Source organism: Nothobranchius furzeri, chromosome 7 (assembly GCF_043380555.1).
Source record: "Nothobranchius furzeri strain GRZ-AD chromosome 7, NfurGRZ-RIMD1, whole genome shotgun sequence".
Lineage (NCBI taxonomy): Eukaryota > Metazoa > Chordata > Actinopteri > Cyprinodontiformes > Nothobranchiidae > Nothobranchius > Nothobranchius furzeri.
Genome location: NC_091747.1, coordinates 59472834 through 59544922, shown reverse-complemented (window position 1 = coordinate 59544922; position 72089 = coordinate 59472834). Strand labels below are relative to the sequence as shown.

Below are 72089 nucleotides of genomic sequence, written 5' to 3'. Positions count from 1 at the left end.
ACCATCTGGTAGATTTGATACCTGCTAGTTTCTAGAGAATTACACCTTTTTTCCAAGTGTATTGCTTTGAGTGAAGGGACCTCCGAGTACAAAAACCAAAGTGAGTGTAGTAGAGAGGAACTGATGTTTTTGGCAGAAAATGGCTGCAGCTTCATTTAAATTTCCATAAGTTGAGGATTCTTTACCAAGTTTGCTACAAAGAGGAAGCAATGCATGCTCGGGCCTCGCTGGTTCTGGATCCACACTAAGGGCTGCATGACTTAAATTATTTTTAAAGTCGTCCGTCAAGTAATGAAAATCGAGTCAACTTCGACTACTCTTTGATGACATACACCTGAAGCGGCTAAACCTGACGATGGGTGATCAAGCGTTTTTTTCTGGCGCGGGGGAGGGGGGTTGGTTGGTTTGCTGGAGTTTTTGACAATTAAAACTGTGCCCACATTTTCTGTTAAACACGTCTCTTAACAACAGTCGTTTCTGCATCTTTACTGATCCCTGCTTCAGCCCTCTCCCCCCTCCCCCTGCTTCAGCCCTCTGCCCCCTCCCCCTGCTTCAGCCCTCTCCCCCCTCCCCCTGCTTCAGCCCTCTCCCCCTGCTTCAGCCCTCTCCCCCCTCCCCCTGCGCAGCGGCCACAAACTCACTGATGCGCCTGCAGCCTCTCGGAGTTCCTGCTGCTCTAAACATTAAAATAATTATTTCATTTTCTGTTCCTCACTTCTGATTACCTTGAATGGTGTCTGTTTGTTGCAACCACCAGGTACAAAAACTAACTTGTTTTTATTTGACTATTTTTCTGTCCTGCCTGTTTATTATCTTCCTGCATCTCCTCTCAGTCCTAAAGAAAAACTGCTACCTGGGTTCATATATATTTACCTCATGAGTTACCTTTGAACTGCAGTTCTAAAAGATCTACCGACCGCAAAAACGGCGGAGTGTGCACTGACCGCCGGCCGAACCGGTGAGGTGCGTCACCTGAGGACAAAACAGGTGATGCGCCCTGCTCCACAGCAGTGAAAAGCACCAGATACAAATAAAAGACAGAAAACATAAAAGGAAATGAGCCGACATGAACGATCGCGTGTTAAATTAGTTTTTGAGGTGGCGACACCTGATTTGATCATGTTACTGTGGCCGTGCTCAGGACGCAGATGTCTGGAGCGCGTCAACGATCAGAGCTTTGCATGTGCAAGCTGGTTAAGGTTAAGATGGGGGTGAGGGGAAGGTTAAATTGCAAGAGGGTAAAGGTCACAATTCGGTCAAATGTCCATTTTACCACGGGCGTCAGATACCGACGCTCTGGCACAGCGTGTCGCCTCCCAACACACAGGAGCTCGTCACCTGCTGTCTTTTCCGAGGACTGCATCTTGTCGGTCATTATCACGTGACAGCGACTAGTCGATGACAGGCATAACAAGTCACTACAGAGCAGTGCAGTCGACTAGTCGATACAACCCCTAATCCACACCACAGAAAACTAATGTCCTTTCTTCTCTTGCTGCTGCTGCAGGATTTAACGCTGCAGTAGAAATTTTTGTTTAGAAAGAAGAAATGACATTACTGGAATGATTGTAAACTGACCATGTGTGGTGAATAAAAGTAGAGCTGAGATGGTTCTGGTTTTATTTTGATGCGATTTGTTTTCTATATAGAGGTAAGGGTGTGCACTGAAAAAAAATCCATTGGTTGTATTCCTTAATGATGTGTGGTTTACTTAACAGAGTTTAATTGGAACACCTGATTACACCTAAAGGCTATTTATTTATTTATATATTTATTAATGCGATTGCGCGATGTCGGAGACAGTCTATTGCTCCAGCTTATTTAAATATTCTTTGTTGTCATTGTCATGAATTTCTCGATGGCTTTTAAAGGAGTATTTTTATTCAAAACACTTGAGTTATTTTCTACTAAACTTGTTCAGATGGATCCGTATTTATGACACTGTGGGATGTGGGTTTCGTTAAATTAAACCATCAGGCTTCTCTTATTTTACTCCACATGTTTTTCATAAAGGCAGCGGCATTCAGACTGAAATAAACTAAAGAGAATTGTTTGTGCCACAGAGACTTTTTAAACTTTTGAAACGAAAGTTTGACTCTTCCTGTAAATTAGCCTCTGAACCGTTATCAACCCGTGACTTTCCTCATGAATTACACATTAACTTCTAGCGCTATTAAAAAGAATCTGGTTTCTTATTATGTGAAGTAATTTCTACCGTTTTGTCCTCCGTCACTTCATTTGCGTCTACTTCTGATCAAATTCTGTGTTTTGTTGTTTACGGTTCGACTCCGCTGAATCATTTCTGAGCTGATCTTTTATTTTTACACACATGGTAAGGCTTGTGATTAGCATGCTAATAGGCATCAATAAGAAATGAGTGCCGGTGCAAGGCACACTCACATGCAGCATGCAGAGGATGGAGCCCATGGAATTAAACACACTTTAGGTTGGAGCTGTAATCTCATGAAAATTCAATTAGCCCACTTTGGAAATGGATTGTGCACTAGAAACAAAACCAGCAAGATAGGCTGGAAAACAAGCGCGTGTCCTGAAATTAGTTAGCAGCCGCCTGCTGGCGTTCCCTCGTTGTGTTGGGGATACTTCATTAGGTTTGGCAGCAGTTTAGGAGGAGCTGTTACTTTGGGTGAGAGAGTGCATCAAACCAGACAAATTTTCTATTAAACGCACATAACAATTAAGAACTGCTGGTTTAAGCATCGTTACCATGAAAGCAGAGCTTAGGAGCCCAAACAAAACTCGAGCTTGTGAAGATATTGAAGCTGTATGGCAATGATCATTTATACAGAACATTACAAACACAAATGGCACTAAATGCAATTAAACACATTAACATTTTTTTAAAGAATAAAATGACAAAACATCTAAAGCATCAGCTTTATTTGGGTCTCATGCTGTAATTGAATCAGGGAAAATGTTAACTGGGATGAAACCATTTAACCCTCCCACTGTCCTAATGGCGGTGGCCCCGCGAGGAAAGTTGACCATTGAGCAGGATTGACAGTTTATCCCTTGTATGGTGTTTAAAGCGTGCCACAACCCGTGCACGCGCATTGGGTCCACAGCGCGCGTGTGAACGGGACTCGCGAGCGAAAATATACATGGCGAGAGGTCATTTGTGCACTGAGAGGGAGCAAACTGTGTCTGTGAGCGCACAAGGATGTGCACAAGTGACAAACCTGCGTGCGCGCGTTGCCAACGAGCACACGGCAGAGGAAAACGTGCGCGCGCGGCAGCCTCTCTGCGCGCTCGGCAGCCTCTGCGCGCTCGGTTTCTAATTCCGCTCGCTCGGCTGTGAGGAGTTTTGGCACTCTGGAGGCGTGGCCTGTGGCAGATCTTCCCTGTCCTCTGATTGGTTAGTTTACCCCGCATTTTACTCTCTACCTATCTATATAAAAAAATCTGGAATTTAGCAGTTGCTGTCATAGCTCAGCTGGGAGAGCGGGTGACTCTCACTCTGGAGGATCCAGGTTCGAGACCAGCCAAGGAACATAGAGTTGATGTCATATTATTCTTTCCTAATTCCTGTGATATTATTTTACAGTTGTGACCGTTCAACTGTCATTAAATGTCCGAATGTTTGCTGGGCAGTGTTTTAAAAAGTGCACATAAGCTAGATGGTTTTAACCAGGTAAAAATAGACTTGTGGGTGTAGGTATGTTCAAGTTTAAAAAGTTCTTGCCTCATTAATGTATTGTTTATTTTTTTCAGCATTTAATTGACAAATTATCCTTTCAAATAATTAATTGATGAGTTACATAATTGTCCATTTAGAATTGTTGAATGGACTAAGTCAAGTTTGGTGCACTTTATATATTTCAAAACATGTTTATTTATTTTAATTATGCATATAAATAATTTTAATGTTAATTTATTGAAATATTTCTATTTTTTCATTACCTCACCCTTGTTTTGACAAAAACAAGACCTTGCTGGATAATATCACGGAGAAACTATTTGTTCACAGTACTTGGCTCAGTGAGGATCTGTATACCAAAGGAGGAGATACTCAGAAATCTGTCTGCAGATTGTTACAACCCAGACTGGAAGTGGTGGGCTGTAATAAGAAAGGAGACCAAACAGAGGAGTGGGGGGTTCAACATCTGATTTATTTAACCAAAGTAAGGATTTACTAAAGCAAGTTAGTGAACAGAAAATGGCCATCTCAAGGTTTTACTCGGATGTCCCTCAGCAGGGTGCAGCACTGTTGAAGGTCATCTGAATGAAAGCCTGATATGCAGCTTCTTTATGAAAGTGTGTAAATATACAGTGTGGTTGCCGTACATATGTTGAGGTTCTCAGACATCAGGCTTCTTTGCCCAGGCCTTCACTAGTGGGCTATTTTAAAAGTTGGTAAGGAGAAAAACCACAGCATATAGCTGATTGTTTACAAATGCAAGGAGGGGAATAACAATCAAAATCCTAGTGTTCTTGGACCAGATGAATGGAGCGCTCCACATGCACTCAGAGATGTTATGGCTTCTGTTTCTATAACTTTACATGCAGACATTTGAGGTTTGCCAGAAAGAAAAGCTGGCCTGTACACTTTGCAGGGCACAATGTCATCAATGAAGAAACCCCTGTCTACCATGATGACCATCTCTAGTTGTAGCATTTTCAACACACCAGATTCCCAGGTTGGTCGCTGATAGTTCCAGCATTCAGTGCTGAGACAAAGGTCACTGGCCTATGTGGCACAATCCAAATGAGCCTCTTCAGAGAGCAGTTGAACTTGAGGAAAATATATGACTCTGGAAGAGAGGGGAATATGGCCATTGACACCTCAGATCAGTGCAGTCAAGAATTACTGGTGTTTGGGTAGTCCTGAACATGTTGTGATGCCCCCACCGTCTCATTGGGTTTTCATTTGTGTTTAATTGTGTTTTTCTTCTGTTGTAGGCAGCTTGTTAAGCAGCCTTGGAGGCACCTGGGCTCAGGGTGTGTTGCTGCCTACAAAGCCTACTGTTTTTCTGCTTTCACTGGGTCTCTCCTGTGTGGTGGAGTCCTCACTGGCCATTTTCTGTTCACTAACTTGCTTTAGTAAATCCTTACTTTGGTTAAATAAATCAGATGTTGAACCCCCCACTCCTCTGTTTGGTCTCCTTTCTTATTACAGCCCACCACTTCCAGTCTGGGTTGTAACAATCTGCAGACAGATTTCTGAGTATCTCCTCCTTTGGTATACAGATCCTCACTGAGCCATGTACTGTGAACAAATAGTTTCTCCATGATATTATCCAGCAAGGTCCCGTTTTTGTCAAAACAAGGGTGAGGTAATGAAAAAATAGAAATATTTCAATAAATTAACATTAAAATTATTTATATGCATAATTAAAAAAAACACGTTTTGAAATATATAAAGTGCACCAAACTTGACTCAGTCCATTCAACAATTCTAAATGGACAATTATGTAACTCATCAATTAATTATTTGAAAGGATAATTTGTCAATTAAATGCTGAAAAAAATAAACAATACATTAATGAGGCAAGAACTTTTTAAACTTGAACATACCTACACCCACAAGTCTATTTTTACCTGGTTAAAACCATCTAGCTTATGTGCACTTTTTAAAACACTGCCCAGCAAACATTCGGACATTTAATGACAGTTGAACGGTCACAACTGTAAAATAATGTCACAGGAATTAGGAAAGAATAATATGACATCAACTCTATGTTCCTTGGCCAGACTCGAACCTGGATCCTCCAGAGTGAGAGTCACCCGCTCTCGCAGCTGAGCTATGACAGCAACTACTAAATCTCAGATTTTTTTATATAGATAGGTAGAGAGTAAAATGCGGGGTAAACTAACCAATCAGAGGACAGGGAAGATCTGCCACAGGCCACGCCTCCAGAGTGCCAAATCTCCTCACAGCCGAGCGAGCGGAATTAGAAACCGAGCGCGCAGAGGCTGCCGAGCGCGCAGAGGCTGCCGCGCGCGCACGTTTTCCTCTGCCGTGTGCTCGTTGGCAACGCGCGCACGCAGGTTTGTCACTTGTGCACATCCTTGTGCGCTCACAGACACAGTTTGCTCCCTCTCAGTGCACAAATGACCTCTCGCCATGTATATTTTCGCTCGCGAGTCCCGTTCACGCGCGCGCTGCCATGTATATTTTCGCTCGCGAGTCCCGTTCACACGCGCACTGTGGACCCAATGTGCGTGCACGAGTTGTGGCACGCTTTAAACGCCATACCCTTGGGTCCATGTGGCAGGGGTGAGGAGTGAGCTCCACCTCACTCCTGCCACATGGACCCCAAGGGATAAACCATCAATCCTGCTCAATGGTCAACTCTCCTCGCAGGGTCACCAATAAAGACAGTGGGAGGGTTAAAACTTAAAAAGTGAGCAGCAAAACCTGAAAATCAAGAACATTTGCACTCAGGCTGCTTTAATCATATTTTCGGTTTGCCATGGACCAGCCAGCTTTTAATCCTGACCTCCCCCGAGTTAATAATCATCATACCCATTCATGTTTATGCATCTAGCAGCCAGGATTCAATCCCAGAACCTGTTGCTGCAAATCAACAGCTACTGACTGAGCCTCAGTGGGATTAGGTATCTAAAGTGGTTATTCATAGATATTTTGGCTCCAATGTTTTTGAGATTGTTGTTGCGTTAGATAAATTGAGTGCTTTAAGAGCTTAATATTTATTAACTCAACTTGTGACCAATAAGCTGTGATACACTATATAAATATAGAACATCAACCTGCTTGGTTTTAGGATTAATCAGAAGATTCTAGGTTCTTTAGTCATTAGGGGATTGTACTCACTTTGTTTTGATTCAAGAAACAGTCAGGTTTATTAAAAAAAATAAGAATTTGTTTTACAAACAATTGAAACTTGACAAATTGTTTAAACTATTATTTACTGCGAGTGGATGGCTACTAAAGGTGGTATCTGGAACCTATGTGTAAATATAATGTAGTCAGAACTTCCGTATCTCGGAGAGCTGAGTTCTGGATATGAAAGAATTTGGTTTGCGTTAAGCTGTGAAGTTAATCCTTATCAAAACCCACATCCAGACGCTATCTGTGTGTCACAATACCTGGATTCAGGCCCTGTCCACACGTAGCCGGGGATCTGCCAAAACGTAGATATTTTTCTACGTTTTGGCCTGTCATCCACATGAAAACGGAGTTTTTTCACACGAAAACGGATCTTTTTAAAAGCTCCGGCCAAAGTGAAGATCTGCGTTTTCTCCGTTTTGGGTGTCTGCGTGTGGACGGACAAAACCGGAGTTTTAAGGTCTGCAACGTCACTTTCCGCGACAAAAAAATGCTGACATCACGTGTGCGACCTGTGTTTACACTAGCCGACATCGTGGAGGCCCTCAGAGCTGCGCTCTGTCGCTACACGATCCATCAATTGTCCAAGCGCTTTCTGAAAGAGTTTTGCATCAGCTTTGTTCTGCAAGTACTATCTTGTTGTATCAGCTTCGCAGGTGCGAAAAAGGTTTTAAAAGGTTTTGACGACGTGTCAAAATATTTGCTGGTTGAATAGGTTCTGCTCCAGGTGGCCGGTCTGAAGCTTTTCTCTAGAACTCTCGAACTGAACGAACTGCTGAATCACCAGAGTGATGCAGTTTTACTGGAACAATGTTAAGATTGAATAGCCAACCGAAAGTTGACAAGTTTGAGGAATATTACCAAGAATCTCAGAAACACGCCCTCTTTGATTCGGAGGCTCTGAACTGGGTAAAAGGTTAACCACGTGTCATGTGTTTAACTTAACTTTACGTTGTCCTTGTGTGAGTGCAAATGGTGATGACCTCGTCACGTAAACATGCTAAACATATATCATTCAGCACAGATTAATGAACATCTCATTGTTTTATAGTTATTATAAGTAGTAATAAACAAAAGTTTATTTAATGAGTATCTTTAATTTTAAAATCTTCTTTTCTTCTGCTCTTCTGTGAATCGAGGAGTTTATTTAATGAGTTGCTCTTTAAAGGGACCTTGGTAGGAGAGAATGTTATTGTTATGATTTTATTATCTCTGTCAGAACTGCAGTCTCTGAACCCAGCTGGTATGAGGAACGCAGCTGATTTAAAGGGACTACGTGTAGTCTCGTGTCTCCTTTTCAACCAGATGTTGAATGGTCAAACAGTACCTAAACTGACCATTGCTGGACGTTACACTATTATAGATTAATACCATTGATAAAAATTACATTTTAGTTATCATTTGTAATGATCAACTAAGTATCCTCTCTGTCATCCTGGAACAAAGAACTAAAGATTTCGTTCACAAATGTTTTCCATAAATTTTCCTTGCGAGTCATTTTGTGTGGAAAACAAGCTCCTGCGCTCATTGCTGAGGGTTTGTCGGAGGAGTGTGTCGGCAGAAAGAAGAGGATCTTGAGGGTTACTCATTAATATTCATGATATTCAAATGTTTCACCTCTGATTGGCTAACAGCAACTCTTCCACTGCCTTCATTAAAACTTTGTAAAACTCATTTTCTTGGTTAAAAAAAACAATATTTATGTATCAGCTTCACAAAAAGCTCTATGTTGTTGAGTTGCTAATGTGGAACTTAGAAAAAAGAAAGTAAGAAAATCAAAAGTGTCTTTTGGAAACTTGCATGCAAACATGTTTCTGGCTGCTGGAGACCTGCTTGAAGCTCAGGGCCATGGACGTAATTTTCACTTTAGAAGTGGGGGGGACACGGGGGAAGGAGGAAGGGGAGGGGTATCTTTACGGTATGCTCTAATGGGAAACAGGCTTCAACACAAACGGTTGTTTTCCGCTTGGTCCTAGAGCTCATCCAGTGTTAATTTAATATAGCGTAATATTGTTTTGGATGGTAAAAAGTGCAGGGGTCAAAACTTGACTTTGGAAAAAGTGGGGGGGACATGTCCCCCCGCCGCCCAAATTACGTCCATGCTCAGGGCTTTTTAAAGAAGTTCATTAATTGAATGAATTTCCTGTCAGGTTCTCCACCTATTGATTTTTTCCTTGATTGACAAGAATCTAATCTTTTAACATTTACAGAAAGCTCAGAGTTCAGCGTGAGCCTCAAGACTCCAGTTCTCTGCTTTAATTTAACAAACCCTACCTGTGGTTTCAGTCATGATCAAATAAAATAAAATAATCTAGTGAGTGTTGATAACCAGATTGAGAAAAAACAGCAATTCAATCTTAAGCTCATCATTGATCCTTTTGCACAAACATGTTGGTGCACAAACTAATCCTTTAAAACCGGAAATATAAAAATAAAAATTTTTATGTAACAATTTATGGCAAAAGGTTGATATAAAATTATATATTTTAATATAGAATTGTGCAACTATACAAAAGTAAGAAAAAAACAAAGGTACAATATTTTTATGAAGGTACTAATCTTGATGCTTCATCTGGATTCATGACGGGGAAGGCTGTTGTTGGTTTAGGGTCCGGGAAACAGCAGAGCATTAGCCACTTCACCATGCAGCAGAACTCTTCCAGATTTGTGTTATTTGTGGAGATAAAACGTCAACATTGCAGAACAAACGGAGTAAGTAGTAAAGTTGCGTTGTTGCTATTCAGTCCAGGGTGAGATGTCCAGATATCAGGAAAAAACCTCCAAAACCTGCCATCTGAAGCTCAGCTGTGAAGCTCACTTCCAGTTCCTTTAAATAGTGCATTGGTGTATTTAGCCCCCCTGAGCATGACTTACAAGGATTAATACCACTGCTAATGTATTGATTAATAGTTTTTCACACCTTTAATTATAACATCTAAAATCTTTTTTTTTAGATTTCAAAAAAGTCTTGATTTCTTTATAGTTTTTCTTTAAACATCTTTGAAAGGCATTGGCTTTCCATCCTTTTGTTGGCGTTGAAAAATCCACCGGATCCTAATTTTTGTAAATTTTGATTTATGACATCAATAGAAAGCCCTTAAATAATACATCTTCTATTCTACAACTTTCATTTGTTTACAGAGTTTTGTTATTGGAAGAAGTCTGCAGTCCTTCAGTCGATGGGTGCCTGCTTTTATAAAAGTGTAGTTTTGAAATACTTGTATTAACTTTTTCTAATTTCTAGCTGTCTCAGTCTGAAATTAAACTGCCTTTGCTTTGTGTCCAGAGGGAAATAGTTGTCAGCGACTGAAGGCGCTGAAATAAATCAAAATCAGCCCTCCCACGTGTCCATGGGAGTGTTTTGGCTGGGCTGGATTATGTTCATGAGTTTCTGCAGGCTGAAAAACGGGTTAGGGTTAGCGAGACTGTTGCACTTGAGTGGGTGCAGCTCTTTGGGAAGAGTTACAGCTTTCTTCACTCACGGGGACCACGGACCCCTTGGCTTCCCCCCATGATGAAAGCTGGCAGCAGGAAGTCATCCTAGAGACATTTTGTTGTCCTTCATTGGATTTTGAGGTTGCTGAGCTGACAAAATGAAGCAAGTGGAGCGGAGGGTGGGGGTAGGGTTACATTAATCAAGGCGATGTGGAGAAAATGTCCACAGATGTGCTCACTTTTTCCTAACACCAAGTACCACTTTCATCTTTTTAAACCTTAGAGGATGCTGGCATTCTAGGGCTTCTTTATGTATGGAAGTCCTAAAAAGAACGTGTTCATTGTTAGGCAACCCCCACCTCTCGCCACGTTTCCCGATCTGGGAAACGTGGCGTGCCTAAACGTGCCTAAACCTACAAAACAATTAAAACATGCAAATATGTCAAAAATGTGAAGCATAAAGCTTCTAATTGGATGCTAATCCTAAAATCTGGGTTAAAACGTTTAACATCCATGAAATTCTGTTCACCAGAATACATGGATGCTTCCTTTTCCATTTTCAAGAAACTCCTGAAGACCCTGCTCTTCAGAGAGCATCGTCTTAACTAGCACCCTCCCCGCACCCGTCCCCCCCTCTACTGTCCACTCCTTGTTCCCTCCTCTCCATGATTGATGTCAAGTTGTTGTTGTTATTGTTGTTGTTAGCCTCAAGGGCAAAATGCCGATTATCACTTGTAAGTCGCTTTGGACAAAAGCGTCTGCTAAATACATAAACATAAACATAGAAGATTTAATATCCACAAAGTCTACCATAAATAAATGTTAGGACTCAATGATAGCTGTGGACTCAATAGCTGCATCCAACGTCTCATTTACTGTGAGCGATGAGACGAGACTATATGAAAGTGTTGGTCCAGTGGAGTCTGATTTTCCATTACTAGGATATAAATGGAAGCACATTTGGGACATGTACTAAATACTGAATTAGAATTAAATTAAATTATTGTAATTTTATGTAGTTCAGAAAGAAAACTGTGTTTGGCCAGATCACGAGAGGATTTTTCATAGTAACTCATCCATCTATCCATTGCCACCAATCTCAGACCAAGGCAAGCTTTCACCTTCAGCTCATCCAGAGGTACGGTGAGGTAATCCCAGTGTAACGCCTAGCAATGGTCAGTTTTTAGGTACAGTTTGACCATTCAACATCTGGTCAAAAAAGGAGACACGAGACTGCATATGTTACCTTTAAATCAGCCTGCCTTCATCCAATCAGCTGGAGCTGAGAGCCTCTCTGCAGCTCTGAACACATGATAACGAAATGTCAACAATAATGTTCTCTCCTCAAGGTCCATCCTTATCGCCCTACAAGATTCTTCATGCCTAACACTCGCAGCTTGGATCAGTTGCTAAATCAAAGAATTAAATATGAACTTCTAAAACTTATAAGCTAAATATTCATTAAATAAATGTTTGTTCATTGCTACTTATAATAATTATAATATAATGAAATGTTTCATTAATCTGTGCTCAATGATTGAAGTTTGAAAAGAATGTTAAGTTATGATTACAGTAATTGAAATATGTTTCAGCATGTTTTTATGACAAGGTCATCACCATTTGCACTCACACAAGGACAAAGTAAGGTTAAGTTAAAGAGCAAGTCACCCCCAAATAAACTTTTTTTTTCTGATAAACTAAATAAACAAGTGTCTAATCATGCTGCAGACACGTGTCATCAATAATTTGGCACTTCAGTGCATCTTAAAATTTAAATATTCTGCCTAAAACTGGCAGTGTTGTGCCGTTGTCAGGTAAAAACTCTGCACTGTATTTTAATTTAAATCTGCCACCGCTATTGGCTAAGAAGTACGCTATGATGTAAACTGGTACATTATGATGTCACAATGCTGTTGTGAGCCTGAGTGTGTGTGTATTTGTTAGCGGCTCCACCCTCTCGGTCTGCCAGGCAACAGCATGTGTTGCATTTTTCAAACATGAAGTGGGAGTGGAGTTAGACTCTGGTAGGGGGTGACTTGCTCTTTAAACTCATGACACATAAATAGCCCTTTACCCAGATCAGAGCCTCCGGTATAAAAGAAGGCGTGTTTCTGAGACTCAGTAAAATTCCTCAAACTTGTCAACCTCTGGTTGGCTACACAAATCATAACATGAGAACATTAAAACTGGATCACTCTGGTGATTCATCAGTTCTAGAGAAAGCTTCAGACCGGCCATCTGAAGCAAAACCGTCTTTAACCATCAAAGCTTTTGACACGTCGTCGAAATCTTTTTTGCGCCTGCGAAGCTGATACCGCAAACAGTTCCTGCAGAACAAGCTGAGATTGTTTAGACTCCTTAAGAGTCCGCCAGACGAGCGGTTCCATCCATCTGTTGTAACCTGGAGACAGCTCTAAGACCGGTTTAGTGGGGCCGCAGTTTCTTCCACGGACCTCGGTGCCTGTAAGTCCGAGGACTTCGACATTCTGGATCCACCAAGAGGGTCTTCGAGTGGGTATGTAGACACGACAGATAGCGTCTGATGTGCTTTTGATAACAATCAACTTCATAGCTTAACGCAAACCAAATTCTTTTACATCCAGAACTCAGCTCTCGTAGATACGGAAGTTCTGATAACATTGCATTCACACACAGGTTTCATACATCACATCTAGTTCCATCCACCACAGTAACGGTTAGTTAACTTGTCATGTTTTAATTGTTGGTAAAATAAATTCTTACTTTTATAAGTCTTCACTTCAGCCTCACAGGCTCCAAGAGCACCCGATTCAGATAAGAATTGTTTTGGGAACAGACAGAGATACAGTAATTTCCTCTCCGTCTTAAAGTGCTGTTGGTCCTCAACCCCTCTAAATCCAATAATGGTGCAATTGATCAATCTCAATCCGTGCTGATCCGTCCACTCGCTCCTTGATGTTATCCACCTTTTGTGCCAGAGCCTGAATCTCAGCCAAAGTTCCAAGCTTTTGACTCATCGACAATTATATGAGTCTGTGCGTTTCACAGCGCGATGCATTCCCTCCCTGAGCTCCGGGATTGAGCCAATATTCCTCGAAAACTCGTTAATTTTCCAGTAAGCCAGGTAACCGCTCAGGCCAAACAGCAGGAATCCTGACACCCAAACCACGAATATCCAGACGACTTCAGAATCCTCTACAGACAGTTGAGAGAGGCATATCAGGTTCCACTTTTTCCAGGAGTCCATGATATACCCAGCAGGCTCTGTCCCAGAGGGGCATCCGGGAGCCCCTTCTCCCGTTCTCATCGTTGAAAAAGTTTTGTCAATCGCGTTGAGAAACCAACTGACCAGCTCCATTTTTAATAATTTCCCGTTTCCAGAAAAAATGCAGAAAGCGCCGTGCACAGACAGGACAGAGCCTTGGTGTAAGGAGGGAGGGAGATGAGGAAAAAGCTTCTGTACTCTCCAAGAGCCGGAGGAAGATGGTGACGTCTGGCAAGCAACTCCGCAATGTCTTCAGAGGGGAATTAAAGCTTTTACTGGAAATTTCAGTCCAAAAACACAGACGCACACAAGAAATCCATCGTTTTGGTTTCCCAATTAAGTTTAAAACAATGGACCCTAAATATATTCCTGCTGTACTGGGACTCTACACCATGCAGGCCTGATAGGCACATGAATGGCCAAACTCCAAGTATCCCAGGAGGACTGAAGATCATATGACTGAGACACACACACACACACACACACACACACACACACACACACACACACACACACACACACACACACACACACACACACACACACACACACACACACACACACACACACACACACACACACACACACACACACACACACACACACACACACACACACACACACACACACACACACACACACACACACACACACACACACACACACACACACACACACACACACACACACACACACACACACACGGCGCGCTTCCACGTATGTTTTTCTTCAACGTTAAAGTTCACCTTCAGCGAAGGACTCGGAGAACAAAGTTGCACCGACTCTTTGAACACGCTTTAAAATATTTCAGATAGCACTGATCAGATTAGCTCCGATGGCTTGTAACCTCAAACCAAATCAAAGTAACATGAGACTGTCTTTGAACTTCACACAGAGCCATCCGGATGACTTTGAGATCACTTTGGAAATACTCTGGTTTTATTGAATGTGTGGCGGTGATAGCACAGACCACAGCGGTTTGTTGTCCAGTCAATAGCGGGGCTTTGGCTTTCCCCCCCTCCTTCTTGTCCCAAATCAAAAAAAGTATTGTCAATTGTCAAATGCAATAAAAGATGACAGAAAAGATCTTTCAAAATAAAAGTCATGTGCCAATTTCCAGTTGTTCAGCTTGTAAAAACAGAAGTAATTTTCCTGTGAAACCTCTGTAGAGAAGGTAAACAGAACAGAAAATAAATCAGACCTTTTTTGGATACATGCTGTCATCGCCTACATCACGTGAACTGCCTAAATAAAGTGTGGCGTTGATTCTCTGGTGATTTCGTAAGTTCACGGGACTAGCTGGAACGTTTTTTGCTGCTGTCTCACGTCTGAAACACTCCCTGTGGGACGGTAGCTCACAGGTAAAAATTTGTCCATTGTGTTATGCAGCGTTTACACATCGGATTGAAAGCCAGGATGAAGAAAACCAGACAGAAGGTACATGGAAATATCTTTAAACAATAGATGAGAGGAGAACTGGCCACAATATCTGATAAAATGTCCGTAATTTAACTTTGGAAACAAGATCTACCTAAAACAATAGAATGCGATATTTTGTTGAATTTTTTTTAATGCATCATCAGGTTGAGGTAGCTGTTCAAATATACAATAGGTGCACACATGCTCAGCGCATGTTTCTTTTGCAATCCGTCTGCAGAAAAATGCTTCTAAATGATTTTAAGGTCTGAAGTCTTTACATCCAAAACTGAACTAATTTAACTCGCTCCTCTCTGAGAGCCACAGAACAATTTCCCCTGAAACAAACTAAACTTTGACTCTGGAAAGCATGCAGACAACTAATCAAGTTGCTCAATCAGGTCAAAACCCAAAGATGGCCAATCTGGAAATGCAAACGAGTTAAACCTTTACGCCGTCATCGATCACACTCGGTACATTCGGAGTAATCAAATACAAGACCTCAACAAACGTCCAACAAAATTAAATGTTCTTTATTTAAAACCAAAATCAGAGCCACCATGCTTTCATTCATTCACCCAATCACCACGTCCTCGTTACATGACACCTGAAACATATTTTAGCGCTGATGGGTGGACTTGCTGGAGACCTTAACGACTGCCAGGTAGCTAATATAGTGTAGCGTTGGGAAGTTATAATGGTCTGCACTTAACAGCTGCCCCTTCACACAGTAACACCGCCAAGGTCGGACGCTTGGTTCAGTATGTTTACATTCCAGGAGAAGAGACAGAAGAACAGAAGAAGAACGCTTTTGGTGGAGTAATCAAAGTACTTTTTTTGTGATAAGCTAATCAAAGCATTTGTTGATCATTAATAATCAGGTGAATGATCTGTGAAATAAAGATGTCATGAGTTATGTGTTTAAATGAATAAACAGGGCTGCCCAGACACACTGATATGCATTACCATGGAAACGCATGACACATTGTTTTCAACCAATCGGAACTTTCGTCTGTGGTAGGGCAGAATCTGGTTTGTTTATGAAAGTAGTCCAATCCGGTTTACTAAGATTCTCAAACAACTGGGAGATATAAAAGGAAGGCAACGCCATTTTAAGTCAGTTCCACGTTACGTTCCACTTCCAGCAGTTACGTATTAAACTCAGCTCCAGGACATCCGAGTTCCTAAGGATTTCCATCATCACCATTAAGAAGTTCAGACTGGCCAGCTGGACTTCCTACTTTGAGCTGAAATCTGTCAAGCTTGAGATTTTCCGTCATTTATACCGACGAGACTACGTCCCTTCAAAATAAGAGTGAACTTGCTGACGCCTGCCAACCACTACCTGAGTCGACCCTTCAGACGGGCGTTGTTTGCTGTGACCGCTGTTTCAACCAGCTCCAGTATCGCTGAAGGTCCGAGACCTGGCAACTCCTGATCTACACGGGAGACTCCATTTAAGGTACGGCAATATGGCGGCTCATGTCATCAGCTTTTGAAGCCTCGTGGTAGCCAAGTCATAACAAACCAGACTCGCTACTCAGCCTAGAGATTCTGAACAAAACACACACACACACACCAACCAACCCGAACCATCTACATCCATATGCATCCATCATTGAGATAGTCCTGGTAGATTGTAAGAATTTATAATTATAGAAATTAAAGATTCTTAAACGATCCCAACTTTCTCTCTTTCTTGTCTCTCAGTCAATACAAAGTGTTTAAGTAAACTCCCTGATGATAAAAACAGCCTCTTCTGATTGATTACTTAGATTGTATAAATATACAAAATCAGGTAATTAAATTATCTAAGTACAGTATATAAATATACAAACTTCAAATCACAACAATAGTGTTCACGTATCGGCGAGCGATGAGATAATTACTCCTGATGAACAGCTACCTGACCCATTTATCGTCATGGGAACACAATCATCTCTACAGCAGGGATCGTTTTATTAAATACACCAGATGAGATTTTGTGATTATTTTCCGTGTTGTTAAACTGATGAGCCCCTCATCATAAACCACCAGGGTCGTACCAGCTGTCATTAACTAAAAATCTGTCCATGAGAAATGAAAAATGCCAAAAGCAACAAGCATTCAGGTGAATAGTAAAAGACTTACCCCGAAGACAAGGAAAGTCATTATTAAACATCTATAGATGGAGTCAGCACAGTCACCAACTTCATCTGGCTTTAAACCGGACTTCATTTTCCTAAAAGCTCCAGTTTTCGATTTAATGAGCCCCGTGGGGTTTCAAGAGCCTGAGGGTTCTGATCTGACTGGTGTGTTGAGGTCCAGATGCAGGTCAAGTGCTACGGATGTTTAATGTATTTTTATTCAGATATCAAAACACAATTAAAAAATAATGTTAACGTTTTGATGTCTGCATTAAACATTGTGCATGACTCCTTTTTGGGGGCGGGGTCTAACAAACACAAATCGGAAACCCGTGAAGCACGTTCACAAACGGACCGTTTACTAAAATAGGTTCATAAAAGGCTGAGGAAACTAAGACGGAAGTGATACAGCAAACCCAGTCATCTATAGATTAACCCCATCTTTTTATTGTGATCTACATCAGGGATGATCTTGGACAGCCACTTAGTTGCATGTTTTGGCAGTTTCCCTGCTCCAGCACACCTTTGATTTGAATTGATTAAATAAACTCGTCAGCATGTCCTTGAGCTTTTCAGAAGTCTGTCGATCCCCCATTGATCCATCACAAGTGTGCTGGTGCAAAGAAAAAATGGAAAATGTGGAGGCAATGGCCCTCAGGAATCAGAATGGAATGGCTCTGCTCCGCAGAAACTCAGAATACAGCCCTGGTCTAACAACGGGAACCTTTGGGTGATAAATAGATGTGCAGGCATATTTATATTGTGTTATCCAAACGAGTATCTTTTCAAAAACAAATCTGTGGCGTTTTACAAGAAAGAACATCCCAGTGTCTGAAAAGTAAAGCAATATAAATACATACCACCGCTCAGAGCTCACAGTGATATGGGGGTACCTGCGGGGGTACACACACCTGCATGTAACTCCATATGTACTCTATTAATACTAGGAGCGGAACAATACATCAGTTCACACTGATACGATACAATATATGGTAATCAATCCAAAATGCAAAAATCAATAGAATTACAAATCATCAAAAGTGCTTTTATTTTGAAATTACAGAGACATGCTGACAACACATCAAATGAAGAAGGAGCTAGCGGCTTCCTGGCAAGCAGAGAGATAGTCATTCCCCCAGGAAACGATTGTGTTCAGTCACTGTTAAAATCGATGAGTGGATCTTAAATCAAATCTAAGCGGTTTTGGGACTAAATCTGAGAAATCAGTCAACAAATCCCAACCTACTGTAACGATACAGTTGTACAATGATCAAACTTGTGAGTTACACAACTAAACAACACTGCTCAAACGTAGCGTTATGAGGGTACGTATGTGACCCCACAAGTACTCTGTATACACCTTTGCAAGTACAGGATATCACGTTTCTTGATACAACTCGTTAGTACACACCTCAGCAAGGAACCTGTAGATACCCCATAAATACCCTTAAAAGTGCACGATAACAAGTTTCTCCAAAATGTCCTTTGTACTGTACATTCCTTTCAAGTTCAATGAAAGTACTGTACTAATGTACCAAAGTGCACAGAGTTCTGTTCTGATGTTAAACAGTTTCAAGAAGGGAAGCTAACGAAACGGTAGCAATCTCAGCTACTCCACACGCGTGCGCGCACACACACACACTTGTACACACATACACGCACGCAAACACACATGCACACACACTTTTTTAACCCGTTCACGGGATCTCAAAGTTGTCACGCTCCTCAGCAGTCAGCGCCACACAGGCTCCTCCTCTCCTTTTTCTCCTGCGGCGCCAGCCCTTATGATCACCCTCTGGCTGATTGTCGATTGGCACCTGGTGTGCATCGCCAGGCCGTCAACGGCCCCTCCTGCGCTCTACTACAGAAACTTTCTGAACTCATGAGTTGTAACACGTCTGTCCAGCATCACAAACATCCAGCTGTGCAGTTGGAAGATTCACTTTAGGTACCAAAAGATAGGATCATCTCATTGGTGACGGACAACGCCAACTTCAGTAGGGAAACTTCAGCCCTCTACCACAAGAAGAAAGAAATGAAATGGTGGAAAAAGCTCCAGGCTGAGGAGAAAGTAATGTTAATCAATAGTCAGCCAGCTAATTTGGTATTCATTACTATATTCAGAGGTGATTAAAAGTTTCTCCCAGAGCGTCAGGTGTGGATTTTATTGGGGCAAGTCTTGCTTTCATTTTCTGAAAACGTCATTAATTATAATTACAAATGTGACCGTTAACATATGGATTCTCCTAATTAGAAATGTCAAAACCCTTTGAAAGGAGAGCCTCTTGTTATTTTGAGCTCAGAAGCAACTGATCAAATTAAATCAAATCAATAGGTTTCAGTGATTTTGTGGTTGTCGGGGCAACCGAACTAGTGATGGCATAAGAGGGAGAGGAAGGAAAATGAAATAGTTGCATCATCCTGAAACAAGAGTTTCATCTGTCGCTTTATTCAAGTCTTTAAATAGGAGGGTTAAAGTTGTGTGTCACCGTGGCAACGTTTAATTTATACCTAAATGCTTGAGGATGAATTTTTTTTTAAACTCTTTCAGGATGAGTCAGCTTTATATGAAAAGAACCGCTTTCAAAACAGACCTTCAACATAAAGGGTCCTCATCTGACGGTCTACCTTCATTGTAAAAATAACTAAATCTGCTGCAAGCCGACATGGTAAGCATGTCAAAGTGATGTGCTATTTATGTCCCGGAAGCAAAGTGGGGGTCAGAGCAGGGTGCCTGAAGCTAAAGCTTTTAGGGGACGGATGATAAAACAGTTTCCTACAGGAGTGACTTGGGTAACTTTTAGATTTCAGTAAACATGAAGGTGGTCAGAGGGAAATTGGTGCTAAAGGAGCAGAAGGGTTGTTCTAGTTCAGCCCATTTTATCTATAATCTTTACTATTTAACTCCTTCACTAATTCAAAAAAAATCACCAAATCTAAAAAATAAAGTTTTTTTTTGTCACCATCAAACTTCTTGTTTGTTTTATTGTGTAACTTTTAATCCATTTTAAACGTTGGTTTCTTTGCATGTTGCCAACACGCCTTTCCAAAACCAGCAGAGGGGTTCCAGAGGAGCAGGTCAAACAATCATAAGCCTTCAGAGGGCCGCTGAGATGTCGCTGCAAGATGTCGTTCGAGCGAGGCTCTCGCTTTTCATCAAACTGCAAATGGAGCGACAGATTTACATCCGCTCGTCCACAAAGACTTCTCTCTGACAGCAGCTGGAGCACTGAACGCTTGCTCTAATGGCTCACTGTGACTAAACTTTACTACAAACAAAACACCTGCGTGGAGAATGTTACTGAAGAAAATATTTGCAGGAAGTTTGGGAAATGGTTTTAAGTTGGTGTAGAAAATCTGATGAGTCATGTTTTCTCGTATGCCTTTAGAAGCAATTCAACCACAACTGAAGGTGAACAAGTAAAAACAAAACTAGACTTTAAAAGGAATAGTAGAAAAACCCACAATCCTAAAGGAACTTTTGCTTTGACAAATCCAAATTGGATTATATAAATACACCGTTTATTTGTCAAAGCCTCCGTTCATGTCTCAACCTCACTTAGCTTCTCTGCTGCTGCCAACACTGGCTCACCTGATGAAAGCCCCATTGCCTCTTTCTTTACCCCACACCCTACCGGTTTAGTAACCATCTGATCAGCTCATCATTCATGGAAAATCCACAGAGAAACCCGTGAAAAAAAAACCTTCATGCATAAACAATCATAAATTTGAGGCAGAGACGTGCACACATAGATTTACCATTGCTAACTTAATCCGATGACGCGTAATTTATATACTTCCTGTTTGGCCTTATCAATAAGTTCAAGTGGGTGTGCAAACATCCGATGACACCCAAGATCCAGAATCTGCTGAAGCCATTATCACACAAAGCATTAATTCATTAAGCATAAGTCCGTTATTGGTTTGGATTAAATGCTGTGGTTAAACATTGATCATTATTGAATGACACTGTTTGAAGAGGACTATTTTAGAGGTTAGAAACATTTCCTGCTCTTTTATCTGAGAAAAGTAAAGTTTGGCTCACACTGAGGTTGAATGTACGTTTTTCTGGTTGTGAGTGACGTTTGTGGATAGTTCGAACATTTTTGCAAGGAAGGAACATAAACTGTTTGAAGGGTAGATTAATCTCATCTTAGAAACCGCTCATTAAACTGAGCTTCAGTGCTGTTCTGAAGGATTTGGTCAGTTGATACTAATCAAAAACAAGTACTGTGATTGGTGCATGAACACAAGCCAGCAAGTTTAACTGGAACCTAGAATTTTCTCGCTTTGGTTAAACGCATTTGAAACTCCTAATTTTAGCCACAGTTTTAAGCGTATAGTTGAAATTAAAACACTTGTAAAAGCTAGAAGACAAAAAGCTCATGAGCATAAGTTAAAAATTCTCCACTTTAGATCAGATCTTGCCGATTTAGCAATTCCCTTCAATCAACCCCTGATTGAGTGGTCCGTCCCATTGATCTGATGGCCCCCTGAGGAGGCTTTCATTTGTGCTGATGCTGCGTGTTATTAACTGTTCTGGTGGCTTTTAGAATAAAAAAATACAACAATACCCGTGCAAACTGTGCGTAAAGTTTTCACTGTTTATTGTATTAAAATCTGACAGTGACAGAACAATGCTGACTGCAGGATCCGAGCACACTTTATCTAAGCAAACACGGAGCGCACTGACTTGTTTAGAGACCTGATATCAAATAAAAAACATTTATGGATGCACATAAACTCCCAGAGAACAAAGGAGTGTAAAATCTGAATCCTGAGCTCAGATCGCTGCTCTCTCTTTGCCCTTTGTGAATAAATCAGTTGCTTCTCTGCAAGCAACCAAAAGGAAAGTCTTTCATTTTAGTGCTGGCACATATTCAATGGAACCAGGATGGACTTGCTGATAAACGGTGTTAATTTTAAAAGCTGGGAGTATTATTGTGATTTAACCTATAATCAGTACATAATCATGGTTTAAGGGGTTTTGCTGTTTTTTTTTTTTTTTTTGTGTGTGTTTGTTTTATTATTCCGACCAGACACGGAATCAGAGGTGAAAGAGAAAGGAAAAGACAAAAGGTGGGGTGGGGGGGTCCACAAAAATAAACAATAATGAACAAGAGTTTGCTTCTAGACCTGCAGAAAGATAAAGAATAGACAAAAAATGGGACACAAAACAATACATCAAGATCAAGCTATCACTGCGTCAGCCTGATGATGAAATATAAAATCGACATTGTTTAACTGAACAATCACACGATAATAAATCACAGTGCATTTAGTGGCAACCACAGCCTTAAGACCTGTGATTAACGTGCCCAAGCCCATACTTATGAGAGCACCATGTGAGCACCTGTGTGTGTGTACACGCGCTTGTTTATGTAAGGTTTCTCTATAGGAGCGTCCAACAGAGAGTGTGAGGGACCACAGATCTGCCCCCCAAAGATGTGTAGGAGACGGAGGGAGCTCCATGTCCCAGAGATCCAGGCGCTGCCACAGAACACAGGAACCCCAAGGAGACTGCAACCAGAAAGGCCCCCGCCCCCTTCGAGAGGCGCAGAGGATCGCCCCGGAGACCACAACCAGCAGCTGGCAGAGTCCCGGGGGATATCAGCAGCAAGCCCACTGGCCCGCCCGCAGCCTCCCACCCCCTAGCCGGCCGAGCCTGGGACCTAGGGGTGACCACCCCCGCCGGGGACCCAGCAGAGCCCAGGGACCCAGACCCCACCAGGCCGCCACCGGGATTGATCAGGCAGATGCCAAAAATCTTAAACCCCCTGACCCGGGAGCCACGAACACTCAGGCAGACCAAGGCACCACACCCCACACCAGGCGTGGCAGGGGGAGGGGAGACGAAGATCTATATCATCAAAAGAAATCCCAGGAGAAGAGAGGAGTCAAAGGCCCTACCTGACATATACAGTCATACACAAACACAGTCACACACTCCCTCCCTCATGCTCACACATACAATCAAAGACTTACAAAAATGCACGCCGGACACCCACTCATGCTCCCCATACACACCCTATTCACTCTGGTCCCGGTACTGCTGCACACGGGGTACAACCATCACCAGTTACCAGAGTTTGACCCTTTCTGCTGGGGTGCTGATGAGCAGGCTCCCTCGCCCACCGCTGAGCACAGCAACCCACCACCCCAGACCCCAACCAGACGGCCAGATCTCCCTCCTAGCCTCCAGCCCTAGGAAGCCAAGCAACAACAGAGGTGTTCTAAGACCCCTGGTCTCCCTCCACCTGCTCCATTATAGTGTTGTTGTGTGTTGATGAGGTGTATTCCATGGCTGTGGTGAGCGGGCAGTGCGGGCATCGTCTGGCCTATGCCAGCTGATGCCACCGCACCACCCCACTTGCACCCACAACCCTCGGTGTCTAAGTGCAGTTTAAAATTGGAAGTGGGCACCGGCACTCGGGATGAGGCTGAGAAATCCCCCTGCCAACTGCCGTTGGATGTGCTCACTCCCAAGGCCCTAAGTGTGTGTTTGCGTGGAATGTTGTCGGTGGAAGTGTATAAGGTGCAAATAAAATTGGGGGGGGGCAGGTTGCCACAGGAATGCGGAAATGGGGTCCATACCCACACTCCCTGACTTGTCCACCCCCCAAGGTCCTATGTGCATGTTTGTGTGATGATGTGAGGGAGCAGGAGGAGAGAAATATGCGGGGATGGGGAGGAATGGCTAGTTGGGCTTATTGGCTTGCGTTTAGCTGGTTTTTAGTTAGCCGCGCTACAGTTTTTCACCTTGTTTAGCTGCTCACAAGCAAAATGTCAAACTCAATTGTCTGTATGTGTTTGTGTAAAAATACACAATCTGCTGTTTGCTAAAATTGCTGGGATGTTAAAGGTGGCAACACTTTGATCTGCGTTCCAAATGTTCCACTTAAGCCTCCGTTCCACCGGACGTGAAAGCGGCGTGTAACGTAATAGAAGCAATTTAGCCACAAGCTCTCTTACAACCAGGAGCAAAATTTTGGTCCCACAAAGTCTCAAAATCACAGGAGACTTGCAACACCACGCATGATTTCAGAAGTTAAGAACAAGCAAGGAGAAAAACAGCTGCGTGCATCCAAAAAGGTCTGGTTTATTTTCTGTTCTGTTACATCGACCATAGAGGTTTGACAGGAAACAACATACCGCACAGGGCTTTTATTTTGAAAGTTTCCAGATGTTTTACACTGATTTTTTGTTTGACTTCCTGTCTTGCCCAATCTAAACTGTAGTTTGACTTTTTAGAGCGTAATGCATAATTAAAGCATCCCTTTGCTTCTGAGACACGTTCGAAACTTTTCACTTTTCTGCCGGTGGAAAGAAAATCGTCCGGAAAAACAGCGGCTAAGTGCTGCGTGGGCGTTCCGGGACTCCTGCACCACTGGTGGAAAGAAGGCTTCAGTGCGTCAAGCTTCCACGCTGCGCAGATGACACCATCTTCACTGCAAATAAACAGCTACAACACAATTTACAATTACAACGCTGGGATTTAAATTGAGAGAGCGAAGTATTCGTTTTGCAAAACGGTTATGTTCTGAAACACATCTACAGCAGTTATGACTGCTTTGCTGTTATATTGCTGTAATTGTATTCTAAAATTATTGATGTTTTTGTGCTATTTTCATACGAGTTTGCCTCTGACAGCGAACAGCTCCAGCCTGCCCCACCTCCAAAGTTGCTCCAGAACCACCACCAACCAGGGGCGGATTTAGGACTGAAGAAGATCCGGGGCTTAACACACGCGCACACGCACACACACACACGTGACACGCACTAGTCAACATCATATATATTTGTCTTGTACCACATAATTTTTAATCTGAAGCTACATATTAAGCATATTCAGGGCAGAATTTTGTTCCTGTTGGTGTTTTCAAATAAGACTCACAAACCTGAGTCAACACCAGTCTCATCAAAGCTGGGGTTCTGTCGCCGTACTTTTGGTCTCAAAAACGTCCTTATGTCCATCTTTACATTTGCGTTTCAGGCAGAGACTGTAGAAGAAGCCGGCTGCTGAAGGGCTTCTTCTTCAGTGGTGGAGGCTCAGGAAGGCTGTATACAAACTACTGCCAGCTGCTCCCTCTCTGTTGGACTTTGGTACTGCATGTTACTTCCACGTTTTAGATCTGGGGCTTTTCATAAAACATTCGGGGCTTGAGCCCAAGTAGCCGGGCCTAAATTCACCCCTGCCACCAACCATCACAAGCACCAGAAAACAGGGGAGCTAGCTGTTCAGCTTAAGACTCTGCAGCCCATTTACTTCTCAAGGACGGGAATGGTCATGTTTCAGGCAAAAAGACAGACATTAAAGAAGTACAAGACACCATTTTTGTGAAATGAGGGAGAAAAGGTAGGAGGAGTTCTGAGGTTTCACATTTCCAACACCTACACTCCTGTCTCACAGCAATTCACACCTTCATGAATGTGACCACAACATTTTACATGTGAACCTTAATGACCCTCAGGGAGAAGCATCATGGGAGTGATTTCTAAACTGGCTCACTGCTGCGCAAAATCTCCTTTCATTTTGCTGTTTAAACCAAGAAAGCTTCACCGATGAGAAGCAAAACACACGCTGGTTTTGTTCTTTAACCAAGAAGAAATTGTAGATCCACACACCATTCCTTCATAGCTTTGCTAAAACACCGCATGTTGGGGGAAAAAGTTCCTGATGAAACGACAAAAACCACAACAGCCCTGATTATTCACACGTCAGCTGGTTAGAGCTTCATTTCTGACAGCTAATACTGTTACAATAAACTGATTTTCATTTCCCATTTAGAAACAAGTACAGCTCCTACCTGCAGAGCTCGTTGTGCAAATTGAGTTGTTTGAGGTAATTCAATCTGCAGCCAGTGGGCTGAAATATCTGCTTTAATCTCTGAAACCAGTTGAGCTTTAAAAGTGCTTACATCTTCCCTCCTCCAGGAGGTAGAATCCATCCACAGCGCCGCTGTAAGTGCATCGCTGAGGAAGGATGTGTTGAAGCCAATGAAGTTTAGAGTTTTCCAGTCAGGTGCAAAATCAGAGGGAACAACAAACACCTGCTGAGGTGAAAGCGATTAGCGCCTCAGCTGTAAATACAGGCTGCTTTTCTACAAACAAATGTTCAGAAGGAAAATCCGATAAATTCTGCTTTTACATTTCACTTTTTCTGGACCGTGAGCTGAGTGGAGGAATAAGACCAGCGCTCCACAGCTCCTAAAAAGACTCATCGGACCTCAGATACCTAACAAAGACATGTTGCAAAGCATTGTTTCTGCAAAAAGCTAATTTATAGGATTATTTTGCATATTTTTCTTGAAATTAAACACTGGAAAAAAACCAAACTTTTTTCTATTTGACTTATTTTGCTCATTCCCACGCTGCTGTCATTAATCAGGTTGTAAAAGCAGTTCTGCACATGTGTGCTCAAACTTCAACCTTCAAGTCTGATTAAACTTCCTAACAGGAAGCTGCCCCTTGTGGAGCAACGTGTGATTAGTTAGGGCAATCTGTGAGTAAATTAAACCCAGAGAGCTAAATAATTCTGCACACATCCTAATCCGACGGAATCATCATGTCAGCATTTCCAACTTCAATGCTGCATGTTTGCTTGTAATGTCCCAGCTGCATTTGTTAATGTCTTGCTGCAAAACCTCTTCCAGGAAGCCTGTAACTGAGGAGAAGATGAAATAAAGTAAAGATGTGAGACTGCACTGACATCTGCTGGAGACTGTAAAGTTTTCAGATTATTTAAGGGAAATAAAACACAGGAGGGAAAAGAAGAGGTTGTGACAAAGTAAAGAAAATGTGAAGAAGCAGGTTTAAATCCTTGTCAAACACTGAGACCTATAGGGCAGACCAAGGACCAGAAACCCTGCTTGGTCTGGACATTTATTGAGATTTCCACAAGAGGAGCTGCCGAGTTCCCTCGGATTGCTGAGTCCAGCCTCCAGAGGAAGATGATTTCAGCCCCTTGCTTCCAGGATTGTGTTTTATTTGGTTATAATCCTAATCTTGAGACCATGGGGAGGGCTGGACTGTAGACGGACTGGTAAACTGAGACCAACTTCAGCTGAAAGTCGCTCCCTCTGAGTTTTTGTAAAAGTTTTTAAGACATTCTGCAGTTTAGTTTGACGACGTCTGTTCAGGCGTTTACATTTTCTGTGCAACTATAACTAAATAATCTGGCTGTGGTTCCAGCAGAGCTCTTTTAGATTTGAAGCAACAAGTTAGGAACGTTTTTGGAACAAAGTAATGAATCACCTTAACTTCAGGGATGTCTAAAACTCAAACCTCAGGAGGAATGAAGCGTGCTGCGCCACCGGGCATTTCCAAGTCTAGAACAAACGCCTGTTCTTCACTGTAACATTTCTACCTTGCATGTATTCATGCAGTGTTACTCCGTTGTGAGGTTAACCTTAGAGGTCACGCTGCGGGGAGATTTCCTTTCATGTAAAACCTAACTGCCAGCTGCTGCCGACCTTGACGGGGCGGTGATTTGACCAGTTCTTGGAGCTCGGGCTGGAGATTCAATAGCATGCTGATGAGATGGGAGTCATCAGGGAGCACAGCTGCTGTTCTTCCTTTTAAAACTGTTTTATTATAAAATCTAACATCATTTAGTGAACTGGATGCAAAAAAAAAACAAACAAAAAAAAAACAGGAAGTTTAAGAGTTGAAGTTTTATTCACTTCAAGTGTTCACGCTCTTGGAGAAGGACATTTAGCAAAGTCTGTTCTCATTACAAAGAAAATAAATCAACTAATGAACGTCATTTATGCTTCTCCTGCATCAGAACTAAGATGTAATGCTTTGTGTAAAAACACTTTTATATTCCCCTTCAAACGCTCTTTAAATGTAATCAGAAAATTTTAATGAATTTTAAGTTTTTGCATTAACATTAATGGAGTTTGGCATTTGCATGTTTTGGCAGAGACCACCTTAGAATTAAAAGCTGAGAATCCACCTTAAAAGGGTCATCTTATTAAACGAGGCCATGATGACACATAACCTGGTTGTTATAAAACTGAACATTTTCTCCTGCCTATCTAGTAAACATATCTAGATCCACTCCACCTCAGTTTCAGCAAAACAAAACAAAACAAAACAAAAAAAAAAAAAAAGGCTGCATTGTGAAGCACGTTCATAGGCACGGCACGCCTGTAAGTGGCAGTAGTTCCCCAAATCTTCAGTGTCTTTGCTGAAAAACATGGTGGGAAATAACGGCCCAATTCTCAATACTTGCTCTGCGGTCTTCAGCAAAGTGCACTTGGAGAAAGTACGCTGTAAGGCTTCGAGTGCGTAGTGCACAAGTGTGCAAATAATTGCAGAAATGAGACGGGGAGCACTATGGGGTGCCATTTCTAAAGTCAAACAGTCATAATCGAACGGCAATATTTTTGGTTATTTAGCATCTCATAAGAGAAAAAATTGGGAGTTCACTTTTTCGAAGTCATATTTTCACCATGTTATTCATACATTTATAACTGTTAAAGTTTCCAAATAAATATTTCATTAGCAAGCTAAATATTTAATTTGTAGTTAAATATTTATTTTGCAAACTAAATATTTAGGTCTGACCTAAATATTTAGCTTGTAAAATAAATATTCAATTCACTAACTAAATATTTAATTTGCTAATTAAATATTTATTTTGGAACTAAATATTTAATTTGTAAATTAAATATTTATTTTCCGGAAAATAAATTTTTAGATCCCAGCTAAATATTTATTTTGGAGCTAAACATTTAGTTTGCAAAATCAGTATTTAAGAAATAAATGTTTAAGTCCGACCCAAAAATATAAAATATAGTGTGGAGCTAAATAACATTGTGGAAAATAAATATTTAGCTGTTACTTAAACATTTAGCTAATATGCAAATTCGCTTTCCAATAAATGGAAGCTGGTTACCAAAATAAAAGCTGGATCTCGCTAACTTCTTTATAAACTCTTGCTCCGAACCAGAACTTGTTTTATCTCCGGTTCTATTCTTCTTCAGCCAACACTTTGGACATGTTCAGGAGAATAGAACCGGAGATAAAACAAGTTCTGGTTCAGAGCAAGAGTTTATAAAGAAGTTAGCGAGATCCAGCTTTTATTTTGGTAACCAACTTCTGCAACGCATGCCAGGATGCTTGACGCTGTGATACTTAAAAAAAAATGTATTAACAATTTTCAAACAATTATTTGAAATTAACATTTATTGCTGCTTTGTCTAAAAGTTTTAGAGCATCAAATGATCATGCTAAATTGAATTTTCATTAGAAAATACATATTTTCAGAAAAGGAACTTAAGCCTTTTTCTATCGCAGCAATGGATTGTGGGTAATACCCTTCACCCAAGTCTGCATCACTGCAGACTTGGGTGAAGGGTATTATCAGGGGCACAAAAGGGGTGTGATCAACTTCCGCACTTGAGAATAGGAACACCCTACGCACTTGCACCTCTGGTTGGGATCACGAAATTAAAATGCGCGAGTGTGGAAGTGTGAGTATTGAGATCGGGCCAACCATTCTTCTGTTGTCCGTCGCCTGAAGTCTTCCACATAGAGCAGCTTGGATGCAAACTACACATGTGATGTCAGAGAACTTTTGCTGCAGGCCGTGACGAAACCTAAAATCCTGGTTATTTATATCCACAAGCAAATGTTGACAACTGAGAATTTACAAATCTCCACTTTGCTCAGTGTTTATTATTTATCTTCACTGTGTGGAAGACACAAACCTTAAAAAAATCTGTTTTCAGGGTTATCCGGCTACTTGTGTACATGTTAAAATATTATCTGTTTTACGTATATTTATCAAAAGTACGTACATCAAAACTACATCAGCATATATGGATCGTGCAAAGATAAAATAAAATACCACCAAAGACAAAGTTTCTATAAACCATTTCCACAATGAAAAAGCCCAGGAACTATCTGCGTTTTACTGGTGAATGATTGTGAACACATAAGCTTCAGTTCATAGATGAGACTCTTATTGTGAAGGACAGCAGGAAGTTTTGAGTATTTCTGTTGGGCTCTGCTACAGGAATGGCAAAAGATAACACCTAATTTATTGAGTAAAATCCCACCCAGAACCCTCGAACATCTTCAGATTTAGGAGCACATATAGGGTTCAGTTCAGCTCTTTTTATCAATATTAGCTTCTTGTTAGTTTTTTCATGGTAGTAAAACTAATGCACCTTGTTAAAAAAATCACAATACTGTAAATAAACGCTCTTACAAAGCTTTACGTTCCATTTAAATCCAGATTTTTGTCCTTTCTTTATAGATAATACCTGAAATAATTGCCTTTACTTGTAATAGCTTTTAAAAACACATGTATGATGTTAAAAGCTGCTAAAACAGTGAAATAATTTTTCTGTCCTTATAAATATGCATCCTTTATGAAAAAATGTTCACAGGACAGATATTTTTAGGAACGTCAGTCAAGCTCTACTTTGAAAACTTGTTTCTTTACATTTGAAAACCTCCTTACTGAGCAACAATAAGTCATTTCTAGATGCATCTATGATCTTCTCTCAGGAAATTACAAGTGCTGGATCACGAAACTCATCGAGACAGATGTTGCCTGTGACTCCCGTTGAAAGAGATGTTATTGTTGGAGCGGTCGAATATTCCGCTGTCCCAAAATCCAGAACCTAAAAGAAACAAAGAGTAAGGATGCTGAGCAGGATTCAGCTGGAGCACAGAGGTGGTGAAATGATGATACGTGTACCGCGGCTGTTGGTCCTGCTGTGGTCAGGAGAGAGGCTACAGGCGGAGAAGTGGGGCGCCGAGGCGATGGCATTCTTAATGTTTTGAGTAGCCGTTCGACTCCAGTCTGCAAAATAAACCAAAAAACAAACTGACTTCTGTGATTGTTTGAATAAACAATTCAATTCAATTCAATTCAAAAATACTTTATTAATCCCAGAGGGAAACTGATTGCTGTAGTAGCTCAGAATAATAATAATAATCAAGTCATCAAAGAGTTGTTGTATATTACAATGGCTGTTGGCAGGAAGGATCTCCAGTAGCGGTCAGTGTTGCAGCCAAACTGAAGAAGCCTCTGACTGAAGACACTCTTCTGTTGTCGGACAGTCTTGTGAAGAGAATGCTCAGGGTTGTCCATCATTTTCTTGATTCTCTGGAGAATCCTTCTTTGCATTATCTCCTCCAGTGGTTCCACAGTCGTCCCCAGAACAGAACCAGCCTTTTTTATTAGGCTGTTGAGCCTTTTCAGGTCCCTCCTTCTGATGCTGCTACCCCAACAGACGATGGCTGAAGAGATTACACTCTCAACAACAGACTTGTAGAAGATCTGCAACATCTTGCCACAGACATTGAAGGACCTAAGTGTCCTCAAGAAGTGCAGTCTGCTGTGTCCCTTCTTGTAAACGGCTTCGCTGTTCTTTCTCCAGTCCAGTCTGTTGTCCAGGTGAACTCCAAGGTATTTGTATTCCTCAACCACCTCCACTTCTTCTCCCATGATGGAAACAGTGTTTGACTCCACCCTGTTTCTTCTGAAGTCTAAAATCATCTCCTTTGTTTTGTTCACGTTCAAGGTCAGATGATTGTTTCCACACCATGACACAAAGCTCTCCACCAGCTCTCTGTACTCAGCTTCCTGTCCATCTCTGATACACCCGACAACTGCAGAGTCGTCTGAGTGTTTCTGTAGATGACAGGTCTCTGATTTGTACTGGAAGTCTGAGGTGTACAGGGTGAAAAGGAATGGTGAGAGTACAGTCCCCTGTGGTGCTCCAATGTTACTGATCGCCTGGTTTTATGTGCAGTTCTTCAGCCTCACAAACTGTGGTCTGTTTGTCAGGTAGTCTTTAATCCAGGCGATAGTTGAGCCCCCCACCTGTGTCTTCTGGAGTTTCTGGCAAAGTACATCAGGCTGGATTGTGTTAAATGCACTGGAGACATCAAAGAACATGACCCTGACAGTGCTGCCTGCTTTGTCCAGATGACAGTGGGTTGGTTGAAGCAGCTGGATGATGGCATCTTCAACTCCAACTCCATGGTGATAAGCAAACTGCAGCGGGTCCTGATATGTTCTAGTTTGCTTATTCAGGTGGACCAACAGGAGTCTCTCCAGGACCTTCATGATGTGGGATGTCAGGGCAACCGGTCTGTAGTCGTCATTGACTGATGGGTGAGTTTTCTTTGGAACTGGAACAAGGCAGGATGTCTTCCACAGGACTGGAACCTTCTCCTGGGCCAGGCTGAGGTTGAAGAGGTGCTGCAGAATCCCACAGAGCTGATCTGCACAGGATATGTTGGTCTTTCTCTATCAACTCTTGCTCGGCAGGTGGCGCCACTCAAAACACTCAAAGTCTGTCGAGGCAGCAAGAAGTCTTCTGGCGTGATCACTCATGTCTAGCCAACTGGCCAATTTCTGGTTTTTAAATAAATTATTGCATAAAGTATTTCTGGCATGTTTCAATTCTAAATTACCTGATTTACCTACCCACCTGGTAGCAGGATATCGACCAATGAGTGAGTTTTCAAAAACACTTTTAGTGGAAAATGACCTTAACCAGGTAGCCCACCTGAGTTTTCAGCCAGTCGCAGTTTTCCAAAGCAGAGATGTGTTCTCCACTGCCTGCGGACGCTTTCCTTCACAGCACAGTGGAACACAAACACAAAGAAACCTGCACAAGACAATTTAAACAGTGAGAAAAATTAAAGTTTATTTTAATTACATAAATTGTTCTATTGTGAAGGTGCTATCTTTTTAGGCAGGTCTCACCTTGCAGAGAATTAAATATGGAGAAAAGGTAAACAAAGGGCAGGTAGAGGTCCCCCCAGGCGAACAGAGCAAACCCCCAGGTGAGTCCAAGCAGGATGACGAGGCCCAAGATGCTGCGTAGGTCCGTCATCGCCCCCCTGTTGGGAGACTGGTTGTGTGGGTTTTGCTTCTTGATCCGGTTCAGCTGGACCATCACCGTGATGAAGACTATCAGGCACAGAATGAAGATCAGGAGGAAGTAGGTGACCACGCCCACGTAGAAGGAGATGTTATTACGCAGCCAACAGCTATTGGGCGACAGTAGAAAGGCGGAACACTTATTTAACAATAGAAAATAAACACTGAGATGATAAACCTTTTTAAGTGATAACAGCATAGGACGTTTGGTGCCCTGTGTCTATCTGATTCAAGATGGCTGCCACATACATTCAACTTCAGCAACTCACAAATAGATACAACTTTGTCAAATTTACAAATACTAGGATATATTTTGATCTCATTTTGCACCACATTTAGACTTTACCATGAAGTAAACCTTGTCTGTGAAAAGTAACGCATGAATGGCTAAAAGTCCGTCACTCTTATAGATATTGAGCTACAATTGGTGTGGTAGCAGCTATGCGTTATTACGTTTACGTTTATACGTTTATGTGCTTAGCGGACGCTTTTACCCAAAGCGACTTACAATTATTTTTTAACCTATAGGGCATGTTGTGATCTGTGGGGGAAACCAGAGTACCCGGAGAAAACCCACGCATGCATGGGGAGAACACGCAACTCCACGCAGAAAGGCGAGTTTTGAACCTGCGACCTTCGTGCTGCGAGGCAACAGTGCTAACCACTGCGCCACCATGTTATTAACAACACTCTAAACAAAAGACTTCACACAACATTGTTGCTAAACTCTAGCTGAGAGTCAATGCTAATAGATGCTCCACATCAAGCAATTCAATTTCAACTTTCTTTATAGGTGGTTTTTAATGTTAGTAAAGAACCTGTTTAACTGAGCACGTGTCCTCAGTGCACTGGCTTACCTGACGTATATTACTTTTAAAATATCGGCTGTTTAAGTCTATCTCATGTAATGAGATTATGTTACAGCCTCCGTCTTTCCTTTGGGGAGCGACTGATCAGCACCACGGACAGCGACAACTGGAGCTGCCCATCTTCTGCTTCAGCATCACCGGAAGTGCTGATCCTGGCTTCCTTCCCCAGTTCAGGACCTTGGAGAGAGGCACCCAGCGATACCGCTCCTCCTCTCTCCAGAAGACAAGCACCACAGCTACATCCCATCAGCCAAGTGAACGCAAAGTTTATAAAAGGCTGAAGCTGTATGTTGCAAAGGGGGCATAGATTTGTGCTGTTGTCCCCTAGTTTAGCAGCCGGTGGATTTTCATAGAACGTGTGTATTTATTAAGCTAATGCTTTCGAGCTGTTGTTTAGATAGAAGAACCATTGTGGTGCAAGTTAAACAGCTTTGGTGAAGTTTTAAAAACACTGAATTAATGTGGGTGTTGGATTTTAATTCTTTTTTAGTTTGTTTACCTGAGTTGGTGCTTATTGTTTAAAGGCATAGCCGAAGCCAGCCTGGTTAACTGTGTTACATTTTTGTTTTGACTGCCTTGTTTGAGTCAAAGTTTGGGGCGACGGTGGCACAGGAGTTAAGTGCTCGCCCTGTAATTGGAAGGTTGCAGGTTCGAGCCCCACTCAGTCTGTCGCTGTCGTTGTGTCCTTGGACAAGACACTTAACCCACGTTGCCTGCTGGTGGTGGTCGGAGGGACTGATGGCGCCAGTGCTCGGCAGCCTCGCCTTTGCCAGTGCGCTACATCGTAGCTCATCCCCACCAGTGTGTGAATGTGTGTGTGAATGGGTGAATGACTGATTGTTTTGTAAAGCACCTTGGGGGGTTCCAGGACTCTAGAAGGCGCTGTATCAAACACAGGCCGTTTACCATTTACCAAAGTGATATTAAGAAGTTTTGCTTGCTTTTAGAACCTCCTAATGTCCGTTATTATTTTATGCGGTGAAACTGAAAATGAAACGTATCTCCTAAATGTGCATTGGTCTTTTTAACAGCTTCATTTAACTCCCCAGCCATCATTAGAGTCTACAGAAGTGATTCATCACTAAATCACACAAATCAGCTTTCTTCATTATCCACCACATGTGTTCAACCAGACTGCAGCGCCAGGTATGTCAGCTTCACTTTTTTCATAGTTAAAAGGTGGCAGCCCGCTACACCGAAGTTGCAAGTGCAATATTCTGGCCACAAGGGGCGGTGGGGGTCGGAGTGACATTTCATTAACCCTGTATGGGTCACTTTAGCACATACTGGCTAAAGAAAATGTTTTAAAAATACGAAAAAGTTGCAAAGTATCTCTTTATAAAGAAAAATTTTAGGTTAGAACATCTCTTGTTGATTCAGCTGTTTGTTTTTCTTGTTTCCTGTGTGTTGAATTTACCTCAAGCCAAATATTTGGTGTTTCTCTCAGAAGGGTTATTTTCAGTTGTTTAACGTTTGGCCTGAATAGGACTTATAGTCTGGGTTATCTTGTGTTTTTTTAACCAGCAGTGCCCCTTTCTGTTAAAAGCCTTTACATAATGGAAACCTTGGTTTAAAACGTGATCTTTCCTGTTTCGTTCAGTTAGAAAATATTGCAGTTTTTAGGTTAATGCACAGAAACACCAAACTTACAAGTCATCTGTGCTTCCATCTGTGTACTTTCCATAAGTAACCAGACCGTAGTTGTCTTTGTCTACCGCAATGACAATAATCACCACAATAAGAGGGATGCCTGTAAAGGACAATCAGTAAAAAGGCACTGATCAATTATTCAGACAGAGAGAAGGATTATTAAAACGTTACTGCTCCTTTTGGAAGGCTCCTACCCCAGCCCATGAGTGAGAACTTCAGCATGTAACTGCTCAGGTAGGGGGTGAACACTTGTACGATGCTCAGGTACATGTGCAATGCCTCAAGCCCCACCCAGGTGAATGAGCTCAGAAGGAAGTAGTGCAGGAAGAAGGCTGTGCTGATGCACAGACCTACAGCTTTGTACATGGATAGCCAGCTATCCAAGAGGAAGACTAGGTTCAGTAAAAGGAGGGCCAGACAGAGCTGAACCAGGATTTTGGAAGGGATATCCCGCATCAGTTTTCTGCAAAGACACAATTCATTAGAATGCAGAAGGCTTGAGTTGGTGAGGTATAAACAGGGTAAAAGCTTGAGTTCTTACCTAAAAAGCAGATGTGTCGCTATGGTGACAGCTAGAAAAATAGAAGAAATTCCACAGCCAATGTAGGTGATGAAAGTTAGGATCTGTGCCTGCTTAGGGTCAGTTAGTCCTTGCCTGGATAAATCCTGTGGTGAGAGAGACACGCACACACAAGGTGAGCATTTAGCTAGTTTTACTTCCTCTGATTAGGAGACTAAATGCGCGGATGCTTTTATTGTAGAATAAGAGGGATAAACATGCAAACAAATACCAGCAGTATCGCAAACGATGTCAGATGGTCGCAGTTGCAGGTTGTGTGATCAGAAGTGAAATTGACAACGGAGCAGCCATCAGAACTCCAGCCTCCTCCACCACCTAAACACAAAAAATGAAATTTGTTTGGAGACTAAAATGTCTAAATTCTCTCCTAAGAAAAGCATGTCTGTTCTCACCATTCAGCTTGAAATCCCAAAACACACAGGACATATTAGTTGCCTATAAAAACAGAAAAAAAAGTTTAGATTTACTGATTGGACATACGGGCGTTCCAAGAAAGGATTTATTTTAGCAGCTGTAGCGTTGTATTAGTTTATATGTGTGTGGTGAGGAATGAAAGACTTAGCCAGATTAATTAAGTATAAACTGTTTTTTTTTGTCTTTTTGGTGTCTTTTCAAGGTGTTTGACAATTCGTTTTTGTAATATGATCTTTTGTAATATGCTTTTAATTATTTTTATTATTCTTGGTATATGAAAAATGTTTCTTTTGTTCTTTCCCTTCTAAACCAAACTTTAAAGGTGCATTTTGTAAGAATCACATAAGGGCATCATCCTGTGGTCAAATTTCGGTACTACAGCACATTTTTTAAAAACCAGCTGAGAAGGACATCGGTTTCCATGTTTCCTTCCTTCCAACATGAGACTCGTACTTATTGTGCCTTCAGGGGATTTTGGGTTACAGATGCTTTTTGTGTAAAAGTTAATATCTAACCCATTTTGGTTTACACATCAATGATCGGGCGTGACAAGAAGAAGAAGAAGAAAGTATCATTTCTATAGCGCCTCTCAAGACAAAAATCACGAGGCGCTTCACAAAAACAAAAATGTAAAAATATAAAAAAGAATTTAGAAAAGTATTACAATCATGTTTAAAATGAGCAAAAATAGACATTTGTGATTAAAAATGTAAAGAAAGAGAGTTTTTTCTCTCTTTTAATTTCAAACAAAGAAAACACACAGAAAAAAACAAAAACAATACATATCATCGTCCCATTTTTTCATCTTCTCTGTCTGAAAAGGAGTAGGCCGAAGTCGAAACTCATATGTCCCTACCCCTTTATACAAGTCATTTTACTTGCTTACTAAATGTAACACAAAACCACATTTAAACAAATGAAATGGTACAAGTCACCAAAAACCACCAAACCATATGGGAAAAAACACATCTTTTTACAATTTATGCTCATATTTAATTTTCCTTAGAATAAAGGACAACCAGACACGTGTCTGGTTGGAATTACAAAGCAAACAACAACAACAATAACAATAAAGTTTTAAGTATCAGGCGTGACATTAAAAGCAAACGCTTTGATGCTCCACCTGAGAGTAAATCTGTAAGGCTTGTCACCAGCATTCAGACATCAATTCTGCTTGCTTCACAGCCAGACAGGACACGTAAAAAAAAAAAAAAAGAATAAAGGACAACCACATAAATCATCTATCCTCCACTCGCATGCTAAGTGAAGTATGGACAGGCCATCTATACTTCCCTTTTTAAGCTAAGAACTGCCAAGCTGGGAAATCCTGCCGTTATCAACAAAACAACGGTTCCTTCAGAATAAAAGCTGAACCCGCTGACCCAAGGAGGGTCCACTTTGACGCTGTGAAACACCTGTCGCTTTTTACCTGGAGACTATCCAAAGACTGGTTTGTCGTGCTGTCGACGCTGTTTCATCGGCTCCAGTACCAGTGGAAGGTCGTGAACCTGGCATCCTGATCTGTACGGGAGTCTCACTGAAGGGTATGTGGATGCGACAAATGGCGTCTCATGTTTGACCACGGTTCAAACGTTGATCAGTTAGGAGCAAAACATCATCTCCCACTCAGACTCGCTTCTCCAGAATGGAGGTTCTGAACTGACATCGCACCAACACACACTTCACCTTACATTTCTTTCCACAAACATCCATCATTAGAGAGTTAGTTTTGTTTAACTGTTTAAAATCATTTAGATAATAAATTTTCTTAAATGTTTGGAAGTCTCTCGCTCTTTTCTTGTCTCTCAGTTCATGCAAAGTGTTTATTTAATTTCCCTGTAATAAAAAGAACCACTCTTCTGATTTAAATAACCCAGTGTCCATTAGATGGGATCCATACTCGATATGGATCTTTAATGTCTATTGTCATTAATTAAATTGTAACTCTTTAACACTACATAGTCAATAATATAATGTTGAGCGATCTGTGAAACAGCAATGTTATGATTAAGATGTTTTAATAGGTAAATGACTTAATCTAGTTCACAAGACACACTGATACACGTAAGGCAAACCACTCTGAAACATTGCTGTTACTGATCCAATCAGAAGCTTCCTAGTCTGAAGCGTGGCATAGTCTCTGGTGTTTATAAATCTGCCAGCTTTGACTCGACCAGAATTGAAAACATCCAGATTAATAAAACTAGTTCCAACGCCATCTTAGTTCAGTTCTCAAGATCTCACTGGAGTTCACCGCATGCTAAGAGGAGTATCGGACCGGCCATCCGAACTTCCTTTTTAAGCTGAGAACCACCAAGCTGGAAAAATCTGTTGCATTTAACCAACCACGCAATGGTTCTTTTCAGAATAAAAGCTGAACTCACTGACCCAAGGAGGGTCCCTGTTGATGCTGTGAACCACCTGTCGCTTTTTACCTAGAGACAATCCAAAGACTAGTTTGTGGTGCTGTAGACGCTGTTTCATCGGCTCCTGTACCAACGGAGGGTCCGAGGACCTGACATTCTGGATCTGTAAGGAGGTCTCGTCTCAGGGTATGTGCGGATGCGACAAATATGGCGTCTCATGTGTTTATGAAACTACTCCGATCAAACTCTGATCGTAGTTAGGAGCAAAACATCATATCTCACTCAGATTTGCTTCTCTGGATACGAGAGTTCTGATTAACACGACTCACACACAACACCCATCTCACATCTCACTCAAACAGATACATCCATCATCAGCGAGCTAGTATTGTTTAAATTGATAAAAAATTATTTAGTAATAAATCATCTTAAACGTGTAAAGGACTCTCTCTTCTCTTGTCTCTCAGTTAATACAAAGTGTTACAAATCCCTACATTAAAAAGTTCCAATCTTCTGGTTAAATAACTCAGAGGTCCGTAAGATTGATTTCATACTCGATATGCAATCTTAATGTCTCACGGTCCTTAATTAGATGTAAATTAACATCATTACAGTTGTATTATTTGGTTATTTTGGCTAAATTTTTTAAATATGTTACGGATTTAACTTCAGATTCACAATTAGTGCAAAAAAAAAAAGAATAAACTATCCCTAATATGTCAAACCTATTTAACCCTATGGAGGCAGGCATTGCAGATTTGCAACCTACCTACCTGGTTACTCCACATATGTATTTCATGAGCATTTTTTTACTCAGAAGTACCCCTGAAGGACTTAGCTGTTCATCCTTTTATCGAAACTCATTTTGAGCCTGAGAGGGTTAAAACCAGTCAAACCAAAGTTGAACCTACATCCACTTTTGCAGTAACACTCACATGTATGGGCTTCATGTTGGTGATGGTAAACTCAATCTTTTCGCTCAGATGGCTGATTGACAGGTTGGCCACACTGGAGCCCAGCACTGGACTGACAAAGGTTTGGTTGTCTAAAGATGCATCCTGCAAAATGTAGGAGATTTGGAGGTGCAGTTAAAAAAAAACATTTAAATAAACATCTATTTCACATTGTCCTATTTGTCACAACTGCTGGCTTAAATATAAAACCGAAACGATAAATCCAGTAGTTGCTTTGCAGCAGCAGGAATGTACCTGGAACAGTGTGTTTTTAGTATAGAAAGTGAAATGAACTCTGCAGGCACGTTTCTTCTCTTGAGGACTAAGACCATTCGTAAGAGAGGAGGGTAGGTTCACCGAGCCCAAAGGCTGACCTTTTGACCTGAGATCCAACAAGAGCCGAGATCCATCAGGACCATTTAGCTGAAGGGAAAAAATGCTTAAATAAGTAAAGGTTGAAAGGTGAAGGTTACTGACTAATTAAAATTAAGATATGGCACTTTATACTTTCATACCAAGACTTTTAATGTAGGCACTCATATATATATATATATATATATATATATATATATATATATATATATATATATATATATATATATATATATACACACACACACATATATATATATATACATATATATATATATAAGTTGTATTTGCATATTTGCTCAAAGTGCTTTGAATCAGATTAACAGACATTAACTAACTGCTATCTGGGCTACCTGTACATTGTGAGTGTTATAAATGTGCATAGAGGTTTGTTGAAAGTTTGTCCCATCCACTGTCCTGACTGCTAGAACCAGTGAAGTTGAGTTGAGGACCTTGCTGTCACCACCAACGTGCAACTTAAAACCCAACTTTTCCACCAATCGGATCAGCCTGAAAACAGGAAACAAGACACAAACATTTATTTTAAGTTAATTTGTCATTAATGTTACCATTTATCCATCCATTAGAGATGTTAAACCTATTAGCCGATCCAGAAAGAGCAGATGAGTTACTGTCCATGAGTTTGCTGACAATGTTGATGATCATTTGTCCCACTGACTCAGAGACAGTGGAGTCATCCAGGAGATTTTCCATTTCATCCACCAGTTGGGACATCTGAAACACTCATCCAGTTATAGACGCATGGATGCAAATGAAACAAAAACTAACCTATACCAATCCTTAAGTTCAGTAGCAATTTCACCTGAGAAGCGTTAAGCTGTGACGCATTTTGTGTTTCATTCCATAGCTGATTTGCTTTTTCCTCATTTTGTTGGCTTGCAGTTGTCTGGAAAAGCGTTGCTGAAGTTGTTCCAGTACCTGAAAAAGAGGTCAACCAGAAAACAGAAAGCATTTCTGTTCCTTTTCTCTGTCACATACAAAACTCTGCCCAATACAAATAAAATCCATGAACTTAACTTACTGGCCAGCGTAGAGGTTGAAGTGGTGAGGCCGGTAGATTGAAAAGCTTTTGTGGTTGAAATTTTAGACGTGGTAGTAGTAGATAGGTTTTTGTTGGCTGCATCATGTGTTGTAGTAGCTGCAATTGTACCAAAATCAGGGATTGCATTGTCTGTTGTTGAGGAGATGATTGGTCCTTTGGTTGTTTTAATGTAGCTGGTCTCTATCACAGAGCTGGTGTTTATTTGTGAAGCCTGGGTGGAATTAGAAATGATGGTTTCCACAGTTGAGTTTGTTGCGTTCGAGGTAACAACAGTATTCAGTGGTGGCTCTCGGGTAGGTTCAGTGCTAGTGTTGAATGCAGTGGTCATATTTCGAGATGCCGTAGTTGGAGACCTAGTCACTAATGTTGTGTAATTGTTGGAAGAGGTAACTACACCATTTGTTGCTGTATAATTACTAAGGCCAACTGGCACTGTGTGATCGTTACTGGGCATTGTGGCGTGATACCCGCTTGTTTGACTGTTACTAAATGTTGTGGCATTATGTGTTGCGGCATAATCGATGCTAGTTACTGAAGCATTGTAATGTGTATGGGGGTTTCTAGGTGTTGTAGCAGTGTTCACTGCTGGGTGATTGTTGCTCTGTGTTGTAGCATTATATATTGCTACATAATTGATGCTAGTTACTGAAGCATTGTTGCTTGTATGGGGGTTTCTAGGTGTTGTAGCAGTGTTCATTGCTGTTTCGTTGTTTCTAGATTTTGTGGAATTATGTATTGTTTCATAACTGTTGCTAGTTACTGAAGCATTGTAACTTGCAAGGATGTTGCTAGGTGTTGTAGCAGTGTTCACTGCTGGGTGATTGTTGCTCTGTGTTGTAGCATTATATATTGCTACATAATTGATGCTAGTTACTGAAGCATTGTTGCTTGTATGGGGGTTTCTAGGTGTTGTAGCAGTGTTCATTGCTGTTTCGTTGTTTCTAGATTTTGTGGAATTATGTATTGTTTCATAACTGTTGCTAGTTACTGAAGCATTGTAACTTGCAAGGATGTTGCTAGGTGTTGTAGCAGTGTTCACTGCTGGGTGATTGTTGCTCTGTGTTGTAGCATTATATATTGCTACATAATTGATGCTAGTTACTGAAGCATTGTTGCTTGTATGGGGGTTTCTAGGTGTTGTAGCAGTGTTCATTGCTGTTTGATTGCGGCTAGGTGTTGTGCCTCTATGTATTGCTGCATCATTTGTGGTAGTTTCTGAAGCGTTGTAACTTGTTGGTACAACTGATGTGTAATTGTAGCTGGGATTTGTTGCAGCCAGTGTTGTGTGAATGCTGTCAAGTGTTACGTTATATGCTGTTCTAGAATTGCTGGTGGGTGTTCTTGTAATGTACATTGCTGTGTAATTGTTGGCAATGTCGTAATTTGCTGTTGTGTAATTTCTGCTTGGCGGTGTTGCATTATATGTTGTGTGATTGTTGCTGGATGTTGTTGCACTAAGCATTACTGATGTGTGATTGAAGCTGGATGTTGCAGCATTGTTTGTTGCTGTAAAGTTTTTAGCAACTGTTGGACTGAATGATGTTGTGTTGCTGTTGCTGGTTGACATAGAGTTTTGTGTGACTGAATACATTTCACTTGGAGTTGTTGCCGTGTAATCCTTGGTGGGTGGGGTAGCAGTGTCTACTGGCAAATGAAAAGTAATTGTTTCATTATGTGTTGCTGCAAAGTTGCTAAGGGTCGTATTGAACACTGTTGTGGAATTTTTGCTTGATGTCGTAGTATTTTTTGCTGTTAAGTAATGGTTACTGGTAGCTGTAATGTCATTTGTACCTGCAGTTGTTGCTGTGTAATTCATGCTGTGTGTTCTAGAATTGTATTCTGTTGTGGTAATGCTACTTGGAGTGTTTGCATTGTATGTTTTTGTACGATTGTCTCTGGGTGTTGTAAAAGTATAATCAGTTAAGTGGGTTTTGTTGGGCATTGTTGTATAATTCTTAATTGCATTTGTAAAACTGTGTTCAGTTGTGTAGGTTTTAATGGGCGTTGTTGCTATGAAACTACTGGGAGTTGTAGCATTAAGTATTGATGTGTAAATAATGCTGGTTGTTGTTGTACCATTATCTTTTGCTGAAACACTATTTCTGGGTGTTGTTTCAATGGTATTGCTAGATGTTTTAGTGTCCAGTGTGAGACTTAGGTGAACAGTTGTATTGTCATTTGTGGTGATGATGTTAGGCGTTGTAGCATTGTCGGTTGTGTGAATGATACTGGGACGAGTTTTATTTTGTGTTGGTGTGGTAAAACTGACTGGTTTTGAGTTATGTGAATGTGTGTGAATAGCACTGGATGTTGTTTCACTGGGCGGTGAGGAAATGTTGCTGAGTGTTGTTGTATGGTGCGCCATTGCTTTGGTGTTGCTGGATGCCATGTTGTCCATTGTTGTTTCAGTTAAGTTAACAGTTATGTTGTCATTGGTGTTAATGTTTGTGGGCGTTGTATTGTGTTTAGTCACATCAGTTCTGCTGGATGTTGTTAGGATGTCCAACATGTGACTGGGGTTAGGAGTAGGGGTAGGTCTTGTGTCATATGTATGTCTGTGAAAAGTACTAAGTGTTGTTTTATTGATTGTTGGGTGAATAGAACTGGGTATTGTATTGTGTTCAATTGCATTGGCACTGCTGGGTGTTGTCACTATTTTGTTGTCATTTGTGTTTATTATGGGTCTTGTAGAATTGTGTGTTGCGGGAATGATACCGGGTGTAGTTTCTTGTCGTGTCAGTGTGGTAAAGTTGCCAGGTCTTGTAGCATTTTGTTTGATTTCGTTAATAGGTGTTGTTTCACTGGGTGGTGTATAACTGTTGCTGACTGTTAGATTGTGTGTTTGTGTGTGAATGTTGCTAGTTGTAGTTTCACTTATTGTTGTTTGGTGACTGTTGCTTGTTGTTGTTTTACTGATCACTGGGTAAGTAATGCTAGTTGTTGTTTCACTGATGGTTGTTGGCTGAATTGTGCTGCTTGTTGTTTCACTGAGTGTTGTATGGTGATTGGTGGCCATGGTAAATGCACTGTAGTCTGTTGGCTGATGTGGAGAAGATGTAACTGTTGTTACGTTGAAAACTGATGAGGGATTAGAAAACAACAATGCTACGGATGTTTTTGTGTCGTGTGTTGTTTTGTGTCTGGAAGATAATGTACTTGTACCTGAACCATTACCAACAATTCCATTGTTTGGTGTTGTTGGGTTGTTAGTTGCAGTTATACCATTTTGCACTGCTAAGTTGTTGTCTGGTGGTGTGCTTGTAATTCCAGTTAGCCCAGTTTTATCTGAGGCAGTCCCAGTTAAACTGTTTGAGCTTGTTTGTAAGCCTCGCTGCTCTGTTTCATGCCATGTACTATTGTGTGTAGTAGTGTGTCTATGGTTTGGCTGAATGTCTTCAGTTGTGTAGGTTACAGATGAGAGTGTAGACTCCGCTGCAGTAACACTGGTGGGAAGTTGTATAGTCGTCGTTCGAGGCTCTGGAGGGCAGCTATTAGCCAGGAGAACAGCAAGTGTTTCATTGTTCTTACTGTTTAAAAAAAAAAAAGAGGTAAAGACATCCAAAAGATAACACAATTATGCTAGGCAGTGACTAAAACGTAAGAACTAAGTTTTGTTGCATGCTTACCATTCAATTAGGGTGGGGTGAGGGTGGCAAACATCTGAAGAGGAAAGGTTACTGTCAGCCCAGGTCACGTTGGATGCCAGGAGGGCATCGACAGACAAACCAGGAGGCCCACAGACCACTGAGGAAACAGAAACCATCAACATTCATTTTCTACATGTTTCTTTATTAACATGATTTTACTATTGATCACTTTTTTTATTGTCTTAAAGAATATCTCATGTTGGGAAATGATACAGATTTAGCTAAATATTGTAAGATTCTGCGATTGGAATACTTGTTTAAATAACTCAGTAGCATCCACATCAGATTCTCATTCTCTCTCTCTCTCTCTCTCTCTCTCTCTCTCTCTCTCTCTCTCTCTCTCTCTCTCTCTCTCTCTCTCTCTCTCTCTCTCTCTCTCTCTCTCTCTCTCTCTCTCTCTCTCTCTCTCTCTCTCTCTCTCTCTCTCTCTCTCTCTCTCTCTCTCTCTCTCTCTCTCTCTCTCTCTCTCTCTCTCTCTCTCTATATATATATATATATAACTGTGGTACAGCCCTTTTTCTGAAGAGCACATTTGACTTGTTGGAAGCCATCTGACATATGGCTCACTCCACAAATTACAGAGTAACGTGAGTACTAATATTAATTGGTTTCTTGGAGTTTCATAAAAAGCCATCAACAGATTTATGAGATATTTTGTTAACAGACAAATAACATGCACAAGTAAAAAAAATCCTTCTCCCACAGTTAGTTAGTTAGTTTATTTATTTATTTATTTGTTTACTTATTTATTTATTTATTTATTTTTGCATCTAGGCAGCCAGCAGTAGACACTGTTGTGTTCAAGTTCAGAGAAAACATCAGTATCAGGAACGACAGCCAGCTACTGCCACACCAAACCTTAGTTTCATATCTGTAAAGAAGACTGACTTAAAGCTATTTTTGTTATTTCTGAATTCATTTAGTTGTGGCAGCCATCTTGCATTTGGTTCTAAAGATCAGTTTTACATAAAAATATAATTACTATCTGGACGTTTGACTAAAATCTGTCCTGCGAGTAATTGGGTAGTTTGATAACAGACAAACTGGGTTGATTCTGACAGCTCAAAGCAAAGTTTTAGGCAAACATGTTGCAAAACAATTAGCTTTTAAAATGTGTGACGTAGATTATTCCCAACTGAAATGTAGCTCATTATCTGATGTATGGACTAGGCTTTAATCACGGGTTAGGGCTAAGGTTGATTCCCTAGAGCAGCCATCTTGGATTGGGTTTACCCCTAAACATGAATCAGTTGCGGACGTACATCCAATAATTGCATTCTAATGTCTTCGTGGAATATTAAATCCCCTTGTGATGTACTATGAGTGACATGTTGGTGAGAATGAATGCCGACTCACTCATGTGAGAAAGTGGGCCTCCACTAGAGATGTCAGTTTTCATCTTGATGATCTTTTGCACAAGTTTGTTGAGGGTGCAGCCATCGACAGGTCCAGACATCTCCAGTATCACCATACAGCTGTACAACCTGAACACCAGCAACAGAAAGGGCTCGCTAGCCTTAAACCACGCCTGAGTTCTTCTGTTTATGCTCATCTTCATTATTGCACCATTAAAAAGGCACCATGAAGAAGCATCTACCTCTCATTTGTCCCATGGCATTCAAGATGAGCACCCTAAATCAAATAAACGACTTAATGAAATGTGATTAAATCATTACAAATCTGTGCTTCTCTTTTGCTGTTGTTACCTTATATTTTGTTAAAATACTGATGCACCTGGAAGCAAAGAAAGAGCAAAGAGGAATTAGCCAATGCTTCTACCAACCAGATTCACCATTCAGCAAACCAATCATTAGATGTTTAACATTTTAAAGGACAAGTTCACTAGGAAACTTTTTTTTCTTTAAATATGATTAATCAATTTGAGTTTAACATGCAGACTAAAAGTGAAAATAGTCTTCTACCCTCATCTCCTGCATTAGCTGCTGATGATCACATTTGCATTCATGGACTCACCCATTTGGGCTTGGAAGGAGAACCTGTTTTATTAGCATCCCAGTAGTAGCTAGTAGAAGCTAACCGTTGCAACTCGTGAAAAAAGATGCAGCCAGATGTTTAGACAGTAAGCGAAAGCATGAGCACGAAATCCAAGTTCTGAAAACTGTACATTAGCTGCCCGCTACTTTTAGAATTTGTTTTTAAAATCTTTTATTGTTTTTTAAAACTTTGAATGGGTTGGCGACGCCTTGCTGCAGCCTTGTGCCTCGACTCAGACGCTCCACTCGGTGCAGGGCCAAATTAACACTTTGTTGTACCCTGGGCAACAATATTCAAGGGCCCCATCATCACAACCCAAGGATCACCATAATATGGTCACATACAGAATATTTTACTGTAATATGCAGTAAATATACTCAATACTTAAATTCGTGACATCACGTAACCCGCTCAGGGTAACCTTTGACCCACCTCGTGTGGACTGACCAATGAGGAGAGGGTCTTAACTTGAGGCCCTCTCTTCATTGGTCAGTCTGCATGAGACTGACTCTCAACTGACGTTCAAAGTCATAGGCAGCGATGCATCTCTGTGCAGCGCAAAAGCCGGGTTGACCATATTTCCATTTCCAAAAAAGAGGACGGGTATCTGTGCCTATGATGTCACAGTATGGCAACGCCACACAAACCACGTTGGGACCAATTTTTTGTAAGAACTAAATTAATATCAGATTCTGCCAATAAAAGGGCTCTAAAACAATTCGTATGTACAGATTTTGCATATTTATTGCAAAAACTCATTTTTCTGCTTTAGTGCTGCAACAAGGTTTTATTAATAATAAATTATTATACCTTTTGTTTTACTACAGAATCGGTAAACTTCCTGTGGACAGATTATTAAGGATGCTTGTTTCAGCTGTGAGATTAGACGATAGGATCAATGATAAAATAAGTTGTCACACACTCCATGGAAACTTTCAGAGAATCCAGTGGCTTTCAAATGGTTTTGTTACTTTTTGCAAGTTTAGAAAAGAAGCAGATGAGACAGCATGTCTGATCATTTAGTTTTTCATCTGACAACATTAGAACATGTCAGTAATGTCTGAGGGACTTTTATAAACACTGTATAATTAACACTCCTGGAGAGGGTTTGGATTACACAGAGGCTTCTGAGAAGCCCAGTTATGGGGGGGGGGGGGGGGGGGGGGCTTTTTGCCTTGGCCTTGGCCCCCAAAATGCCTTCAAACGGCCCTGGGTGTGTGACTGAGTTTTGAATGTGATCTGAATTGTATCAGATGTGTAATTATTACATGTGTATAACTTCTTGTTTTACACAGGTAAAAACGTGTAGAGGAGATAAATCTACCTACATTCTACTTTGTTTTCTTGTTTTTATTGAACTATTTTCCTGTCCTGTCTGTCTCTCATCTTCCTGCATCTCCTCTAAACTCTCCAGAAAAACTGCTGCCTGGATTCTTACTTTGTCACCTCATCGGTTACTTCTGAGCAGATCAAAGGGATCTCCTGATCGCAAAGCGGAGAGCGCGTTTCGATGCTGCGTCAGTGAGGTGAAATCACCGCAGCACAGGTGATGAGCTCCGCAGTGGCAGAGCGCTTCAGGCCCAAATGAGACAGAAAGTAGAGAACATGTGCGGACATGAACCATCGTGTGTCAGTTATAGTTTTTTGGTTGCGCCACTTTGAGAATGGACCGTGCGCTGGACGCAGCAGCCTGGAGCATTGCTCTGCCGCTCTCTGTGCTCTCTGCTCAAAAGAGTCCATGAATGATGTAACATGGGTAGAAACGTTTTTCCGGCTCCCCTGGATGTGTAGGATATCCAGCTCCCCATTGTTCGATCCCTGCTCCTGGATGAATAACCGGACATTTTCATCGATACAGGAACCGCCCCGGACGCCCCGGACAGAGAGTGAAAAGTGGACATGTCCGGGGAAAAGAGGGCGTACGGTCACCCTAGTTTAATATAAAGCGGGAGATTACAGATACAGTATTTTGCTCGTGCTCTTGCTGCCCTGGGCCCGTTAGAGTATGTGGGCCCCTGGGCAACTGCCCAGTTGCCCGTATGGTTAATCCGGCCTTGACTCTGTGAATCTATTGCTGCTCTCGATGCCAAGGCCCTGCTTGACGATGAGAGAGGATAGGGCCTTATAGGGGCAGGTTTGAAGCTTTGGAACAAGCTTCCCCTGTTCACAAGGCCTTCTAACTCTGTGGTAGTTTTTAAAACAAGGCTGAAGACCTACTTCTTGATTTGGTGTTTACCTCTTTTAGCTAGTTTTTCATCTGTTGATATCATGTTGCTGGTTTTATTGTATTCGTGTGCTTTTTATGGTTGTTTTTATCTGTTTTTATTGTGTCAGTAATGCGCCTTGGTGGCATACCTTGTATCTGTGAGGCGCTATACAAATGAAATTGAGTTGACTCAGCATTAGCAACCTCCCAACATGGCGAGGCCTTCCTTGCACTGTAAAAAGAAAAAAGTTGATCCAACTTAAAAAATTGCTTCAATTGGTAACAAGCAGTTTAATTAAGTTTGTCCAACTTAGGTTGGATAACTTAATTAAATTGCTTGTTACCAATTGAAGCAATTAAATTAGGTTGATTAAACTATTCTCTTTTTTCAGTGTGTAGCGAGCCAAGATGGGTGAGTCCATGAATGCTGGTTTACAGACTGATGGAGATCTGTGCAGCTTTTTCAGACCATCGATCTTCTATCAGCAGCAGGAAACAGGGGTAGAAGACCATTTCATGTTCAGCATGCATGTTAAATTTGAAGAGACAGATTTGTCAGACAATGATCTCCAACTCAATGCCCTCTGAGGTTTTCACATTATTAAAAATAAAACAAAAACAGTAGAAAACTGTTTCTCTGTGAACCTGATCTGTAATTCAGTGTGATCTTCACTTACGGTTCCGTTGTTCCACAGATGACAGCTATAGCAGGCTGTAATAACTGTTAATGAAAATGAAAGAGTACCTGTTTAGAAAATAAAAACAAACCGTATACATGGGTCAAGGGTTTGTATACGCACCAAGCTTCTTAGGTCGTCAGTTGTAAGGATTTTGTTCATAAGATCGATTCTCAAAGCATAAAACTGACCTAAAAAAACAAGAAAAAGAAGCAGAATTATGATCTCAGAGGTATCTCCCACATCGTTGGCACAAATGTGTTTTGCTCTTCTGTCATGAATAGCTGCAGATTTATTTTTGCATGTGTTAAAAATGGTTGTCAAACATCTTTAGCAGTGACAAATACTCAGGACAACAGGAATTCAAGCAAGTTAACGTCATTTAGATGTCAAAGCTTGTCAAGATGTCAAACCCAAACAAAGAAAATTACCACATAAATCAGCTATTTTGCATAGAAGAGTGGTCAAATATTTGACTAAATCATTTCAAAAGCAACTAAATGGCAACAAAAATTATTTAATCAAGGTCCCATTTAGAGTTATAAGTCTAATAATTTCATCCTGAGAATAGAAACCCTTAAAAGCCCGGTGTCGGTGTGCAGTTCACTTCTGTCTAAAGACATTTTTAAAGGAAATTTATATTTTTTTATTTCATCTCTTACGTGTGGTTTCACAGAAAGCGTCGCAGCTACAGAAGTTAGAAGAAGCAGCTGCTGAAAAACAAAACAAACAAAAAAACATGATTACAAACCTCTGAAGAAAACTTAGAAATACGAGTGAATGTGAGACGTACGGCTGCAGGAGTCGGTCCTTTCCTGTGGAAGCAGCTCAGAGTTTGACTCCAACAGAGAGCTGTAGAATAAACATGGATGAGGGACGGTGTTCAGATGTAGACACGGAAACCAACGATGGAAAACAAGAAGTTCTGCTCACCATGTAACATTAGACGTTGTGTTGGACAGACAGATGTCATCCAAAGATGTAGATGAACATTTTACAAAAGTACCACCAGAGGGCGACACGTTCTCACACAGATCTCGACCTGAGTTAGAAAAAACAAATGATTTTGTGATTAATGGAAATCTAAACTTTATAAGGTTAAATCATTTAGGCATAAGTTAGAAACACTCCTGTGTATTAGTCAAATATGTACAACTAAATTCCTGTTTTGCGTCGACACAATGGTGAATTTGCACTTGCATGTCCTTACCATGGACGTAATTTTCACTTTAGATGTGGGGGGGACACGGGGGGGGGGGGGGGGGGATCTTTACAGTATGTTCTAATGGGAAACAGGCTTCAACACAAACGTTTCTACTTGGTCCTAGAGCTCAACCAGTGTCAATTTAATATAAAGTAATATTGCTTTTGGATGGTAAAAAGTGCTGGGGTCAAAACTTGGCTTTGGAAAAAGTGGGGGGGGACATGTCCCCCCTGTCCCCCCCCCAAAAAAAATTACATCCATGGTCCTTACTCGCTAATTTTAGTCCACTTTGCATGTTCCCCAAGTCTTTCCAGAACCTAAATGACTTAAATGCTCTTTTTCTACATACTTTCAGGCAGAGTTCACACATGACTGATGACAAAAACAAACAGGCTAGTATTTGTCCAAAATATTTTACTATTTAAAAGTCTGGGGGCAGTAATTTAAATGTAAATCTGGTATATTTTAAATTTGGCAGATTGATCTTTCAATGGAAAATGTTCACACACTAGTAAACTGAAAGAAGACCAGAGTTCTCACCGACTCTTTCCACATTTCCTAGGATTGTTGCTTGCACTGCTCCTCCGGCTCGCTGCAGTGCAGATTCTGCAGCTCTTCGCAGATCGCACACGGACACAGCACGGCTCAGAAACAGTAGCACGCTGCAGCTGGACCGGCTACAAGCAGAAGTGTTCATGAGTCATGTGATTACAGTAAAGTATAACCCAGCCCCTAAAACACATCCAGACGTTTTCTTACCTTCTGTTCACGGCCTTGTTTCCTCTACATGTCACCTCCACAACCTGCAACAAAACAAACATGAACCACATGTCTCAGCGTTACAGGAGGATATTTACTCTGGAAGGAGTTTGCTGGTTTATGGGGGAAAGCTGACCTGAAGTTGTCCACCTGCCTGACAGAAACTGCTGAAGCTCGCTGCATCATTACAAGCAAACACTTTTGACACCTGAGGAAAAAATGGAGAGACAGAAGCAGACAGACGCCATGTGACTTAAGAAGAAGAAGAAGAAAATATAATTTCTATAGCGCCTCTCAAGATAAAAATCACGAGGCGCTTCACAAAAACAAAAACAAAAAATAAAAACATTGTAAAAATATAAAAAAGCATTTAGAAAATGTTTAAAATATATTTAAAATGAGCAAAAATAAGCAATTGTGATTTAAAAGAAAAAATGTAAAGAAAGAGAGAGAGTGAACAGGAAAGAGGGAAATCAGTGGATCCTGAGGAAGGTGGAATAGGTGGGGAGAGCAGAATAAAGAGAGAGAGGTGAAGAAGGTCATACAAAAGCCAGCTTGAACAAGTGAGTCTTCAGCTGCTTTTTAAAGGAGACCACTGAGTCCACTGATCTCAGGCTCAGGGGGAGAGAGGTCCAGAGTCTGGGGGCCACAGCAGCAAACGATCTGTCACCTTTGGTGTTTAGCCTGGTGCTGCACAAGCAGTAGGCTTTGATCGCTGGACCTCAGGGACCTGCTGGGGGTGTAGGGACTAAGAAGATCACCAATGTAAGATGGTGCTTGTCCATGTAAGGCCCTATAGACCAGAACCAGGATCTTGAAATGAACCCTAAAGTCTGACATGAAGCAGGAAGGTGTTTAATTATAAACGTGCACCCCATAACAGCTTCTTATATAGAATAGGATGAGCAGCACAGCAGACTTTAGGTTTATCTAAACGGTTTTTTTATCTCATTCAAAAATTTTATACATCGGAGTTAATAAATCTCACATTCTCTCCTTTAAAGGTCAGAAGCTGAACCTCAGCCTCAGGTAAAACCATAAAAATGGTTCCATTTCATCTAAACTTTATGATTTCTTCAAGCATGAAACAATCTTCATTGAAAAATTCTTTTCTTTATTGAGTTTACTGGATTGAGTGAAAAACTGTGCAGAATTTGGTTCCTCCAGGTGTTTCCCTCGGTATTCAGACATCACCAGATATATTCATCCCTAGAGTCTAGTTCTCCGTGTCACCTGCTGTAAGTCAGCTTCATTGATCTAGTTTCATTTTTACAGTAAATATGAGGAAAAACTTCCTAAAAACAAAGATGGTTTCTGAGGATTTCGTGATATTGTGTCGAAATTAGATGTTTAATGCAGCAAAAGGGTCAAACATAGTATAGTTAACTACTGAGTGTTAAGAATAAAATGTGGAAATACAATAGCAAAATATTCAAATATTAAAAAAACTCAACTCAACTTTATTTGTAAATCACGCCTTGCAGGCAAAAAGATGCCCCCAAGGTGCTACACAGATCAAGTAAAAAACATAAAACATTAAGTCCAGAAAATAAAAACATTGCATCACAAGATACAGATTAAAAATACAGTGAGTACACAGATTGCTATAAGTAAAACAATAAAACTAGTTAGAAAGGTTAAAAGACAGATCATAAAAGTAGGTTTTTAGCCTTGCCTTAAAAACCGCGACAGAGGTGGAGGCCTTTATGCTGAGAGGAAGCTCGTTCCAAAGCGTAGGGCCTGCCACAGCAAAGGCCCTATCACCACGTGTCGTTAGGCGCGTTCTTGGGACCGAGAGGAGCATGAGGTTCTCCGAGCGGAGTGACTGTGCAGGGGTGTACGCTTGAAGCAGTGACACCAAGTAAGGAGGGGCCAAACCATTTAACGTTTTGAAAACCAATAAGAGTATTTTCAAACGAATCCTTACATCAACGGGCAGCCAGTGAAGCGCAGCCAGGACAGGAGTAATGTGGTCATACTTGCGCCTGCCCTCTAAAAATCTGGCAGCAGCATTCTACACCATTTGCAACCTGGCTATTGAGCCCTAGCTCACACCGAATAAAACAGAGTTACAGTAGTCCAATCGCACCGTGATAAAAGCATGGACTACCGTCTCAAGATCATGACGTGACAAAAATGGTTTGATCTTTGCCAACTGACGGAGGTGGAAAAAGGAGGAGATCACTCCATTGATGTGGGATGTGGGTATCAAAACTAAGGGCGCTATCCAGTTTAACACTTAGTTTAGTCACCGATGTAGTCAGCTGGCCATTAAATGACCCACAGTCAGTTAGGGAAAAGTCACAATGTCTGCTTGGAGCAAACAATATAGCCTCTGTTTTGTGATCACTTAGGCTCAGAAAACTTTTACTCATCCAGGTCTTGATCTCCCTCAAACAGTTGGTAAATAGAAATAGAGAGACCACTGGACGTGTTCAGAGGCAGGTACAGCTGACAATCGTCAGCATAAAGGTGGAATTGAACTCCAAGCTCACGACAGATGTCACCTAAGGGCAGAATGTAAACAGAAAACAACAGAGGCCCTAATATCGAGCCCTGTGGTACCCCCCCCCCCCCCCCCCCCCCCAGGGTAGATCAGAGCACTCTGAGGAATAACTTCCCATGCTAACACACATTTTTCTATTTGTCAAGTATGATCCAAACCGATCCAGGGCTAACCCTGAAATCCCGGCATAATGATGCAGACGGTGAAGCAGCACTTCATGATCTATCGTGTCAAAGGCAGCCGTGAGGTCCAGCAGAAGTAACAACACAGAATTACTGCTCTCAGTTGCTAGATAAAAGTCATTGAGCACTTTAACCAGTCATGTGACTTTAAACAGGTCATGTGTAAAAGTCCCATGTGTAAGAGGACCATAGGTGAGGTAGGAATGTCGATCCCCTGGTAAATCAACTGCTAAGCTGCTGGTTCTTATCCCAGCTGCTTCCACTCGCCAGCCAACCGCTCCAGCGAAAGTTGGAGATCACAGACTGATGAAGCCAACAGGACCACATCATAGGCAAAAAGCAGCAACTCAGTTCTTAGGACACCAAAACAGATCCCCTTAACACCTTGGCTGCGCCCAGAAATCCTGTTCAGTGACGAACAGCATTTTAGCTCTGGGACAGATCCAGCTGGGCATATCATGGACTCCTGGAAACAGTGGAACCTGATCTGCCTCTCTCAACTGTCTGTAGAGGATTCTGAAGACGCCTGGATATTCGTGGTGTTGGTGTCAGGTTTCCTGCTCTTTGGCCTAGGAGGCTTCCTGGCTTACCGGAAAACTGACGAGCTGTCGAGGAATATTGGCGCTCTCCCCGAGCTCAGGGATGGATTACACTGCGCTGTGAATTCACAGACTCATATAATTGTCGAGATGAGTCGTAAGCTTGGAACTTTGGCTGAGATTCATGCGTTGGCACAAAAGATGGATGCCATCAAGGAGCGAGTGGACGAATAGGCATGGATTGGGATACATTTACACCATTATTAGGATTTTGAGAGGTTGAGGACCAACAGAACTTTAAGACATAGGAAATTATCTCTGACTGGCCACAAAACTATTTCATATCTGAATCTGGTGCCCTTGAGCCTGAGAGGCTACAACGAATGCCCCCCTCAGAAGAAATGTGGAATGCTGCCGTCGCTATGGCAACTCTGTCTCCCATTCCCAGCCTGGGCGGGACTGTGGGCTGTGAAGGCTGCAGAATCGTTCCAGGAGTCACTGTGCCCTCCAAACCCAACGACCTCCCTCCCCTGTCCAGACTGAGGTGACGAGCGCTGCTCATCGTGGCTGCATGCACTGACGTGTGGAGAGTCCCCAACCCTACCACCCCACCTAGTGGACACTTATGTTGTGTGATGTCTGAAGTCTGTTGCATTTCTGTCTGAGGTGTTTTTTGCAGAGCAAAGCTGCCCTCTCTGTGGAGGGTAACTCTGAAGTGCCTTTTTTTCCCTCCACCTGAACCAATCCTCATGTATAAACCCCTCTGTTCTCCATTAAGGTAGCGTGACTCGGGTTGTGAATGACCACAGTCACCAATTCTTGTCATGTGTCTATGCCTATGTCTGTATGTCTAATCTCAGAATTGTGTTCACTGAAACTCTAATTTCCCTCTGGGATTAATAAAGTATCTTTGAATTTGAATTTGAACCCTTTACACAGAACTGTGTGGTGATGAAATAGTAAAGATTGGGAATACTGGGAATTTTAGACAACGAATGTGTACAACAGATCAGATAACAGGGGTCAACAAAAGAAAGTAAAGCCTGAGGCTGATATAACAAAAGAAAAACCATCGCTGAGGTATTTCTTTACAACGTGAATGTCAGCCTTTAACAGAATTCCTCTCAGCAGCATCAACAGGCTTCTGTTCCACAGGCTAATCCTGCTTCAGGAAAACTGGTCTGCAAAAATGTGACATTTAAAGCAATTAAAGGAGTGAGTCAGTGCACAGCTGGAGTGTGAACAATTTACAACAATCTCATCGGAAAGCAGAAAAAGTTTTTACTCTCACCAAACTGTTGAGCTCCTGTTCAGTCTTGCTGCTCTCTGAGGCGTTCACGTTTATGAGCATCCAAAAGTAAGCACCTGGAGGAAGAAGTAAAGATGTAACACCAAAGTAAAAACTATTAATGAAGACAGACTGAACCAAGGTGATGGATTCTTACTTTGATTGGAACAAAGCTGACTGATGTTACAGTTTACTAAAGGTGATCCTGAAAGAGAAGGTTAAAAGGAAACTAGATAAGGGACAGTTAGTTGTTTATGGAACAGAATAGCGCTGAAAGTCTCAAATTGCATGCCTGCAAAACAATGTACACAGCATCTGCTGTATGCAGACTAACCTGATGACAACAATCCTTCCTGCAGGTTTTGTTTGACAGGCACTGATGTCATTGGATGCACACGGCTGCTGGTTGAAAGCGGATTGGCTGGACTGGTGTTAGAGGAGGGGGTTGAAGCCATAATGTCTGTACTATTTGAGTAATCTGGGCCTGAAATGCAAATAAAAGTCAGAGTTCATGCTTCAACCTGTTTTCCAGCAGTAAATCTTATAAGAAATATTTGGAGATCCTTGTGCGCAAAAGTCCAATAAATCAAGTTTTGTGCTAACATGTGCAGCAAAATTGCAAAAATTGCATATCAGTCTCTAAAATTGTCAGAAGGGGAGATTCAGGCCAAACATCTTCATAATGTTTTGCCATATGAACCGGGCCCCTTATGCAAGCTTCAGTTTGGCGCAAGATGACTTTGTATTTTGATTTATAATTATAAAAGCATCGCAGACCCACAAAATGTTGGCTCAAATCATTTGGAAAAGTGAAAATGAGACTAAAAAAGTGCAACAATGTAAACACTATTGTAAATATGATAAAAACACAAGGACCCCAAAACAAGACACAGAAGAATCTAAAGAAACCAGGAAGTATTTGGACAGAAATGATGATTGCTGATTGACAGCAGCTGTTGCTTAATGTCTGCAGGACAGGTGTGAGTTATGAACTGAAGGCGAGAAGTGGGTCAAACACTTAAAGAGAACCAGAAAACACACATCTGGTCATGTTTTACAATTTACTCAAATATTAAACTCAACATAACATGATCATTACATAAAAAGTGATTCCAATTACCTGAAACAGCAAAGAAAAAAAAGTCTATTCAAAAGAAACAATTAAATATCCCTAAATATATGCTAATTGGATTTATTTTTAAGCAAACCAACTAAATCAGATTAAAAGGCCAAAAGTAACGGATATATTTTAAGTTCATAAGTTACTTATCAATAAATACCATTACATACTGTCACTTCTGAGATGTGACATAGGGTAGGTGGAGGATTACTTCCCAAATGATTGGTTTTTGCCTTCAGAGTAAAGAGGACACTAAAAGTTTAAAGGTTCCAGATATTTCTCACGAGGAAATGGCGATATCACGCGGAAAAAAGCTAAAAGAAAATGTAGATTTTTCATTAAATTGAACCTTTAAGTGATTAATCCCTTAAAAACATTTGTCCCAAATCTGCATCAAACCATGTCCTGCCCTAAAGTGCCCCGATGTGGGTATTTGTAAAAGTACCTTCATTAAAAGGTTTCAGCTAATGTTCCATGTTAAAGTCCTTTTCAGCTATTTACTAAAATGAATGAATGTCCACCTTTTGGGACAATAAAGGTTGTTTCTATTCTATTCTATTGTTAGAAGTATCGGAAACCCTAGCATCTCTGACTGCAGAGTTAAAGGATGTCAGAAGATCCTTTAGGTGCAGCAGATGGACGTGGAGATGGCTTTTCTTCCACAAATGCTCAATATTTCTGCATTGGCGCTTCAGGCTGCGAAGACTGTCAGTAAAACAGGGAGTAGGGTTCACTGCAGGAACTGATCTGGTTCTGAGCGGACAGATGTTGTCCAGAATGGAGAGGCAGTGCTCGTTAAACTGAGAAGTTAAGGAATCTGGGTCGTTATCAGAAGAACAGGGTGGATCAAAAGCAGCAGAATAATTGCTAGCTGTGCTCTCAGTAAGAAAACGAGAACTAACCATACGGCGAGCAGGAGGTGGGGACGCAGAAACTGACAAGTTAAAGAAAATGCAATGGTGATCTGAAATATAAACATCCTCAGGACAAACACTGTCAGCATTTAGACTAAGGGTAAAAACAAGGTCTAGAGTGTGCCCCCTGGTGTGTGTGGGGCCAGAAACATGCTGGGTAAAGCTGAAGGAGTCCATAAGGCTGGAGAAATTCATGGCAAAGTGATCAGAGGGATCATCAACGTGGATAAGTCACCAACAATCACCAGTCTGGACAGCTTCACAGTGGAGGATAGAAAGTCACTAAACTCCTGAAGGAAAGAACTGTTTGGACCAGGTGGACGATAAACCACAGCACAGTAGAACGGGTTCTTAAACCTGACTTTAATCAGCTGCAGTTCAAAGGAAGCAAAGTGACCAGAGGTTGTAGAGCTACATGGAAGATGGTCTCTGAAAACAACAGCTAGGCCTCCACCACGACCAGAACCCCGAGGCTGGCTAAGAAAAGAATAACCACTCGGGCAGAGTTCAATAAGAGCAGAATAATCAGATGTTTGCTGCCAAACTTCAGTCAGAAACAGAAAATCCAGGTTTTTAGAGAGAATTAGATCATTGAGCAGGAAGGACTTATTGTTAACAGAGCGGGTGTTTAATAGAGCCATGCTGAGTGAGGTGGAGGAATCAGAAACTACAGAAACAGCTGGAGTTAGTGGACGTAAATTAGCAGGGTTAGATCCACGGTGTTTATAAAAACCACTTATGGAGGGAACAGGAGGAGAAACCACTGAGGAATGAGGATAAACGGACCTTAAAAAACTTGGACGGATGAACCGCGTCGCAACGCGGCCTGGCGGGAATGCGGAAGTGGCGCTCGGGTCACCAAACAAAGGACAAAAAGCTAGAAGATCGCGCCGATGATTACTAGATAAACCACGCTTTAAGAGAAGTCTTATTCTCACCTGGATTCCTGCTCGTTTACCTCTTTTCCTCCGACGTTTTCCCGGGGCCGGACAAACATAGCTGGAGGTGCGCAGCTCGGGACCGTAGTTTGGCTCCGGGCCAGTGCGCCGCTCAGGTAAACAAAGAGAGAGGTACGTCCTCGGTGCGTCTTGGGCGATCTTGAACGAACGGAAGGACAAAAGAGTCTGGCGATCATAGGAGATGGTAGCAGGGACACTACTGAAGAGGATCGCAGACAGGATCAAGGTGGAAAAGAGGAGGTTAGTGGAGAAGAGTTTGAAAAAGTGGCCGGTGACTGCGGCTAAGCCAAGCACAGGCGCCATCTTGTTGCCGACCGGAAGCGTGCCATACACATATGTGAATGTATGGCACAGTGTGATATAATTTTCTTCCCACACTTCAGTCCAGCACAAACAAGTAACTGTTGTTTTGGATTTTCCCAGATAAATCTCTTTTACATACATGTTTGTCACTCTGGCACCTCCAACCGGATTTCCAAGCAACACAGTATCAGCAGGAAGTACAAACACTATTTGCATGTCGCCTGCAAAAAACAGGCTTCCGAACTTTGCTGCCAGCAAACAATTGACAAGTGTCAGCTCGCTGCCATTTTCCATCCTGTTGAGATTATACTGGACTGAATTCAAACATTTACTCAATCGTATTCCAAAGAACCCTAGATTTACTAATAAAATAGCCTTCATTTCCACAGAAACATGATGGGATTTACATGTGGTTGGTTTTAGAAAAGGATGTCAAGAAGAGCAGCAAAGAAGCATCTTCTCTTTAATCTTGTCAGGACTGGAGCACATAGATCGTCCATAGAAGATGAGCCTAGCATTAATATTTGCCCTTTGTCCTGCCAAAGGTGACGCCTTCTGAAACCATCCATTTGTGTAAGCCTCTCAACCAAGAATACTGAGAACACAGTCATGAATAAAGCATGGTACCTAATCATCCTCTAAGTGGAACACCTGCAGCCATTTGGGGTCCAGGTCAAAATACTAGCCAGAGGTATGTACACAAACAAAAACCTGCAAAATCAAACCAACGCCAAATATTAATTACGTAGGATATGGCTGGCGAGAGTCAGGATTTAGACCAGAAGTTGATTGAAAGCATGAGTCGCAGAAAAAGAATGACCAACGTTGCAGATTTAGAGTCTGATCATGACTGTTTTTAAATCCTCAGTAAAAGTATTTGTGTCACTGTCAAACCTTTGTCTAGATCAGAGTCTCCATGCATTATTATGTACTAGTAGTTTTAGAAACGCTTTTATCTTTGAACTATGCTACCTCAGGCACATTTAATCTAATTAACAAAGCTCGGTCTTGTGTGCTAGTTAGAAATATTGTTTTGGCTAAGTATCAGTATGAGATAAGTTTCATGACACGGCATTCATGAATGCCTAATTTGTCTCTTGCATTCATGATTCATTAGTTTAATATATTAAAAAAATGCTGCACTCAGATTTTTCTAATTTTCTAATTAGCAAAGAAAATTATTTATTTAAACACAAAAAAAGTCAAGCATTAAATTAGTAAATTTCTAAGAATCAGGAGGTAAATGTTGGGTCTGCCTCACCGCAGTGAAGATGTGGTTGTGTTTCTCTGGATTTGGAACTGGTCACTGCCCAGGATTGTGAATTCCAGCCAACGACCGTCCCATCCTCACAAAACTCGTGATCACCCAAGTCTGCCCACATCCGGAACAAGTACAGCTCCACATTCCCACCTAATCCGTTTCTAGGGTTACAGCCCAGCCAAAGGGAGCCATATGCAGGGATGGCCTGAGCGATGACGGTCCTTTCTGCCACCATCTTCCCATCTACCTGAAACATTTGCATATTCAGTGATTATATATTTACATTTTAATAAACATAATATTCAATTCTGTAAATCAAATTTCATCCAATTTTTATTTCTACCTTTCCTTTTTTTCCATTTCTGACTCGCTGTCTATTCACCATTTTGCAAAATTGTTATGGAAATTACACAATTGGAGAGTCAGTAACTGATTTTGTGTTTCCTATTTCAAATATTCACATATGGTCAAAGAACAAAATATAAATGCTGTACTGGTTATTCTGGTAGAAATATCATCGATTTTCTAATTGGAATTGCTAAAAATTTTTATCTCGTGAAAATTTGCCTTCATGCATTTTTGCTGTTTTTGCTCCTCTGATAGGACGCAATGACACAGAGTAAATTTCTGGGTTTGATCAAATGAAACTTTTGTGCTTGTGTTTGTCCAATTTTGAATTTAGAGTAGAATATCATCATAGAGGATTCATTTTGGGAATATCGTCAATGAATAACAATCATTTCACAACCAATCAGCATGAGTTAACCAAAAAGTCGGCTCAGCAACTCCACCGGGCTATTCTGATCAGGTACCCGGAAAGTTCCTGAAAATGGCCCGGTCAAGTGGACACACACACACACACACACACACACACACACACACCGGGAAGTTCCCGTGACTTTACCCTGAAGTTCCGCCAGTGGAAACACACCTAGCGTCACATAAAACCAGGATAGTTTGGAGAGCCAACTTTTACTCTTAACAAATCAACCTTTGCAAACTGAATTCCATATTTAAACAAGTTATGTGTCTGATGTTGGAATTAGTTTGCTGAAATTACCAAGTGTGTCAAAAAAATCTAAAAGAGAAAACCAATGTGGAGAAAAATATTTTTCACAGGTTTAAAGACATAAGAGAGCATCAGATTTACTCCAGAACAGAACAAAAATGCACACCCTAAAATTTACCTCCAGACTAAACACGTTCCTCGCTTCGTCCCTCCTCAGACAAACTCTGTGCCAAATGGTAGGGAGCATCTGGATTGGAAACTGGTGCCGGACTTGTAGCAGCCACCCATATATCATGTCCGAGTCTCCCTCCAGACCCAAATCGGGATAAATCCCGTAGACAGAGTTGTAGGAAAAAGCCACCCAGGATCCAGGGACAACCACCCGAACGTCCACACACACGGTCATGAGACGTGGCACGGAGACGATTGGGCTTTGTAGGGTCCAGTGGTCGTAACAGACATTTATCACAGCTTTGGTGTCTCCCAGGAAGGAGCAATGTACTGGAAAACATGGAATGGTGACACATTCAGGCACTGTATGGTTGGGAGCTTTGTAATTATTTAGAATAAAACATTAGCATTGCAAAATTGGTCTGATAGGAACAAATTTTATGAATCTTGATGACAAAGAATTATCCAATAAGGATTAAATTTATGTCACGCCTTTTTTTTGGGGGGGGGGGGGGGGGGGCTGTGGGGCTGGAAGACGATACCTGTCGGTGGAGCAGCTACTGTCAGGAAAAGGCTGATGATTCGAAGGAGGTGAATTTCCCATTTTCCTTCTGCAACGAGGCAACACATCCTCCTGGAGACACAAGAACGCAGTTTTATTTTGATAAGTGTACTTTTGCATTTCTCTGTATTTCTTTGCATTTCTGACCCCTCACACTGCCGCCATTCTCGTCCACAGCCTCGTCACCTCCCGTATCGATTATTGCAATTCACTTCTTTATGGTCTCCCCAACAAACTCCTTCATAAACTGCAACTGGTCCAGAATTCAGCAGCCCGTATTATCACCAGAAACCTTTCCTTTCACCACATCATCCCGGTTCTCCAGCAGCTTCACTGGCTCCCAGTTAAATTCAGGTCCATCTTCAAAATTCTCCTCCATACCTTCAAAGCAATCCACAACCTCTCTCCTCCATATATCTCAGACCTTATAAGTATTCACACCCCATCCCATTCTCTCAGATCTTCTTCTTCCATCCATCTTGCGGTTCCTTCTACCCGTCTCGCTACCATGGGGAGCAGAGCTTTCAGCCGCTCTGCTCCTCGTCTCTGGAACTCACTTCCCCCAGACATCAGGAACATCGACAGTTTCACCCTTTTCAAAACAAAACTCAAAACACATATGTTTAAATCTGCCTACAACCTCTGATTTTATTGAACTGTTTCTCTCAGTTTTTTTTTCTTGTTTGGGTTTTATTATTGTTTTATTGTGTTTTATTACGTGTTTTCTGTCAAGTGACCTTGGGTGTTCTGAAAGGCGCTTTTAAATAAAATGTATTATTATTATTATTATTATTATTATTATTCTGTAACGTGTCAATAAATAGGAAAAGCTTATTTTCCCCATGATTCCTCCCTTTTTTTCTACTCATCCTCATTCGTGCAATCTGTGTTTCTAGATTAATTTACTGGATCTCATGTCATTGTCCACATAGTTTCTATTACAGCTTGTAAGCTAAAACTATTTCATTCATGCTTTTGTGTACGTGAAGGATACAACTGGTGGGAAGGTAGGGGAGGAGACGTGGTGGCTTGAGTTACACCTCAGGACATTCACACCGTTCAGAAGGATAACTTATTGTTGCAAGTCCTTTAAGGCTGCTGATCCACACCCAAGTCACACAAGTATGTTTTACATATTAGGCTAGCACTTCTTCAATTTCAAGGTATCCAATTTGGCAAGACAACACTGTAAACTCTATCGGACTTGTGATATGTGTTTTATGTGGGATTTATGTCATTTGGTCCCAATATTCGACCACTGGGACGAGTTTAGAGGTCAACTGCTGTTTGAAACTAGCACACAAGCTTTTTTATGTAGCGCTTAGCACAGAAAGTGACTTACAAAGATCAACAAAACAAATCATTAGCCATAAAAAGAAAACAACAAAACATCATCAAATAAAATCCATCCATCAGCCACTTATCCGGCGTTGGGTGGCGGGAGCAGCAGCCTAAGCAGGGATGCCCAGACTTCCCTCCCCCCAGCCACTTGGGCCAGCTCCTCCGGGGGAATCCCAAGGCGTTCCCTGGCCAGGTGAGAGACATAATCCCTCCAGCGTGTCCTGGGTCTTCCTTTGGGTCTCCTCCCAGTTAGATGTGCCCGGAAAACCTCACCAGGGAGACATCAAGGAGGCATTCTGACCAGTTGCCCGAGCAACCTCAACTGGCTCCTCTCGATATGGAGGAGCACCAGATCTACTCTGAGCCCCTCCCGGATGACCGAGCTTCTCGCTATCTCTAAGGGAGAGCCCAGCCACACTGGAGTAAACTAATTTTGGCCGCTTGTATCCATGGTTTTGTTCTTTCAGTCACTACCCAAAGCTTGTGACCATGAGGGGTAGGGAAAGTAGATCGGCGGGTAAATCGAGAGCTTTCCCTTCCAGCTCAGCTCTCTCTTCACCACAACAGATCGGTACAATGCCAATCCACCCATCAATCTTGTGTTCCAGCTTTCCCTCACTCGTGAACAAGACCCCGTGATACTTAAACTCCTCCGCTTGGGGCAGGACCTCATCCCTGATCCGGAGAAGGCATTCTACTCTTTTCCGACTCAAGACCATGGTCTCGGATTTAGAGGAGCTGATTTTCATCCCAGCTGCTTCACACTCGGCTGCGAACCGCTCGGAGATCAGACCCCTTAAGATGAATAATACATTAAATAAAAGAGAAAGATAAATAAAATCAGAAAACACAACAAAAGCAGTTATAAATATAAGGATCAAGCCACGAATTCAAAACATTAATCAAAACTGTCATAAAACAAAGGAAAGATTGTTATAAATCGTTGTTCAGGTGAAAAACTCGTTAACACACAAAAACACAAATCTACTTTTAAGCTACAAGAGGAACAAAATAGGACTTTTGGTTGAAACTTAGATTCACACCAGTGGCAAGACACAATGTACACATCCTTCCAATCTTATTTAGTTTCCTTTATATTACAAATGCAAATTGTCATCGAACCTCTTCTGATTTTAAAGCTGGGGTGCGTACTTTAAAATGTCAAAGTCACTTGAGAAATGCATAAACTTGACTACCTGACCCTATTCTAAGATATAAAGTAGAACCACCAAAACCAGTCATTTACATGTTGACCAGTAGAGTTGCATGTCCACAACAGAGAGAGAGAGAGCTGTCAATCAATGAGAATGTGCCCCAGTTCCCAGCATGCACTGCAGGCCGACACACTGATGCTTCGCACACAAACCTAGCATGACTGCTAACTAGACGTGCATTAGACTAAAGCACGTCAGTAAACTTCAAGGGAACAAAAAGGGATCTGTCTGTTGTGTTTTGGAGCTAAACGATTAAAAGGTCTGTATTTGTATAGAACCTTCTTTGAGTTCTACAGCCCCCCAAGGCGCTTCACAACACAATCAGTCATTCACCCATTCACTCGCTGGTGGGGATGAGCTACAATGTAGCCACAGCTGCCTTGGGGTGAAGGCTGCCTAACACTGGCACCACCGGTCCCTCCGACCACCACCAGCAGGCAAGGTGGGTAAAGTGTCTTGCCCAAGGACACAACTGCAGCATTCTCTGGTCGGAGCCGGGATCGAACCTGCAACCTTTTGATTACTGCACAACCCGCTCTAGCTCCTGAGCTACTGCCATCCCTCAGCGTCACGTTCAACCTTACGTTACATCGGACTAATTTTTAGCCTGTTGCAGCGTTAGCAGGTGTGTGCTACCATGCATCACTGCTGTTTCAGTGCTTCTGAAACTGATTTGATTAAAATGAGTGATAAGCAACTCAGATGGAGTATCAGGTTTACTTCATCAGAAACCCGCCATGTCTAATCATCCTCATTCCAGACCTTGGGTGATTCTACCACCAAACAACTCTTCAAAGACTAACTCAATCGTTTTACTCAGTCAGAAAACAAATTCCGTTTCATTTATTTATGAACTGGTGCCTCTCCGATGGACACGTTGGAGAGGTTACATCTCCAATCTGGTCCGGGAACGCCTTGGGGTCCTGCCGGAGGAGCTGGTGGAGGTGGCCAGGGAGAGGACGGTGTGGAGCTCCCTAGTTGGGATGCTGCCCCCGCGACCCGGACCCGGATACGCGGAGGAAGACGACGACGACGACGATGAACTGGTGCCAAACTGGTGATTTATGCTCTGCAGCAGGAATGAATGAATTGTTCTGTGGGTTTTCTGTGTTCACAGTCTCCAACATTCTCATGTCAACTTTGCATGAATCAAATCCGAGGTTGTTTGATTAAATTAGAATGATTCTTAAAAATGTCCCTATTTGTTTCCATATATGTGCAACACAGAGATGTTTAAGGTTTTCTAAAAAAAAAAAAAAAAAAGTCCGAAACAAATGATGACAGCTGCAGCGCACAAAAGCAGAAGTGGACATCTACAAGGAAGCAAGAATGCTCTAGATGTTTATCGGTGCATATCTGAGAGAACCGGTTTTATTATAACAACAACAAAAGGTAAAGAAGGAACTGGAAATGGAGGAACAACTGAATCAAAATGGTTATTAAAAGAAAGCCAGATGGAATATTAAGAAGAAGAAACAATCTTTTAGCGCCTCTCAAGATAAAAATAATGAGACATGTCACAAAAGATATATTGAAAATATAAAAATAACAGGATTGAAAAAAGATTAAAAATATCATAAAACTGGGAGAAGTAAAAGATTGTGATAAAAATGTGAAGAAAGGGAAAGAGTAAAATAGAAATGTAGCTGCAGGAACTGAAACTTTACCCTGATGGATACCTGAAAAGCCAAGTCCCCATTTTTATTTAAAAAAAAACTTTTGAGGATACTGAAAATTTTGAATTACAATCTTAAATGTCTTTATTGGAAGCCAGCCACATGCTGCCACAGCTAACCGATCTTTGCAAACACAAAAATGGTTTCACCTCGATCGGTTTTACAGACGCCGAGCCAAAATGTGGGATTTGTATCGTTCTGGTGCCGTTTTAAGATTTTACTTCTTTTAAAGCAGTCTGAGCTTAAACCAAAACAATTATAACTCCATCATTAAGATAGGTGGGACATTCCGATTCTGAAAAATAAACGCTATTATTTTTGTCTTGATATCAGCGGTTTGCTTTAGAAGCATGAAGCGGTTTACTGTGGCAGGAGACTTTAAATCTTATTCACAACAATTAGTTTCAGCAGTTTTAACCTCAATGACTCTCTAACTAGCAGGTCAACCATGGTGGAGCATCATTTTGTCTCTATCCTAAATGAATTAGGTACTAAACTTAATTTCAAAATAACCGCAAGTACAAAAAATCAGAAAAATATGGAATTTACATCAATTAAAAATTAAGTTTTAGTATATTATGACCCTTTCTGCATCAAATTACTATAAAAAGTAAACTAGAGGTTTAATTTTATTTGTTTGGGTTAAATCAATCTTTACTTTCTGTGTTTAAGTGAATATTGTGACATTTTTGTGTAAAACTTTAACTTTCCAATCAGTAGGTTATCTTTTTTTTTTAACTTTCTTTAAATTTTAAACGTCATTTTCCACTTCCAGCATTAATATCAGAGGAAAGTACATTTGTTGTTGAGTTAACTCACCTGACGCTTCTTAAACGCCTCTGTAGTCGTTTAATAGCCCTGTGTTGGAAATCCTATGGAGGAGGACTGATCGTCACTCTGGTCCCTGCACGTCTCTCCATCTTTCCTGAACCTTCCGTCATCTGTCTTCCATGAATCCAAGTTTTGCTGCACTTTTTCCCAACTTGTCTCAGAGTTGTTTCTCTTTTCCACCCTCTGTACTTTCTCTCCAGTATCCACCTGTTTCTTACACACGACACTGGTCAGCAGCACAGTCTGCAGGCGAGAGAGAGAGAGAGAGAGAGAGAGAGAGAGAGAGAGAGAGAGAGAGAGAGAGAGAGAGAGAGAGAGAGAGAGAGAGATGCATTCAGGAAATCAGAAATTCTGCAATGCAATTCTAAATCAGCCTGCAGCACTTTGCAGCCAAAGAAGCGACACACACCCCGAGAGCTGTAGGAGGGGAAAGAGACACAAGCGGCTCGGTGTGTTGCTCCTGTGTCCCAGCAGGACTGGAAGGTAACAGCTGGCTGTGCAGGATGCAGGGTCAGACACTTCCTGCACCTGCTATCTGCCTTTCTCTGGCATGTCTGCTTTTGTTGAGAAGTGTGAAGCTGAAGAACAAATTGAAGAAAATTCAGAAATTCCTTCCAGTGAGAGGTAAGGAAGGATGGATTTGGGTTTAACAAACTGGTCAGATGTCTTCTGTCTCTTTCTTCACCGTCTCAGCTATGAACTTGAGGGATGGCCTCTGACAAAAAGAGCTCAAAAACAGCTTGAGGTCCTTTTAGAAGTCAAAGTGTGTTTTTCTTTCCTCGCCATGCTTCGTTATGGCGACAACGCTTTCACCACATCGTGTTCAGCTGCCACTGGAGGGCAGCCTCAGGTTGTCCGAGTCCCGTTTTCCACTTTGGATCAAGTGGCAGCTTCTGTTTAGTTTTCCTGAGGGGAAACACCAGTATCAGATCAGTGGAGCGGAGCAGAACTGCAGCGTGTTGCTGCTCCTCTTCAGTGACACAGCACTTTCAAATTCCCCCTCAGCATGAATGTGAGCACACTTTAGTGTCTGTTACACCAGCCTTTCTCAAATGGGGGTACGCGTACCCCTGGGGGTACGTAAAGAAACTCCGGGGGTACGTGAGAAAATGTACATTCATTTAAAAAAACAGTATCCATGGAAAATCTTTAAAAAAAATAATTATTTAATAAATATTTTACGAAAATATAAGTAAAAGTTCATAAAATGTGTTTTATATTTAGTAGAAGTAGGCTAAATTCATTATCCCAAAATCCCAGAGTCCTCCCCCCAATGCTTTTGCGCTCATTAGGGGGTACTCGGCTGAAAAAAATATTTCAAAGGGGGTACATCAGTCAAAAAAGGTTGAGTACCACTGTGTTAAACCATACTGTTTTCTCCCATTGCTCCATTTAATCAGCAGACATGCACCCAGGAGAGGATGTGAGGCACTGGGTCATCGTTTATGATGCTCAGTGCTGCCTGCGTGTGTTCTGGGAACCTCTAGTAATGAATCTCTGCAGGTTTTGTACGAATTCACTGTTATTGTGTTAAAATCCAGTGACATTATTCCTACTAGCCCGGTGGTTCCGAGCATTTTCAGCTGCAGACCTAAAAAATTAGTGGTCATAGGGACTCGTCAAGTATACAAACTCTACAACAATCCATTTATCAATTTAATCTGTTCATCTTGCTTTGTTGGGACAGTTGAAGCTCAGAATCACTAAAACAAGTTAATCAAAAGAAACCTGATGTGTCTCTCGCACCCCCAGGGAGTTGCACCCCACTTTTTGATAACCACTGCTTTAGAGTAACACTAAACAGTTCCCTGCTCCTCCGTCCTACTGGTTGAAAGTGGAATTACAGCTGCCGTAAATACCCTACTGTAGAAGAAGAAAATATTTCTATAGCGCCTCTCAAGATAAAAATTGCGAGGCGCTTCACAAAAACAAAAAATGTAAAAATATAAAAAGCATTTAGAAAATGTTTAAAAATATATTTAAAATGTGCAAAAATAGACAATTTTGATTTTAAAAATGTTAAGAAAGAGAGAGAATAGGAAAGAGGGAAATCAGTGGATCCTGAGGAAGGTGGAATAGGTGGGGAGAGCAGAATAAAGAGAGGGTGGTGAAGAAGGTCATACAAAAGCCAGCTTGAACAAGTGAGTCTTCAGCTGCGTTTTAAAGGAGACCACTGAGTCCACTGATCTCAGGCTCAGGGGGAGAGAGTTCCAGAGTCTGGGGGCCACAGCAGCAGATCTGTCACCTTTGGTCTTTAGCCTGGTGCGCTGCACAACCAGTAGGCTTTGATCACTGGACCTCAGGGACCTGCTGGGGGTGTAGGGACTAAGAAGATCACCAATGTAAGATGGTGCTTGTCCATGTAAGGCCCTATAGACCAGAACCAGGATCTTGAAATGAACCCTGAAGTTGACTGGCAGCCAGTGAAGCTGGAGGAGAAGCGGGGTGATGTGGGTGTGTTTGGAGGACTTGGTCAGAAGCCGAGCACAGGCGTTCTGAACCACCTGTAGACGGTTCAGGGAGGTTCTGCTCAGACACGTGAAAAGAGAATTACAGTAGTCTAAGCGTGAGGAGATGAAGGTGTGGTGAACTGTCTCAAGTACTGTAGCCTGTTGTAGCTAGAGCTAACAATGAGCTAACGGATACTAAAAATAAACCAAAAAGTAAAAAGAGCCACACTGTTTAACAAAAAATGTGTCTTACAATTTCAGTAATAACAAAGCCAGGTCACCATCAGTCCTTGATTTTGTAGCCTCCTTTAGCTCCCTCAGACTAGCGTAGGCCACGTCAATTTTCACTCTGGTTTTAGGACTTTGCTTCACCTCCAACGGCATTACCCCGGGTTTCCACGGGAGCCGTCAGCAGCACGTTACTGCAGCAGCACGTCTTGCTCGCGTAAGCTGCTGCTTGGCCCTTCCCACGAGACGCGAAGCAGCAGGGGAGCAGCTGTCACCGACAGAGCACGAAGTCACGCGAGTGACTTCGTCAGTAAACACAACAACAAGCAGGAGAAAACTACAACATGGTTTGTGTTTTATGTTCTGTCCGTTTTATAATCGCCAATACGGACCTGAAAAACAAAAGAGACCGCTAGCTAGGTGATAACTTCTCACGGGGCCGCACAGTTAGTAACTTTTTTAAAAGTAAAGCAACCGGAAGGCAGTACGTTCTTTATTCTGAAAATCTCGGGTGCTTCTCTCCATTTCCGCGTCAGATTTCCTGTCTTTCCTTCCCCAAACATGTCTAAATTGACCCGTTTCAGAGGCGTCGCGCGTAGAAAATAGAACCGGCGCGTAAAGGCCGCGACATGCTGCTCCAGGGACGCGGCCGACTCGCGCTGCTGACGGCTCCCGTGGAAAAGGTTCTGCTGACCACAGCGGTTCCTATCAGCAGCTATGACATGCTGCTGCAGTAACGTGCTGCTGACGGCTCCTGTGGAAAGCCGGGGTTACTCATTTACTTTTACTTCCAGGCTCCACTGCTAGCATCACAACTAACAGCTGTAAAGCAGATAAAGAGCGCCCCCTATAGGACACCTATCCACTCCACAAAACTATTAAGTGTGGTTTTTGGTCAGCAGAGTGGTGCCAAATATGAAACTGTCAAGTTTCTAACTCTGATCAATGTTAAAGCTCTAGTAAAAAAAAATAAACATCTAGTGTTACTTTAAAATGTATAAGAATAAACAGCATAACATGACCACCTATTTGTGCCATCTGAGAAAAAAAAACTCTGCTTTTTTGCTTTAACCTGTACTCTTATATCTGTTATTTTTTCCAGCACTTTGGTTATTCCTGTGATTGTTGAAAGTTCTTCATTGATGATGAACATACGTTATTTTATTAAAGATGGAGCTCTATTCACACTCTCAGTTTGTGGTCATCAAAAGGCCAACTGGCAGCACTGGCGGGTGGAAAGCTCATGTCTGTTTTGTGCTGCAGGCTGTGGCGCCTGTACAGAAGCCGAGCAACACTTTTATTCAGGCAAGCGTCCAAAAGCACCTAGCATTAACAATAGCACGGACCCCCATGCACGTAACTTTGACTCTGAACCATCGCTCTGAACGAATTTGTGTAAAAAAAAGCATCAAAATGTGTTCCTTCCATGGTGAAAATTACAGGAAGTTGACAGAGGACGGTGCTTTTCATTCACAGACACGTGAAACTGAGCACTAAAAAAAAACAAAAGGAACTCAAGCATAAGTGCTGGCATCATCTCCTGAACACCAGTTGGCTCCGGAATCATTAGAACTGAAGGACAAACGCGACTCTTCATTCATCACAGCTGTCATGTTGTGTTCAAGTACAATGATGATATGAGAGGACACGTCATTTTGTGTTTTATCTTTCATCTCACTGACCTGACCTTTACTGATTATTCAGGAGTCTGCTGTTTCAGACGTTGAAACAAAGCTTCTTGGTTGAGAAGAAAAATGCCTTGAAGCGTAGACCCTCCTTCCTTCAGGCAGACATCACCGCATCTCAAAGCTTTTTTCTTCTAACCTCTGAACCTTGAC

General features: G+C 41.6%; 1 protein-coding gene across 3 annotated transcripts; it reads right to left on the bottom strand.

The window, feature by feature from the left end:
* Window positions 1–30453: 30453 nt before the first annotated feature.
* Window positions 30454–67683, bottom strand: adgrg2a (adhesion G protein-coupled receptor G2a). 3 transcript variants are annotated; one of them, XM_070553252.1, is made up of 34 exons: window positions 67562–67683; window positions 62492–62583; window positions 61957–62279; window positions 60770–61016; window positions 56547–56696; window positions 56370–56417; window positions 56216–56289; window positions 51834–51905; window positions 51698–51741; window positions 51479–51615; window positions 50668–50776; window positions 50528–50586; window positions 50397–50447; window positions 49858–49925; window positions 49735–49778; window positions 46563–46590; window positions 46454–46488; window positions 46213–46340; window positions 44836–44953; window positions 41189–44736; window positions 40970–41085; window positions 40745–40881; window positions 40500–40656; window positions 40030–40197; window positions 39757–39879; window positions 36434–36476; window positions 36253–36356; window positions 36003–36127; window positions 35656–35924; window positions 35462–35561; window positions 32766–33052; window positions 32566–32667; window positions 30744–30848; window positions 30454–30666 (listed from the first exon to the last, which is right to left on the bottom strand). In XM_070553252.1, the coding sequence occupies exons 2-34, from the start codon at window positions 62577–62579 to the stop codon at window positions 30578–30580; spliced, it is 7296 nt and encodes a 2431-aa protein (XP_070409353.1). In that variant the 5' UTR covers window positions 62580–62583; window positions 67562–67683; the 3' UTR covers window positions 30454–30577. The 3 variants fall into 3 exon arrangements, with proteins under 3 accessions (XP_070409353.1, XP_070409351.1, XP_070409352.1); XM_070553250.1 differs by lacking the exon at window positions 67562–67683 and having other exon boundaries at window positions 62492–62799; XM_070553251.1 differs by lacking the exon at window positions 67562–67683 and having other exon boundaries at window positions 50397–50444; window positions 62492–62799.
* Window positions 67684–72089: the final 4406 nt, after the last annotated feature.

Bases quoted from the DNA above. Each gene is read 5' to 3' on its own strand.
- adgrg2a (XM_070553250.1), bottom strand. From the start codon at position 62,651: ATGCAAAGAAATACAGAGAAATGCAAAAGTACACTTATCAAAATAAAA. The intron at 50,587-50,667 runs GTGAGCAGAACT...TTTATTCTACAG, and splicing joins ACAACGTCTAATGTTACATG to CTCTCTGTTGGAGTCAAACT. The intron at 46,489-46,562 runs GTAACAACAGCA...TATTTGATTTAG, and splicing joins GTATTTTAACAAAATATAAG to GGTGCTCATCTTGAATGCCA.